This window comes from Coregonus clupeaformis, chromosome 26, assembly GCF_020615455.1.
Source record: "Coregonus clupeaformis isolate EN_2021a chromosome 26, ASM2061545v1, whole genome shotgun sequence".
In the NCBI taxonomy this organism is placed as follows: Eukaryota; Metazoa; Chordata; class Actinopteri; order Salmoniformes; family Salmonidae; genus Coregonus; species Coregonus clupeaformis.
This window is the reverse complement of record NC_059217.1, coordinates 42,111,791-42,183,879: the sequence shown is the minus strand read 5'-3', so window position 1 is coordinate 42,183,879 and position 72,089 is coordinate 42,111,791. Positions and strand designations below refer to the sequence as shown.

The 72,089-nt window shown below is 45.3% G+C and overlaps 1 protein-coding gene across 1 annotated transcript; it reads left to right on the top strand.

The window, feature by feature from the left end:
• Nucleotides 1–16,377: 16,377 nt before the first annotated feature.
• Nucleotides 16,378–54,033, top strand: LOC121539912 (leucine-rich repeat and immunoglobulin-like domain-containing nogo receptor-interacting protein 3). Its single transcript, XM_041848558.2, has 2 exons — nucleotides 16,378–16,747; nucleotides 51,759–54,033. The coding sequence occupies exon 2, from the start codon at nucleotides 51,809–51,811 to the stop codon at nucleotides 53,627–53,629; it is 1,821 nt and encodes a 606-aa protein (XP_041704492.1). The 5' UTR covers nucleotides 16,378–16,747; nucleotides 51,759–51,808; the 3' UTR covers nucleotides 53,630–54,033.
• The last annotated feature ends 18,056 nt before the right edge of the window (nucleotides 54,034–72,089 follow it).

Sequence of the window (72,089 nt, the reverse complement as noted above, 5' to 3'; positions counted from 1 at the left end):
TACACACTTAATGGGATAACACAATGTATACGCAGCCGTGGCCTGTTGGTGGAGCGTAAAGCTGGGTGGCTCTGACAGCCGGTTTGTGTGAGCTCTGGCCCTGAGCCCAGGCTTGCTCTGGCATGTGGTTGTGGGCAGTGCGCTTGGCTAGGCTTTGTATTGCTCATTAAACCCTTCAGTGGCACACAGGCCAGCTCTCAGGCAGGCTGCAAACAGAGATTGAGACGGGCAGCACAGCTGTCCAGAGGGAATCCTCTCCCTCTACACTGCAGGACTGCAGCTGGGCTCCCCACTCATTAGCCTACCGCAACCTGCTGCTGCCAGATCCACCTGCCTCTGATGAGAACTAATAACTAGCTAGAGGAATACTGATACACAATTCATTTGCATGGTCATTCAGCACAGCAGCCTGATTAATGGAGGGGACAATGAGTGGGTTTAACAGCCATCTTATAGAACATAGCTGAATGGATGATGTTTTAGACTACAGTAGTACATAAGCAGCCATGTAAATAGAGAAGCCAAACAATTATTACAATTCCGGTGAAGAAATCAAAAGCAGCTGTATAGAGGACAATACAATACAGACCTATTTTTCTCAAATCAATCACAATATGCGTTGGCGGCGGGGGTTGGAGCCAGGCCCTGGTGACTGAGGTCCTCATCCTGTTCTCCTGTATTACTACTATAAGTAAAGTTTCATTAATGTTGACTGTGCCATGCCTGTGCTCCCCAGCTTGCCCAGATGTCGCTGTTCCCATTAGGTTTTAATGAACTGCTGTTGCAGAACTGCAGGGAATGAGAAAGGGGTGAAATGTTCCCATAGAGCTAAATGTCAAGCTTGTTTGTTTTGATAACGCTGCGTTTTTTGCTGCCAGGGGCCCAATGATTGTCTTACACATGTTGTAAATTTGCATATCAAACAGAGAAACAACCAATTAAAGGTGACTTTTTCCTCGTTTAAATATAATCAATTTCTGTATGCCGTTGTTCCTTGTCATTGCTACAAATCAAGTACACAACCCACAACACCTACACTGTCTTCACTACAGAGCTTTCACTGTCCTTTGAATTAAAATGAATGTTCTCGTTTCAATAGAGAATTGATGTGTGTGAATGTGAATTGCTTCAAATGTGACATTTTTTTGTACAGTTGGCAAATATGTCTAGTTGTATAACTCACTTAGTTGAAGATATTATGGGCTTTGTTGAAAAACATAATGGCCAGCTGTGTATCCACCATGACCATCAAATCAATGTTTATTTGTCACATGCTTTGTAAACAACAGGTGTAGACTAACAGTGAAATGCTTACTTACAGGCCCCTCCCAACAATACAGAGAAATTATTTAAAAAATAATAATACAAATAAATACACAATGAGTGACGATAACTTGGTTATATACACGGGGTACCAGTACATTATACAGAATCCATGTTAGAGCATGTAAATACCACGACTGTCCGGCTGGATCTGTTCATACTGTGACGAGCAGAGCAGCAGGGTAGGAGATCCCTGTGGGTTAGCCACTACTAATACAGGGCTTTGCTGACCTAGTGGCCAGGGCCAAGTTTAGCTGTGTTTAAGCCAGTGATGAAGGACATACAGCATCTGACTGGACAGGTGGGTGATGATGATGATACTGACCAAGTGAGCTCCTGACGTCATCCACCCTCCTATAACCCTCCCAGGGACTGGACAAACCAATACAAACTAAACTGCATAGATAGGCTATTTCACATGTGGTCTGGGTGCCTGTTGTCTTGCATGGCAGTTACTATGTATCCTTATTGAATACAGATACAGCCAGGTACCCAGGTTATTTCTCATGGTGATCTCAGTCTGTTTGTAATTCATTTTCCAGCCCCTCGCCTCCCTCTTCCTATTCTGTCGACTTCAGCATTGTCGGGGCATGTGTTCCTGACTGATATTCACCGCCATCTTTATTTGCTGGGTCAGCTGTTTCCCGCTAAAAGCGTAGGGAATATGTGTTTCATGCTGTCATGTGAACGTATAGCCACAGTCATGTTTTATGTATATTATTTTGTTTCAATTATGTATCTGTCTGCCGTGAGGATATCCATGTCGAAATTCAAAAGCGGGAAAATACTTGCTCTCTTTCTTTCACTCTCTGTGTGTGTGTGTGTGTGTGTTTACTCCACAATAAATCACAGATGTACACTGAGTGTACAAAACATTAAGAACTTCTTCTCTTTCCATGCCATAGACTGACCAGGTGAATCCAGGTGAAAGCGATGATCCCTTATTGATGTCACTTGTTAAATCCACTTCAATCAGTGTAGATTTAAATGGCATATTAGATGAAGGGGAGGAGACAGGTTAAAGAAGGATTTTTAAGCCTTGAAACAATTGAGACAGATTGTGAATGTGTGCCATTGAAAGGGTGAATGGGCAAGACAAAATGTTTAAGTGCCTTTGAACGGGGTATGGTAGTAGGTGCCAGGCGCACTGGTTTGACTGTGTCAAGAACTGCAACGCTGCTGGGTTTTTAACGCTCAACAGTTTCCCGTGTTTATCAAGAATGGTCAACCACCCAAAGGACATTCAGTCAACTTGACACAACTGTGGGAAGCATTGGAGTCAACATGGGCCAGCATCCCTGTGGAACGCTTTCGACACCTTGTAGAGTCCATGCCCCGATGAATTGAGGCTGTTCTGAAGGGGCGGGTGCAACTAAATATTAGAAAGGTGTTCCTAATGTTTTGTACACTGAACAGAAATATAAACGCAACATGCAGCAATTTAAAGATTTTACTGAGTTACAGTTCATATAAGGAAATGTATGGATTTCACATGACGGGGAATAAAGATATGCATCGGTTGGTAGGGGTGTGGATCAGAAAACCAGTCAGTATCTGGTGTTACCACCATTTTCCTCATGCAGCGCAACACATCTCCTTCTCATAGTTGATCAGGCTGTTGATTGTGGCAGTGGAATTTTGTCCCACTCCTCTTCAATGGCTGTGCGAAGTTGCTGGATATTGGCGGGAACTGGAACACGCTGTCATACACGTCGATCCAGAGAATCCCAAACATGCTCAATGGGTGACATGTCTGAGTATGTAGGCCATGGAAGAACTGGGACATTTTCAGCTTTGTGCATTATCATGCTGAAACATGAGGTGATGGCGGCGGATGAATGTCATGACAATGGGCCTCAGGATTTCGTCACGGTATCTCTGTGCTTTCAAATTGCCATCTATAAAATGCAATTATGTTCGTTGTACGTAGTTTATGCCTGCCCGTACCATAACCCCACTGCCACCATGGGGCACTCTGTTCACAACGTTGACATCAGCAAACTGCTCGCCCACACGATGCCATATACGCTGTCTGCCATCTGCCCGGTACAGTTGAAACCGTGATTCATCCGTGAAGAGCACACTTCTCCAGCGTGCCAGTGGCCATCGAAGGTGAGCATTTGCCCACTGAAGTCGGTTACGATGCCAAACTGCAGTCAGGTCAAGACCCTGGTGAGGATGATGAGCACACAGATGAGCTTCCCTGAGACGGTTTCTGAAAGTTTGTGCAGAAATTCTTCGGTTGTGCAAACTCACCGTTTCGGGGGGCTGGTCCCAGACGATCCCGCAGCCGGTTGTGGAAGTCCTGGGCTGGCATGGTTACAGTTGGTCAGTGTATGCTCTGAGTACACGTCCTGGTAATCTGTCTGGCCCTGCGGTCTTGTGAATGTTGACCTGTTTAAAGGTCTTACTCACATCGGCTATGGAGAGCGTGATCACACAATCGTCCGGAACAGCCTATGCTCTCATGCATGCTTCAGTGTTGCTTGCCTCGAAGCGAGCATAGAAGTAATTTAGTTTGTCTGGTAGGCTCGTGTCACTGGGCAGCTCGCAGCTGTGCTTCCCTTTGTAGTCCGTAATAGTTTGCAAGCCCTGCCACATCCGACGAGCGCCGGACACGGTGTAGTAACATTCAATCTTAGTCCTGTATTCATGTGGTAATATGGTACTATCCCAATACTGTCCATTCTGTCTCGATATACCCCAAAATGCATACGTGTATGACCTTTGACCCCCCCCCCCAAGGTGGGCCCATAGAGATGTCATTACCATTCCAATTGTTTCATACCTTTATTGTATTATGAAGTTAATAACATATCAAATTGCCTTAGTTTGAGAAGATTGCTACCTGATAATACATAATTACATTTCAATCCTCAATCCTGTTGGCCCAACTAACCGCATAGGGGTCATAACATACACTGAACAAATATATAAACGCAACATGTAATGTGTTGGTCCCATGTTTAATGAGCTGAAATAAAACATCCCAGAAGATTTCCATATGCACAAAAAGTGTTTCTCTTAATTTTTGTACACATTTGTTTACATCCCTGTTTGTGAGTATTTCTCATTTGCCAAGTTAATCCATCCACCTGAGGGTGTGGCATATCAAGAAGCTGATTAAACAGCATGGTCATTACACAGGTGCACCTTGTGCTGGGGACAATTAAAGGCCACTCTAAAATGTGCAGTTTTGCCACACAACACAATGCCACAGATCTCTCAAGTTCTGAGGGAGTGTGCAATTGGAATGCTGAGTGCAGGAATGTCCACCAGAGCTGTTGCCAGATAATTTAATGTTCATTTCTCTACCATAAGCCGCCTCCAACCTTGTTTTAGAGAATTTGGCAGGACGTCCAACAGGCTTCACAACAGCAGACCACGTGTAACTACGCCAGCCCAGGACCTCCACATCTGGCTTCTTCACTTGCGGGATGGTCTGAGACCATCCACCTGGACAGCTGATGAAACTGTGGGTTTGCACAACCAAATAATTTTTGCACAAACTGTCAGAAACTGTACCGGGCAGATGGCAGCGTGTATGGCGTCGTGTGGGCGAGTCGTTTTGCTCATGTCAACGTTGTGAACAGAGTGCCCCATGGTGGCGGTGGGGTTATGGTATGGGCAGGCATAAGCTACGGACAACAAACATAATTGCATTTTATCGATGGCAATTTGAATGCACGGAGATACTGTGACGAGATCCTGAGGCCCATTGTCGTGCCATTCATCCGCCGCCATCACCTCATGTTTGAGCATGATAATGCACGGCCCCATGACGTAAGGATCTGTACACAATTCTTGGAAGCTGAAAATGTCCCAGTTCTTCCATGGCCTGCATACTCACCAGACATGTCACCCATTGAGCATGTTTGGGATGCTCTGGATGGACGTGTACGACAGCATGTTCCAGCTCCCGCCAATATCCAGCCACTTCGCACAGCCATTGAAGAGGAGTAGGACAAAAATCCACAGGCCACAAAAAACAGCCTGATCAACTTTATGCGAAGGAGATGTGACGCGCTGCATGAGGCAAATGGGGATCCCACCAGATACTGACTGGTTTTCTGACTGTGCCCCTACCTTTTTTTGAAGGTATCTTTGACCAACAGATGCATATCTGTATTCCCAGTCATGTGAAATACATAGATTAGGGCCTAATTAATTAACTGTAACTCAGTAACATCTTTGAAATTGTTGCATGTTGCGTACCAGTCAAAGGTTTGGACACACTCATTCAAGGGTTTTTCTTTATTTTTACTATTTTCTACATTGTAGAATAATAGTGAAGACATCAAAACTATGAAATAACACATATGGAATCATGTAGGCATTTTTCCTATTTTGTTGCCTTACAACCTGGAATTAAAATGGATTTTTGGGGGGTTTGTACCATTTGATTTACCCCCCAAGTCAATACTTTGTAGAGCCACCTATTGCAGCAATTACAGCTGCAAGTCTCTTGGAGTATGTCTCTATAAACTTGGCACATCTAGCCACTGGGATTTTTGCCCATTCTTCAAGGCAAATCTGCTCCAGCTCCTTCAAGTTGGATGGGTTCCGCTGGTGTACAGCAATCTTTAAGTCATACCACATATTCTCAATTGGATTGAGGTCTGGGCTTTGACTAGGCCATTCCAAGACATTTAAATGTTTCCCCTTAAACCACTCGAGTGTTGCTTTAGCAGTATGCTTAGGGTCACTGTCCTGCTGGAAGGTGAACCTATGTCCCAGTCTCAAATATCTGGAAGACTGAAACAGGTTTCCCTCAAGAATTTCCCTGTATTTAGCGCCATCCATCATTCCTTCAATTCTGACCAGTTTCCCAGACCCTGCCGATGGAAAAACATCCCCACAGCACTTCACTGTGGGGATGGTGTTCTCGGGGTGATGAGAGGTGTTGGGTTTGCGCCAGACATAGCGTTTTCCTTGATGGCCAAAAAGCTCAATTTTAGTCTCATCTGACCAGAGTACCTTCTTCCATATGTTTGGGGAGTCTCCCATATGCCTTCTGGCGAACACCAAATGTTTTTGCTTATTTTTTTCTTTAAGCAATGGCTTTTTTCTGGCCACTCTTCCGTAAAGCCTAGCTCTGTGGAGTGTACGGCTTAAAGTGGTCCTATGGACAGATACTCCAATCTCCGCTGTGGAGCTTTGCAGCTCCTTCAGGGTTATCTTTGGTCTCTTTGTTGCGTCTCTGATTAATGCCCTCCTTGTCTGGTCCGTGAGTTTTGGTGGGCAGCCCTCTCTTGGCAGGTTTGTTGTGGTGCCATATTCTTTCCATTTTTTAATAATGGATTTAATGGTGCTCCGTGGGAAGTTCAAAGTTTCTGATATTTTTTTATAACCCAACCCTGATCTGTACTTCACCACAACTTTGTCCCTGACCTGTTTGGAGAGCTCCTTGGTCTTCATGGTGCCACTTGCTTGGTGGTGCCCCTTGCTTAGTGGTGTTGCAGACTCTGGGGCCTTTCAGAACAGGTGTATATATACTGAGATCATGTGACACTTAGATTGCACACAGGTGGACTTTATTTAACTAATTATGTGACTTCTGAAGGTAATTGGTTGCACCAGATCTTATTTAGGGACTTCATAGCAAAGGGGGTGAATACATATGCACGCACCACTTTTCCGTTATTTATTTTGTAGAATTATTTGAAACAAGTAATTTTTTTCATTTCACTTCACCAATTTGGACTATTTTGTGTATATCCATTACATGAAATACAAATACAAATACATTTAAATTACAGGTTGAAATGCAACAAAATCTGAAAAACGCCAAGGGGGATTAATACTTTTGCAAGGCACTGTAAATACCCCGGCTACTAACAACTATTTTTGTGAACTAAGTGAACTAATTTTGCAAATATTCATCACGGTGTGTTGCAGCACCCTCAGCACCCCTACTTCCAGCGGCTATGTTCTCTGTAGTAGTGGTGCAACCACCACGGTCACGAATCTGCACGCGCCTTTTTATCTAGGGCACACGGAAACAGAGGTACAGCGAAGCCTAATCATTACAACAATTATAATCTGGCCGGTGTGTTTTTTTTTGTGTTGCACTGGTGTTCCCAAATTAAAATGACAGGTTGACCAAAATGGAGACCATTCTCTTAATGTCAAATAGAACTTACCCAGAATGTGGTTACCATCTTCTCAGTACTTAAGATATTCATGTTCTTGACACGTTTAACGGGAATATTGGAAGAACATTCATGTGTCCAGTTTTCTGCTGGTTTAGGAGAATATTCCATCAACGTCCCACCAAACTTAGACAGAGCGTGATTGCCATGTTCTCAGAATATAAAATATTAATTTTTTATTTTTAATTTTGTCATTTAGCAGACGCTCTTATCCAGAGCGACTTACAGGAGCAATTAGGGTTAAGTGCCTTGCTCAAGGGCACATCGACAGATTTTTCACCTAGTCGGCTCAGGGATTAGAACCAGTGACCTTTCGGTTACTGGCACAACGCCCTTAACCACTAAGCTACCTGCCGCCCCATTAATGTTCTAGACACGTTTCATGGGAACGTTGCAGGAACATTTCTGTGTATCAGTTGTTAGGACGTCGCCTGATGGTCCCAAAGAAACGTTCTCCCAAAAATGGTGTTTCATTAGATGTCACGCCTTGTTACTGTTGCCAAGCCAATCAAGGCCCTGAACCACTGATCAATTTATAGCTCTTTGTCTGTTGGTAAGGTTAGGGATACTTACACACAGTGCTTTTAACATAGTGTTTGGAAGTAGGTGATTTACATTGTTCATTTATACAGTAATTATGATTCATGTCCTCACCTGGGTTTTGAACTCTCAACCTCTTGGTTCACGGTACCCCGATCTTCCTGCTACACCACCATGTCCGTGTAACGTATCGGTTAATCTGACTATTTTCATAATTTGACTTGATTTACAGTACTTTTTTCAGCTATTTAAGGGCTTTCTGTATAGTTGTCTAATGTTGGTGGGGCATATTAACCTGTTTTAATGATACTCCTGAATCACTATAATAAATAAAATAGTTTTTCTTGAGTGTACTTTTAACAGAGCTGAGATTTACTTCAAAGTGCATTCACCCTATTGTGTACACCAATCTACAAAAGTGCCTAGGGAGGCGGGGTTAGAGTTTATTCTGGACAGGGCCTAACTATACTTGCCCAATAAGCACATGCCCTGGAGATATCCCTTATTTGGACAATGGTTAGGGCATTCAACATTGGTGATGGTAGCCTGGGTTCGAGACCTGCTGTGGGAGTCACCATCCTCTCACGTTCTTAGCGATATACACTGTGTATAGACAACATTAAGAACAAATGCTCTTTCCATGACATAGACTGACCAGGTGAAAGCTATGATCCCTTATTGATGTCACTTGTTAAATCCACTTTGATTAGTGTAGAGGAAGGGGAGGAGACAGGTTAAAGAAGGATTTTTAAGCCATGAAACATGAATTGTGTGAGGGTGAATGGCACACACAGACAATATATTTAAGTGTCTTTGAACTGGGTATGGTAGTAGGTACCAGGCGCACTGGTTTGTGTCAAGAACTGCAATGCTGCTGGGTTTGTCACGCTCAACAGTTTCCTGTGTGTATGAAAAGGACATCCAGACAACTTGACACAACTGTGGGAAGCATTGGAGTCAACATGGGTTAGCATCCCTATGGAACGCTTTCGACACCTTGTAGAGTCCATGCCCCGACAAATTGAGGCTGTTCTAAGGGCAAAAGGGGGTGCAACTGAATATTAGGAAGTGTGTTCCTAATGTTTTGTACACTCAGTGTGTCCCGAGTGGCGCAGTGGTCTAAGGCACTGCATTGCAGTGCTAGCTGTGCCACTAGAGATCCTGGTTCGAATCCAGGCTCTGTCGTAGCCGGCTGTGACCGGGAGACCCATGGGGCGGCGCACAATTGGTCCAGGGTAGGGGAGGGATTGGCTGGCAAGGTTGTAGCTCAGTTGGTAGAGCATGGCGTTTGCAACGCCAGGGTTGTGGGTTCGATTCCCACGGGGGGCCAGTATGAAAAATAAAAAAATAATGTATGCACTCACTAACTGAAAGTCGCTCTGGATAAGAGCGTCTGCTAAATGACGTAAATGTGTATGTAGACAGTATAATCTGCAGCCATTCATCCTCCCTTCGCTCCTGTTGCAGAAGTAATTATTCAGTAATGATAAGGCTTTGCTGTTGGTAAACGGTGTGTGTAGTGTAATCACATCAACACAGAGAGGCAGTCTCCCAGTGGGGATCTGTATTTGTGCCAGTAAACATGGCCCCCTGTCCACCGAGTGCCCTCCTTCAGCGTGTAGGCCTACGGGTACAGCTAGCGCTGTCTGTCTCCCTCCATGGCGCTGCCTGCTCGGTCAGTCCCTCCGGAGGCTCCAGGGCCCACAGACTTCCCTTCCCTTCTCTCTCCAAGCTGCCAGTCTCTGTGGATGTTGCAGGATGCATAGCCGTCACACTATCCCCACAGACCCCTCTTTATCAATTTCAATTTAAGGGCTTTATTGGCATGGGAAATGTATGTTAACATTGCCAAAGCAAGTGAGGTAGATGGTAAACAAAAGTGAAATAAACAATAAATATTAACAGTAAACATTACACTCAGAAGTTTCAAAAGAATACATATATTTAAAATGTCATTATGTCTATATACAGTGTTGTAACAATGTGCAAATAATTAAAGTACAAATGGGAAAATAAATAAACATAAATATGGGTTGTATTTACAATGTTGTTTGTTCTTCACTGGTTGTTCTTTTCTTGTGGCAACAGGTCACAAATCTTGCTGCTGTGATGGCACACTGTGGTATTTCACCCAATAGATAAGGGAGTTTTATCAAAAATGGGTTTGTTTTCGAATTCTTTATCTCTCCCTCCTCATCTAGCTTTCACTCCGCCTCCTACCCCGTTTTCCATTTCATTATTTCCCTCCTCCCATTGTTACCCACTCTCCCTCGTCTATCATCTCTCTCTCCTACAGGGTACACACACTCCTCACTCCCCGTCTCTCCTTCCCCTCGCTCCCTCTCTCCCCTCCCTCCTTCCCCTCGCTCTCTCCTTCCCCTCGCTCCCTCTCTCCCCTCTCTCCTTCCCCTCGCTCCCTCTCTCCCTCCCTCCTTCCCCTCGCTCCCTCTCTCCCCTCTCTCCTTCCCCTCGCTCCCTCTCTCCCCTCCCTCCTTCCCCTCGCTCCCTCTCTCCCCTCTCTCCTTCCCCTCGCTCCCTCTCTCCCCTCTCTCCTTCCCCTCGCTCCCTCTCTCCCCTCCCTCCTTCCCCTCGCTCCCTCTCTCCCCTCCCTCCTTCCCCTCGCTCCCTCTCTCCCCTCCCTCCTTCCCCTCGCTCCCTCTCTCCCCTCCCTCCTCATAGGCCACAGGGTCTCCAGCATCAGCTCAGGCCATTGTGAGTCACCACCTCTCTCGCATAAACCACCACCGTGTCACGCACACACACACACACACACACTCCCCCTCCCCTGGTACGTTAATCACCATGACTCTGCACCAAGACACAAATTTGTTCAGTTTGGGAATATGTTTCAGGTGCCAGAGGCAGTGACACTTGCAATAACCCAGTTCCACTCCACAGGTGTCGGATGCTGCACCTTTCTGCTCCTAACATTTAAATCCTTGTCTCAGTAATCAGGATTTGATCAGAGATACGTTTCTCTGACCCCACAATGATCTTCCTACTGATCTCTGTAGTGAGCATGCTCATTATATTTTGATAGTGTTTGGACAGTCACACAAACCATACAGCGCCCTAGTTGAGGTCAGCATATCCCCCTCCCAGTCCTGGGAGTGTGTGTTACTGTGTCGCTGTGTGCCACTCCAGATCGGCTGGGTCCGCAGGGCGTGAAAGAACAGCAGGATTACTCAGCCCCTTTCACAGCTGCAGTGAGGGAGCAGTGAGGCTGCAAAAGCTGTTTACCCCCCAGCACAGCAGCTCACTCCCTAGGGCAGACATGCAGTTGATAACAGCAGTCACACTGTTGTGGCTGAGCCACACACACAAACTCGTGCATGTATGCTCACACGCACGTATGCACCTACAAATTCCAGTGCCCCTCACTATAAAAGCTGCACTCATCTGTGATTACAGGGGCACATTTCATGGGCACTCAGTCTATCAAACCTCTCTCTCTTCTTTCTCTCAGTCTTAGGGCATTTGGTGTGCGAGGATGTTTGTGAGTATACTTAAAGTTGCTCAAGGCCAGTAGATAGACAATTACATACTCATGAGTGGATGGTTTTGAACATATTGAGAGCATCTGTATGGGCTTGTTGACTGCATTGATTTGAAACTTTCACTCAAGGTGAAATGTGATTGGTGACTTTGCACCAACATACGTATGCTTCTCAATATCACACAGAGCTCAACACCTCATGCAAGACCTTGAGTCAGAGAACACTTGACTCCAACATCCCTGAGAACATTTGACTCCAACATCCCTGAGAACACTTGACTCCAAGATGGTGCCAACTTATGCCTTCCTCTTGGCTGGGGAAATATAAGGGGTGGAGAAATCCCTAGTAGTGCTTCAGAGACCAGGGCTTCAACAGAAGGCTAGAGTAATTCCTCACGAAACCCAGATATATAAAGACCATGATTTTTTTTCTTCACTAAATGTAATCCTTTGGAGGAAGGATTGTTGACATTCATTACATGGGCAAAAGTATGTGGACACCCCTTCAAATTAGTGGATTCTGCTATTTCAGCCACACCTGTTGCTGCCAGGTGTATAAAATCGAGCACACAGCTATGCAATCTCCATAGACAAACATTGGCAGTAGAATGGCCCGTACTGAAGAGCTCAGTGACTTTCAACGTGGCACCATCATAGTGCTGAAGCATGTAGCGCGTAAAGATTGTCTGTCCTCGGTTGCAACACTCACTACCGAGTTCCAAACTGCCTCTGGAAGCAACATCAGCACAATAACTGTTTGTCGGAAGCTTCATGAAATGGGTGTCCATGGCCGAGCAGCCGCACACAAGCCTAAGATCACCATGTGCAATGCCAAGCATTGGCTGGAGTGGTGTAAAGCTTGCCGCCATTGGACTCAGGAGCAGTGGATGAATCACGGGATGAATCACGCTTCACCATCTGGCAGTCCGACGGACAAATCTGGGTTTGGCGGATGCCAGGAGAACGCTACATGCCCCAATGCATAGTGCCAACTGTAAAGTTTGGTGGAGGAGTTGTTTTTCATGGTTTGGGCTAGGGCCCGTAGTTCCAGTGAATGGAAATCTTAATGCTAAAGCATAAAATGACATTCTAGACGATTCTGTGCTTCCAACTTTGTGGCAACAGTTTGGGGAAGGCCCTTTCCTGTTTCAGCATGACAATACCCCTGTGCACAAAGCGAGGTCCATACAGAAATGGTTTGTCGAGAACGGTGTGGAAGAACTTGATTGGCCTGCACAGAGCCCTGACCTCAACCCCATCGAACACCTTTGGGATGAATTGGAACGCCGACTGCGAGCCAGGCCTAATCGCCCAACATCAGTGCCCGACCTCACTAATGCTCATGTGGCTGAATGGAAGCAGGTCCCGACAGCAATGTTCCAACATCTAGTGGAAAGCCTTCCCAGAAGAGTGGAAGCTGTTATAGCAGCAAAGGGGAAACCAACTCCATATTAATTCCCATGAATTTGGAATGAGATGTTTGACGAGCACATGTCCACATTTTTATCTGAAAGCATAATTAAGAAATAATTTACAAAAGTTGGCATATTTATGACATTTTGGCCTGCAGGCCAATTTTTGTTGGAGCGGATGGTCGTGGGCCGGAACATAATTATAATAATTTTGGGCTTAGTTGACCACAACTAAGCCCAAAAAGACATTGTATTTAAAAATAACAACCTTGATTACATTGAGACACGATCATGTCTCTTTTTTTATTCGTGGGAATACTTGGTGAACAAATTTCCTAAATTAAACTAATTTATGGATTAATTCCTGGTGATTTCTTTTGTCCTTTTTTTGTTTGTTGCTAAAAACTTTTGGGTGGAGGGGGCAAAAAAACTCCCTCGCGCCTGTTGCCGACCCCTGCTATAAGAGATCAGATGTAAACCCTCAGACAAAACAGCGGAACTATCATGTAGGCTGTAATATGATTATGAACATACATTTTTGGAATGTCCTGTGTAGCTCAGTTGGTAGAGCATGGCGTTTGCAACGCCAGGGTTGTGGGTTCGATTCCCACGGGGGGCCAGTATGAAAAAAAAAATGTATGCACTCACTAACTGTAAGTCGCTCTGGATAAGAGCGTCTGCTAAATGACAAAAATTAATGAAGTTGTCCACCAATTAATAGGAATGGCGCTTGTACAGGAAAAAAAATGATCACACCTTCTATATAATCATTACTGGGTGGTTCCTTACATAATATAACTGTGTTTGCATTTTCTAAGTTTTGCATAGAGATTCTCCATCAGTGCACCTGAATTGTTGTCTCTTAGTTGCCCAGCAGTAGAGGGTGAAGTAAGGTACAGTCTATGCGTTCACCTGAATATGACACTCCTGTACTGCATCAGACTCCGATTTACTCTGTTATTAAACACTTTGGCTGAAGTATAAAATATCTGTTTGAACAGCCTTGAGGTACAGTTATCTGCTCATTCTCAGCTTCTGAGCTCCCTGGGGGATAAAATGCGACTCCTACGCTGTTTGTCTGGGGTTATGTAGAGGGAGAGTAAATGTCCTTTTCTACTGTCTGATCAGCAGAAGTTTAGAAATATATTATAATAAAAAAGTATATTTCCATGTTTAGGCAATCTCAAATACAATGTATTGAGCCTCTCTATTTTCCATAATTCCATTGCCATCTGGCCCTTTGCGGATGAGCTAAACCTTTGTCTCCGACGAACCATCAAACAGGCAAAGAGTCAATACAGGACTAAGATTGAATCGTACTACAACGGCTCTGACGCTCGTCGGATGTGGCAGGGCTTGAAAACTATTACAGACTACAAAGGGAAGCACAGCCGCGAGCTGCCCAGTGACACAAGACTTCCAGATGAGCTAAACCACTTCTATGCTCGCTTCGAGGCAAGCAACACTGAACCATGCATGAGAGCACCAGCTGTTCCGGATGACTATGTGCTCACGCTCTCCGTAGCCAATGTGAGTAAGACTTTTAAGCAGGTCAACCTTCACAAGGCCGCAGGGCCAGACGGATTACCAGGACGTGTACTCCGAGCATGTGCTGACCAACTGGCAAGTGTCTTCACTGACATTTTCAACATGTCCCTGACTGAGTCTGTAATACCAACAACGTTTCAAGCAGACCACCATAGTCCCGTGACCAAGGACACTAAGATAACCTGCCTAAATGACTACCGACCCGTAGCACTGATGTCTGTAGCCATGAAGTGCTTTGAAAGGCTGGTCATGGCTCACATCAACACCATTATCCCAGAAACCCTAGACCCCCTCCAATTTGCATACCGCCCCAACAGATCCACAGATGATGCAATCTCTATTGCACTCCACACTGCCCTGTCCCACCTGGACAAGAGGAACACATACATGAGAATGCTATTCATTGACTACAGCTCAGCATTCAACACCATAGTGCCCTCAAAGCTCATCACTAAGCTAAGGATCCTGGGACTAAACACCTCCCTCTGCAACTGGATCCTGGACTTCCTGACGGGCCGCCCCCAGGTGGTAAGGGTAGGTAGCAACACATCTGCCACACTGATCTTCAATACGGGGGCCAGGCACGACTCCAACACCATCATTAAGTTTGCTGATGACACAACAGTGGAAGGCCTGATTACCGACAATGAGGAGACAGCCAATTGGGAGGAGGTCAGAGACCTGGCCGTGTGGTGCCAGGATAACAACCTCTCCCTCAACGTGATCAAGACAAAGGAGATGATTGTGGACTGCAGGAAAAAAAAAAGGACTGAGCATGCCCCCATTCTCATCGACGGGGCTGTAGTGGAACAGGTTGAGAGCTTCAAGTTCCTTTGTGTCCACATCACCAATGAACTATCATGGTCCAAACACACCAAGACAGTCGTGAAGAGGGCATGACAAAGCCTATTCCCCCTCAGGAGACTGAAAAGATTTGGTATGGGTCCTCAGATCCTCAAAAAATTATACAGCTGCACCATCGAGAGCATCCTGACTGGTTGTATCACTGCCTGGTATGGCAACTGCTCGGCCTCCGACCGCAAGGCACTACAGAGGGTAGTGTGTACGGCCCAGTACATCACTGGGGCCAAGCTTCCTGCCATCCAGGACCTCTATACCAGGCGGTGTCAGAGGAAGGCCCTCAAAATTGTCAAAGACTCCAGCCACCCTAGTCATAGACTGTTCTCTCTGCTACCGTACGGCAAGCGGTACCGGAGTGCCAAGTCTAGGTCCAAAAGACTTCTCAACAGCTTCTACCCCAAGCCATAAGACTCCTGAACAGCTAATCATGGCTACCTGGACTATTTGCACTGCCCCCCCACCCCATCTTTTTACGCTGCTACTACTCTGTTAATTATTTATGCATAGTCACTTTAACTCTACCCACATGTACATATCAACTACATCAACTAGCCGGTGCCCCCGCACATTGACTCTGCACCGGTACCCTCCTGTATATATAGCCCCCCTCCTGTTATTTTATTTTCCTTTTGCTCTTTTTTTCTCAACACTTTTTTGTTGTTGTTTTATTTTACTTTTTTATAAAAAAATTAATGCACTGTTGGTTAAGGGCTGTAAGTAAGCATTTCACTGTAATGTCTGCACCTGTTGTATTCGGCGCATGTGGCCAATAACATTTGATTTGATTTGATTTGTCTATGTTTTTCCTGTTCTCCAGACTTTTGAGATGATCCCTAAGCCATTAGTTGGCTAGCAGAGTGAGTTGTGAAGCTAAACAGCCGGAGTAGTGGAGAGGCAGTAACAGCACAGATGTGCTCCACTGAACAGCAGCAGTAGGGCTCTCTCTCTCCCTCACACACACATGCGCACACATACACTCACATGCCCCCGTAGTGAAAGAGCACACCGCCACCAGCTCAGGCTGTCACTGTGGCATAGACACAAAGCCCTGTGCCCATTGGGATCCAGAAGCTGACTCTGGAACACAAAGAAGAGAGAGGGAAAGAGACTTCAGTTGGCTTTTCATCTGCAGAGGCAGAGGGAGGAGGTTGATGCACTATAGATAGCGGGAGCGAGGGAGAGGGAGAGCGAGAGGGGGAGCGAAGCGATTGCAGTCAGGCTCAGTTGCTGCTGTCACAAGCTGAAGGCTCAGTGAGTGTTATCATAGGAAGCTGGAGGAGCAACATCACAGTCCCACACACACACACACACACTCTCCGGACAGACGGACCGCAGAACCAGAGACGCACAGACAACACACACGGCGAGTGAGGACCAGTCTTGCGAATGTGGATCGACCACCGGTCAAGTTCTGGGTAAGACAACTTCTACTGATACAAAAGCCACACATTCACACAGGCATGCACCCAGCACAGACACCGAACACATGGGATCCCCATAGCACTAGGGACAGGACTCTCTGTCACTGACATCCACCTGTAATCAACTGAAGGTGTAATAGCATGAATTAATTAGGGTGTAACACCACAGATTAGATTGGAGCTAAATGAATGGCTACTGTATAATCACCCTCTTTTGTCTCTTTGCCTTGTGGGCTTTTGTGCGGTTTCCTATCACATCAGTGTCATCCCATTCCCAACCCTTCTGTTATCACTTTCAGAGGCTCTGTGTGTTGTTTCTCCATCAGCATCAGGTCAAATTGGGTTTGTGCAGTCATAACAGATTGTTTTCCAAGGAGCTAGACAGACATCTGATGTTGTTGTCACTGTGGGTGGGTATTCTTTCCTTGTCCCTAAAACGTGTCTTCTGTGTTTGCTTCCTCTGCCGCCACATTCTGCCCGTGTCTTTGCTCATCCTCACACAATTAGAGCTTAATTACCAGGACAGAGAGGAGGCTGCACCTCAGGATCGACCCTGCAGGCGTCTCACTGTGAGGGGGACGTGTTGTCTGACTGACTCTCTGTCCTGCCACAGTCAGACTGACTGGCTTAGTGGGACTGACTGAATGACTTACTCTAGAGCTCTAGGGCTACCAGCCCCCCCAGACAGACATGCAGTCAGACAGACATACATGCAGTTAGACAGACAGACAGACAGACAGACATGGAGTCAGACAGACAGACCGACATGCAGTCAGACAGACAGACAGACCGACATGCAGTCAGACAGACAGACAGACAGACAGACAGACAGACAGACATGCAGTCAGACAGACATGCAGACAGACAGACAGACAGACAGACAGACAGACAGACAGACAGACATGCAGACAGACAGACATGTAGTTAGACAGACATGCAGACAGACATGCAGACAGACATGCAGACAGACATGCAGACAGACAGACATGCAGACAGACAGACAGACAGACAGACAGACATGCAGACATGCAGACATGCAGTTAGACAGACATGCAGACAGACATGCAGACAGACATGCAGACAGGCATGCAGTCAGACAGACAGACAGACATGCAGACAGACATGCAGACAGACAGGCAGACAGACAGGCAGACATGCAGTCAGACAGACAGACATGCAGTCAGACAGACAGACAGACATGCAGTCAGACAGACAGGCAGTCAGACAGACAGGCAGTCAGACAGACAGACAGACATGCAGTGAGACATGCAGGCAGGCAGGCAGCAGGAACAATGGCTGCTGGTGGAACAGTCTAGTTTTCCTATCCAATCTGCCTGCCTGTATGCCTGGACTTATTTTTTATGAATCTTGATTAATCTTTATTGGTTTTCCTGATGTTTTTTTTATGTGAGATGAGATAAGATGCAATGAAACAAGATGATACTTTGTCTGTTATGGGATATTGGATGGGATATTGGTTCATCAGAGACAGAAGAGCACCGGTAGCAATTGCACTTATAACCCTCAGTCAATTGCATTTAATAGCACCTAGCCACAGTATAACCCTGCCCATCCATAATGAAATGAATTGTTATGGCACCCATGGTGCCTCCGAGTGCAATGTATCTATTACGCCTACAGACCTCTGCCATCTCCTGCTGTTGCATATAAAGCTGTCCACTGTGCTCAAATGTGACATTACATCTCCTCAGCACTGGCAGAGCCTAGCCTCATTGTTTCCCAGCGTGGCTTTGAGGCCAGTAAAACAGCCATGCATCCCCTGTCAGCAGCCTTAGATCACCACTACTGTCACAGTGGGTAGAAGAGAACGAGGGAGCAAGCGGAGGAGGGGAAAAGTGGTGGACAGCAGAACACTGCACCTGTGTGCCCTCAAACGCCTGAGGGCTACTAGTAGCATGTACAGTGAGGGAATAAAGTATTTGATCCCCTGCTGATTTTTTACGTTTGCCCACTGACAAAGAAATGATCAGTCTAAAATTTTAATGGTTGGTTTATTTGAACAGTGAGAGACAGAATAACAACAACAAAATCCAGAAAAACGCATGTCAAACATTTTATAAATTGATTTGCATTTTAATGAGGGAAATAAGTATTTGACCCCTCTGCAAAACATGAATTAGTACTTGGTGGCAAAACCCTTGTTGGCAATCACAGAGGTCAGACGTTTCTTGTAGTTGGCCACCAGGTTTGCACACATCTCAGGAGGGATTTTGTCCCACTCCTCTTTGCAGATCTTCTCCAAGTCATTAAGGTTTCGAGGCTGACATTTGGCAACTCAAACCTTCAGCTCCCTCCACAGATTTTCTATGGGATTAAGGTCTGGAGACTGGCTAGGCCACTCCAGGACCTTAATGTGCTTCTTCTTGAGCCACTCCTTTGTTGCCTTGGCCGTGTGTTTTGGGTCATTGTCATGCTGGAATACCCATCCACGACCCATTTTCAATGCCCTGGCTGAGGGAAGGAGGTTCTCACCCAAGATTTGATGGTACATGGCCCCGTTGATGCGGTGAAGTTGTCCTGTCCCCTTAGCAGAAAAACACCCCCAAAGCATAATGTTTCCAGCTCCATGTTTGACGGTGGGGATGGTGTTCTTGGGGTCATAGGCAGCATTCCTCCTCCTCCAAACACGGCGAGTTGAGTTGATGCCAAAGAGCTCCATTTTGCTCTCATCTGACCACAACACTTTCACCCAGTTCTCCTCTGAATCATTCAGATGTTAATTGGCAAACTTCAGACGGGCATGTATATGTGCTTTCTTGAGCAGGGGGACCTTGCGGGCGCTGCAGGATTTCAGTCCTTCACGGCGTAGTGTGTTACCAATTGTTTTCTTGGTGACTATGGTCCCAGCTGCCTTGAGATCATTGACAAGATCCTCCCGTATAGTTCTGGGCTGATTCCTCACCGTTCTCATGATCATTGCAACTCCACAAGGTGAGATCTTGCATGGAGCCCCAGGCCGAGGGAGATTGACAGTTCTTTTGTGTTTCTTCCATTTGCGAATAATCGCACCAACTGTTGTCACCTTTTCACCAAGCTGCTTGGTGATGGTCTTGTAGCCCATTCCAGCCTTGTGTAGGTCTACAATCTTGTCGCTGACATCCTTGGAGAGCTCTTTGGTCTTGGCCATGGTGGAGAGTTTGGAATCTGATTGATTGCTTCTGTGGACAGGTGTCTTTTATACAGGTAACAAACTGAGATTAGGAGCACTCCCTTTAAGTGTGCTCCTAATCTCAGCTCGTTACCTGTATAAAATACACCTGGGAGCCAGAAATCTTTCTGATTGAGAGAGGGTCAAATACTTATTTCCCTCATTGAAATGCAAATCAATTTATAACATTTTTGACATGGGTTTTTCTGGATTTTGTTGTTGTTATTCTATCTCTCACTGTTCAAATAAACATACCATTAAAATTATAGACTGATAATTTCTTTGTCAGTGGGCAAACATACAAAATCAGCAAGGGATCAAATACTTTTTTCCCTCACTGTAGGTGGCAACAGTGAAAATATCCAAATCGACAGTTCACTCTTGAAATATGGGCATTCTGCTTTAGTTGACTTCCCACTCTCTCACTGCTTCAGCTGCATAATGAATGTTCAGAATGACCTGTCCTGGACAAACTGCAGTGCTGTGAGTCGGCAACATCAATCGTACCTTGAGAACATCAACCCTGCATCACAGCTCATAGAGGTGATTGAACAGACAGGCTCCTTTCAATGTTGTCAACCTGTGTTACAGTTTAACGTGTCAGGTGTAGTGATTGGAATTAGCACCATTATGTAACTTGATTCAGTATTGTACTATGATGTCTTTGGATGTCCACAAGCTGGTGACTAAAGCCAATAAAGGAGATTACAGAAGGAGCCCTTCTGCTCGTGTTCGCAGGCAATATTCCTCAGTTCTGTCACACAGAGGTGGACCACCACAATCCCATCATCATACCACACCTATCCACCAGTAATTTCACCTCCTCCAACCCTAATGCATTTCCTCTGTTTCCCCTGTTCCCGCTTTGAGCGGAGCCCTTGTAACAACATGGCCGGTTCATTTGGCATCTGAGCTAATGAGTTTGCCTGTGACCCCTTTGTAGCACCCAGAGCATCTGCCAATGCAGATACTAAAATAGCAAGTCAGAACAGAAGAGAGGGGGAGACAGGGATTTGTATTACTCGGGGGCAGCGTTTTGATGTCTTTTGGGTCTTGGCATGAAAGAGAGTGGAATGAACCAGTCATGTCTTTACAAGGGTGCTAAGAGAGAGGTAGCACTTATTGGTAGAGTTTGTAATCTTGAGCTGGTTCACTGTAGCTGGTTATCATATCTATAGGCTATTTCTGTACCATGGTCAATGTAATCTGCTACAGCCTGGACTCTGTTAAGCGTCCATTAAGTAATTTGTTAATGATTGGTTTCTCATCACATTTCAGGGATGTCAATTATTGGTCAACCATAAACTGGCTATGGTTTTGCTAAAATGCACTAAAATATTTTTCACATCGTTCATTACCCAAACACAGCCTTTAAAAACAAAGACCTAATTCTGTTGTTTTCAGAAGGTATACAAAATGGCAGAAGATAGAGGCATGGAATTGTGAGAGGCTGAGAGTTAAAAACATGAACCTGTAAGTATAACTGAGTGTGGCCGCAGAGCCGCTAAATCACCTAGTGGGCAGCGGAGAGCCAGAGGGGGTGGTGCGGGGCTGTGAGTTTATATACTCGTCAACTCCACCTCATTTCATTTTATGTATTTTATTTGCCTGACAGCTCCACTTGAAATAGTGTGACTTGCTGGCCATAAAACAGATCTCTCTCCAGTATGGATGTACATGAGTGGGTTGTGGGGGCAGCAGGGTGAGTTATACAGGCTCCATGCTACAGTAGCTGTATCACTCATCATAGGCCATAGCCCCTCTGGCATTCCTGTTTTAGAGCACCTGTTTGCTGTGGCCTTTGGGGCCGATGGCTCAGGTTCCTCTTTGTCTCTCAGTGGGCCTGTTGCTTGGGCCAGCTCTTTAATGATACAATTAATGATCTAGTCATCAAACAAGCCACAAGCTGGTTCTACCATTGTGCCATAAAGTGATTGATGTGAGGGCACAGGGTATTTGATTACCCTACCCATGGCAGCAGGAGTCGTCGTCGGGTGAGGTTGTGTCTCTCTCTGGCGGGAGGTAAGCTTGGCTTATATACATCGTTTGGGCTTTGTCGAGTAAAGCTTAAACTATGTATTTAGATTGTAGTTAGGTATTGTAGGTAGTTATCGTGGGTTGTTGTATGTAATTATTGTAGGTTAGTATTGTATCCGGCTGAGCCCGGTGAAGCACGAAGCTAGCTAACCCACTACCTGGACTAGCTGGCGGGTAGCTACTGGTAACTATTAGCAACTGTGGATAGTTGTTTCACGCCTGAGAGTGCCTGTAATTACGCCAGCTAGCTGCCTACAATAATTACATACAATAATGCCTACCATTCAGCTGTTTTTCTAACCTCATTGTCTGAAGCGTTAACGTTAGGTAGTAAGTAGCTACTGTGCTTGAAATGTAGCTAGCTTGTTGCTACCTGGATAGCTACTAGTAAACATTAGCTGGAACGACCTAGCGAACAGACGCGAACTGGCTGAGTCAATTCAGTGGCTAGCTTTGCACTTGGCTAGCTAACAGTAGCTGCTAGGGGTAAGTTATAACCTACATTTGTGTTTTGTTTTTACATACTGGTAGCCAGAGTCGTTCAAGGGAATTCGGGACATGGGTGACTAGTTAACGTTAGCTTGGCTCTCTCTGTGTGTTTTCCCCTGACCCATCTGTCCATCTCCTCATTTGAATTCCATGCTGTCACAGTCACTAGCCCATTCAAGCTTAACATCCTTGTCATTTATCGCCCTCCAGGTTCCCTTGGAGAGTTCATCAATTGGCTGAGTCAATTCAGTGGCTAGCTTTGCACTTGGCTAGTTAACAGTAGCTGCTAGGGGTAAGTTATAACCTACATTTGTGTTTTGTTTTTACATACTGGTAGCCAGAGTCGTTCAAGGGAATTCGGGACATGGGTGACTAGTTAACGTTAGCTTGGCTCTCTCTGTGTGTTCGTGCTGTGGGAGGAGGGGTTTCTTCTTTGTCTGAAAGCAATGGCTAGCTAGTATGCTAACTATTCTAGCTAACTAACTGGCTGAATAAGTTGACAACGGACTCGCTCAAGCTGTCGGGACTAACCCACAACGTTAGACACGGACACGAATGATCTGCTTGGCGTGTTGACACACTGGTGGTTTGTTGTGGCCGAGTATTGGTGCTAAACCGTGTTGTTGGAGTCCGGTATGCTAGTTGGCTGTGGCGTCATATGACTAGGTGCCCTGGACGATTTTCACGGAAGAATACTGTACCAAGTTAGCTAGCTGAATAAACTTAGTCTATTCCTAGAAAACATTGAACCGCTGTAGTTTACAACAATTATAGTTTCTGAGGTGGAAGTTGGGAGAGTTATATTTGGGTGTTTCAGTGAAACGTAAGTGAGGGAGGCCCCGCTCTCTCCTTTCCCAGATGTTTAGTTCATTTCATTCCGATCTCCTTTGCATTATTGTAGCCATTTTCTGTAGCCTGTCAACTATGCCTCTGTCTATCCCTGTTCTCTGCTCTCCGCACAGGCTATACAAACGCCTCACACCGCGTGGCTGCTGCCTCTCTAACCTGGTGGTCCCTGCACGCACCACCCACGTGGAGTTCCATGTCTCAGGAGCCTCTGGAACTGCCGTTCTGCTGCCAACAAGGCAGAGTTCATCTCAGCCTATGCTACCCTCCAGTCCCTCGACTTCTAGGCGCTGACGGAAACATGGATTACCACTGAAAACACTGCTACTCCTACTGCTCTCTCCTCGTCTGACCATGTGTTCTCGCATACCCCGAGAGCATCTGGTCAGCGGGGTGGTGGCACAGGAATCCTAATCTCTCCCAAGTGGACATTCTCTCTTTTTCCCCTGACCCATCTGTCTATCTCCTCATTTGAATTCCATGCTGTCACAGTCACTAGCCCATTCAAGCTTAACATCCTTGTCATTTATCGCCCTCCAGGTTCCCTTGGAGAGTTCATCAATGAGCTTGATGCCTTGATAAGTTCCTTTCCTGAGGATGGCTCACCCCTCACAGTTCTGGGTGACTTCAACCTCCCTACGTATACCTTTGACTCATTTCTCTCTGCCTCCTTCTTTCCATTCCTCTCCTCTTTTGACCTCACCCTCTCACCGTCCCCCCCTACTCACAAGGCAGGCAATACGCTTGACCTCATCTTTACTAGATGCTATTCTTCTACTAATCTCACTGCAACTCCCCTCCATGTCTCCGACCACTACTTTGTATCCTTTTCTCTCTCGCTCTCCTCCAACACTACTCACTCTGCCCCTACTCAGATGGTAATGCGCCGTCGCAACCTTCGCTCTCTCTCTCCCGCTACTCTCTCCTCTTCCATCCTATCATCTCTTCCCTCTGCTCAATCCTTCTCCCTCCAATCTCCTGATTCTGCCTCCTCAACCCTCCTCTCCTCCCTTTCTGCATCCTTTGACTCTCTATGTCCCCTATCCTCCCGGCCGGCTCGGTCCTCCCCTCCTGCTCCGTGGCTTGATGACTCATTGCGAGCTCACAGAACAGGGCTCCGGGCAGCCGAGCGGAAATGGAGGAAAACTAGACTCCCTGCGGACCTGGCATCTTTTCACTCCCTTCTCTCTACATTTTCTTCATCTGTTTCTGCTGCTAAAGCCACTTTCTACCACTCTAAATGTCAAGCCTCTGCCTCTAACCCTAGGAAGCTCTTTGCCACCTTCTCCTCCCTGCTGAATCCTCCTCCCCCTCCCCCCCTCCTCCCTCTCTGTGGATGACTTCGTCAACCATTTTGAAAAGAAGGTTGACGACATCCGATCCTCGTGTGTTAAGTCAAATGACACTGCTGGTCCTGCTCACACTGCCCTACCCTATGCTTTGACTTCTTTCTCCCCTCTCTCTCCAGATAAAATCTTGCGACTTGTGACGGCCGGCCGCCCAACAACCTGCCCGCTTGACCCTATCCCCTCCTCTCTTCTCCAGACCATCTCCGGTGACCTTCTCCCTTACCTCACCTCGCTCATCAACTCATCCTTGACCGCTGGCTATGTCCCTTCCGTCTTCAAGAGAGCGAGAGTTGCACCCCTTCTCAAAAAACCAACACTCGATCCCTCTGATGTCAACAACTACAGACCAGTATCCCTTCTTTCTCTTCTCTCCAAAACTCTTGAGCGTGCCGTCTTTAGCCAACTCTCTTGCTATCTCTCTCAGAATGACCTTCTTGATCCAAACCAGTCAGGTTTCAAGACTGGTCATTCAACTGAGACTGCTCTTCTCTGTATCACAGAGGCTCTCCGCACTGCTAAAGCTAACTCTCTCTCCTCTGCTCTTGTCCTTCTAGACCTGTCTGCTGCCTTTGATACTGTGAACCATCAGATCCTCCTCTCCACCCTCTCCGAGCTGGGCATCTCCGGCGCGGCTCACTCTTGGATTGCGTCCTACCTGACCGGTCGCTCCTACCAAGTGGCGTGGCGAGAATCTGTCTCCGCACCACGTGCTCTCACCACTGGTGTCCCCCAGGGCTCAGTTCTAGGCCCTCTCCTATTCTCGCTATACACCAAGTCACTTGGCACTGTCATATCCTCACATGGCCTCTCCTATCATTGCTACGCAGACGACACACAACTAATCTTCTCCTTTCCCCCTTCTGATAACCAGGTGGCGAATCACATCTCTGCGTGTCTGGCAGACATATCAGTGTGGATGACGGATCACCACCTCAAGCTGAAGCTCGGCAAGACGGAGCTGCTCTTCCTCCCGGGGAAGGACTGCCCGTTCCATGATCTCGCCATCACGGTTGACAACTCCGTTGTGTCCTCCTCCCAGAGTGCGAAGAGCCTTGGCGTGACCCTGGACAACACCCTGTCGTTCTCCGCTAACATCAAGGCGGTGACCCGATCCTGTAGGTTCATGCTCTACAACATTCGGAGAGTACGACCCTGCCTTACACAGGAAGCGGCACAGGTCCTAATCCAGGCACTTGTCATCTCCCGTCTGGATTACTGCAACTCGCTGTTGGCTGGGCTCCCTGCCTGTGCCATTAAACCCCTACAACTCATCCAGAATGCCGCAGCCCGTCTGGTGTTCAACCTTCCCAAGTTCTCTCACGTCACCCCGCTCCTCCGCACACTCCACTGGCTTCCAGTTTAAGCTCGCATCTGCTACAAGACCATGGTGCTTGCCTACGGAGCTGTGAGGGGAACGGCACCTCCGTACCTTCAGGCTCTGATCAGTCCCTACACCCAAACGAGGGCATTGCGTTCATCCACCTCTGGCCTGCTGACCCCCCTACCTCTGCGGAAGCACAGTTCCCGCTCAGCCCAGTCAAAACTGTTCGCTGCTCTGGCACCCCAATGGTGGAACATGCTCCCTCACGACGCCAGGACAGCGGAGTCACTCACCACCTTCCGGAGACACTTGAAACCCCACCTCTTTAAGGAATACCTGGGATAGGATAAAGTAATCCTTCTACCCCCCCTTACCACACCCCACCCCCCCCCCCAAAATATATATATAAAAAAAAATAAAAAGGGGTTATCCCACTGGCTATAAGGTGAATGCACCAATTTGTAAGTCGCTCTGGATAAGAGCGTCTGCTAAATGACGTAAATGTAAATGTAAAATTAAGTGTGTTCCCTCAGGCCACTACTCGACTACCACATATCTACAACACAAAATCCATGTGTACGTGTGTGTATAGTGCGTATGTTATCGTGTGTATGTGTGTGTCTGTGCCTGTGTGTGTGTCTCTTCACAGTCCCTGCTGTTCCATAAGGTGTATTTTTATCAGTTTGTTTAAATCTTATCTTACTGCTTGCATGAGTTACTTGATGTGGAATAGAGTTCTATGCAGTCATGGCTCTATGTAGTACTGTGCGCCTCCCATAGTCTGTTCTGGACTTAAGGACTGTGAAGAGATCTCTGGTGGCTTTGAACTACCTGAAAGATATGGCTTGGATTTTTCTTTGTATTGAGGACTGCAGACCATGGGTAGGGTAATCAAATACCCTGTGCCCTCACATCAGTCACATTATGGCACAATGGTACAACCAGCTTGTGGCTTGTTTGATGACTAGATCATACATTTTATAAATGGAATCTAAAATATGTTGTGCACCAACAGTGCACACACTGCATATTTATGTGTGTCAACTCACATGAGAGAATTTGAGTTCACTGGCTGCTTACACAGTAGAGTAGAGTGAGGAGAATACTTTGGTTCTTGTGTGTGTGTGTGTGTGTGTGTGTGTGTGTGTGTGTGTGTGTGTGTGTGTGTGTGTGTGTGTGCGTGTGTGCGTGTGTGCGTGTGTGCGTGTGTGTGTGCGTGCGTGCGTGCGTGTATGTCGCCTCTCTCAGAGCCTTTTCAAGCAGGGCTGAGGCACGTTGGGTATGTGTTGTGTGTGTTTGTTTTTGGATGGCATTCACTGTTCTCTCTGTTTGACAGGGGTACTCTCATCTGTCTGTACTGGGTTGCCACACTCTCAAGGTTAAGAGGACAGAGCGCCTTTGGACCACTGGGATATGCTATGAATTTATCATGCACCGGTGCTTCTCTCCACTCCAGCATGTCATTGGTTGAAATGAATTATTCAGCTTTCTTAGAAATACACAACCATCACAGATTCACAGATTGGTCGGTTGTATGGCTGTAAACTGTCAGAACCTATCCCGTCTCCCTCTCCTATCCTCTGACCAGCATGTCCCCCCCCCCCCTCTCTCGCTCTCATCTCAGAACAGTTGATCTCTCGTACTTCTGATGAGGATCAGCCTTTCTTCCAGATGTGGTGAAGGCTGATTGGTGGATGAGTCGGGGTAAACATTGTCTAAGGGGCCTATTATCTGTGTGACGGCCGGGAGTTTGTTGTTTGTTTGTGTGCTTGGCTGTGCTGTTTGTTGACACTAACTGCCTGTGTGCTTTTATACAGCATACTGTTTTATCCCTGCTCCAGTGAGTTCCTGTGTGATGTCAGAAGAGATCTGCATTTGATGTGCAGCACCCAATTACCCAGGGATCTCATTGTACAGAGTGGACCATGGCATGCTGCCTATTCAAGCCTGTGGGAGGCTATGAAGTGAATATGGGATCTCTGTTAGCAGCTGCCCCAATCCAGGGTGCTGTGTGCTGTGACTCTGTGCTGTGAGCGTAGCATTCTGTTAATTATCATAACGCTAGATATGCTACAGATGCCGGAGGGGTTGGCTGCCGTTTTACAGGCTCCTAACCGACTGTGCTATTTTGTTTGTTTTTTTGCATTGTTTGTAATTTATTTTCTACATAAAGTTGCTGCTACCGTCTCTTATGACTGAAAAGAGCTTCTGGACATCAGAGCAGCGATTACTCACCTGGAACTGGATGAAGATTTTTTATTTAATGAGTCCGACGCGAAGGATATACTGCTTCCCAGAGACCAGGCCCAAATCCCTGTCATTCGTGTGAAGAAAAGACGGCGATACAGGGGTCGAAGGTCGGGGTGCCTTGTGAGGATTCGTAGGCGAGTGAGTAAATCACAGCTACCATCGGTTCTATTGGCCAACATGCAATCACTGGAAAACAAACTGGATGATCTATGGTCGAGACTATCCTACCAATGGGACAGTAAAAACTGTAATATCTTATGTTTTACCGAGTCGTGGCTGAAAGACGACACGGATAATATAGAGCTGGCTGGGTTTTACGTGCATCGGCAGGACAGAGCAGCTACGTCTGGTAAGAAGACGGGCAGGGGTGTGTGTCTATTTGTCAATAACAGCTGGTGCGCTATGTCTAATATTAAAGAAGTCTCGAGGTATTGCTCACCTGAGGTAGAGTACCTCATGATAAGCTGTAGACCACACTATCTACCAACAGAGTTATCATCTATATTATTCGTAGCCGTCTATTTACCACCTCAAACCGATGCTGGCATTAAGACCGCACTCAACGAACTGTAAAAGGCCATAAGCAAACAAGAAAATGCTCATCCAGAAGCGGCACTCCTAGTGGCCGGGGACTTTAATGCAGGCAAACTTAAACCATTTAACCTAATTTCTACCAGCATGTCACATGTGCAACCAGAGGGAAAAAAAACCTAGACGTCCTTTACTCCACACACAGAGATGCATACAAAGCTCTCCCTCGCCCTCCATTTGGCAAATCTGACAGTAGTTATATCCTCCTGATTCCTGCTTACAAGCAAAAACTAAAGCAGGAAGTACTAGTGATCAGATGATGCGGATGCTACGCTACAGGACTATTTTGCTAGCACAGACTGGAATATGTTCCGTGATTCATCCAATGGCATTGAAGAGTATACCACCTCAGTCACCGGCTTCATCAATAAGTGCATCGACGACATCGTCCCCACAGTGACCGTACGTACATATCCTAACCAGAAGCCATGGATTACAGGCAACATCCGCACCGAGCTAAAGGCTAGAGCTGCAGCTTTCAAGGAGCGGGACACTATTCCGGACGCTTATAAGAAATCCTGCTATGCCTCCAGACGAACCATTAAACAGGCAAAGCGTCAATACAGGACTAAGATTGAATCCTACTACACTGGCTCTGACGCTCGTCAGATGTGGCAGGGCTTGCAAACTATTACAGACTACAAAGGGAAACCCAGCCGCGAGCTACCTAGTGACACGAGCCTACCAGACGAGCAAAATGCCTTTTATGCTCGCTTCGAGGCTGTTCCGGACGACTGTGTGATCACACTTTCCATAGCAGATGTGAGCAAGACCTTTAAACAGGTCAACATTCACAAGGCTGCGGGGCCAGATGGATTACTAGGGCGTGTACTCAGAGCATGCGCGGACCAATTGGCAAGTGTCTTCTCTGACATTTTCAACCTCTCCCTGACCGAGTCTGTAATACCTACATGTTTCTAGCAGACCACCATAGTCCCTGTGCCCAAGAATGCGAAGGTAACCTGCCTAAATTACTACTGCCCCGTAGCACTCACGTCGGTAGCCATGAAGTGCTTTGAAAGGCTGGTAATTGCTCACATCAACAGCATCATCCCAGAAACCCTAGACCCACTCCAATTCACATACCGCCCCAACAGATCCACAGATTATGCATTCGCAATCACACTCCACACTGCCCTTTCCCACCTGGACAAAAGGAACACCTATGTGAGAATGCTGTTCATTGACTACAGATCATCGTTCAACACCATAGTGCCCACAAAGCTCATCACTAAGCTAAGGACCCTGGGACTAAACACCTCCCTCTGCAATTGGATCCTGGACTTCCTGATGGGCCGCCCCCAGGTGGTAAGGGTAGGTAACAACACATCTGCCACGCTGATCCTCAACACCGGGGCCCCTCAGAGGTGCGTGCTTAGTCCCCTCCTCTACTTCCTGTTCACCCACGACTGTGTGCCCAAGCACGACTCCAACACCATCATTACGTTTGCTGACGACACCACAGTGTCCTGAACACTGACAACGATGAGACAGCCTATATGGAGGAGGTCAGAGACCCGGCAGTGTGGTGCCAGGACAACAACCTCTCCCTCAATGTGATCAAGACAAAGGAGATAATCGTGGACTACAGGAAATGGAGGGCCGAACAGGCCCCCATTAACATCGACGGGGCTGTAGTGGAGAGTTTCAAGTTCCTTGGTGTCCACATCACCAACAATCTATCATGTTCCAAACACACCAAGACAGTCGTGAAGAGGGCACGACAACACCTTTTCCCACTCAGGAGACTGAAAAGATTTGGCATGGGTCCTCAGATCCTCAAAAAGTTCTACAGCTGCACTCCAACACCATCATTAAGTTTGCTGATGACACAACAGTGGAAGGCCTGATTACCGACAATGAGGAGACAGCCAATTGGGAGGAGGTCAGAGACCTGGCCGTGTGGTGCCAGGATAACAACCTCTCCCTCAACGTGATCAAGACAAAGGAGATGATTGTGGACTGCAGGAAAAAAAAAGGACTGAGCATGCCCCCATTCTCATCGACGGGGCTGTAGTGGAACAGGTTGAGAGCTTCAAGTTCCTTTGTGTCCACATCACCAATGAACTATCATGGTCCAAACACACCAAGACAGTCGTGAAGAGGGCATGACAAAGCCTATTCCCCCTCAGGAGACTGAAAAGATTTGGCATGGGTCCTCAGATCCTCAAAAAGTTCTACAGCTGCACTATCGAGAGCATCCTGACCGGTTGCATCACCGCCTGGTATGGCAACTGCTTGGCCTCCGACCGCAAGGCGCTACAGAGGGTAGTGCGTACGGCCCAATACATCACTGGGGCCAAGCTTCCTGCCATCCAGGACCTATATACTAGGCGGTGTCAGAGGAAGGCCCAAAAAACAAGTCATAGACTGTTCTCTCTGCTACCGCACATCAAGCGCTACCGGAGCTCCAAGTCTAGGTCCAAAGGGCTCCTTAACAGCTTCTACCCACAAGCCATAAGACTGCTGAACAATTAATCAAATGGCCACCTGGACTATTTACATTGACCCCCCCCTTTGTTATTACACTGCTGCTACTCACTGTTTATTATCTATGCATAGTCACTTTACCCCTACCTACATGTACAAATTATCTTGACTAACCTGTACCCCCACACATTGACTTAAAAATGTTTTATTTATGTATTTCACCTTTATTTAACCAGGTAGGCCAGTTGAGAACAAGTTCTCATTTAAAACTGCGACCTGGCTAAGAGAAATCAAAGCAAAGCAGTGCGGTACCGGTACCCCCTGTATATAGCCTCATTATTGTTATGTAATCTTATTGTGTTACTTTTTAGTTTATTTTTTACTTTAGTGTGTTTAGCAAATATTTTCTTAACTCTATTTCTTGAACTGCATTGTTGGTTAAGGGCTTGTAAGTAAGCATTTCATGCTAAGGTTGTATTCGGCGCATGTGACAAATAAGATTGGATTTGACTGTTGCCACATAGTACTATTCCTGTTCCTGTTGGGAGGCAGGACCAGGGTGTAGCTCTAGGAATCAGAGAGGGGGGAGAGGGAGAGAGAGAGGCTGAGTCCTCATTCCCCTCTTCTTCAGTTTCTCTTCATCCCTCTCTCCTTCCCTTCCTCCCGAAAGCTCTAAAAGAGATCAGCTGAGTCCCCTGCTCTCTTTCCCTCCTCTCCAATCCTTCCATTTTACACTAGAGAGACAGGAGAGAGCACCTGTCAAATACCCATTCAATCACACACGTCTGCACTCTCCGCAGCGCTTCAACTTCGACAAATCCATTTCTTACACTCTCTCCTTCCCTGGTTCTTTCAAGTTGTATAATCCCTTGTCACCTTCCTTTAAACCCTCTCTCTCCTATTCTCTTTGTTTCTTCAGATTTTCTTCTTCATCTTTCTTTCTTCAGTAAAGGCTGTTTTCTCTCTTCCTCTCCATCAATTTGCTCCTTTCTTACCCCTAGTTGAAATTTTGCCTTTTGATTTTCACTCCACACCTCTATTTTCTCTTCTCTCATTCTCTGTAACCAGAGGCTGTATAAGATGGTGTTAAATTAATTTCTCTGTAGATGTGGCCCAGATACTTCATTTGAATTCACTCCTCCACAGTAGCGGTGCATGGGTAAAATCAATGGGGAAACCAAGCCAGAAAAAAAACAGCATGATAATTGCGTTGTTTGCTCTATAACCTGTTAGTTCATATGCCTTGCGACCATGATACAGTATATGCCTAACATGCTGAATTGACCGGGCACGCGCGTGCGTCCGCATGCGCCATCGCGCGCCTGTTGATTTTGTCCTTCCACACCAGACACGATCAGGACACGCAGGTTGAAATATCAAAACGAACTCTGAACCAACTATATTTTAATTTGGGGTCGAAAAGCATTAAACATTTATGGCAATTTAGCTAGCTAGCTTGCTGTTGCTAGCTAATTTGTCCTGGGATATAAACATTGGGTTGTTATTTTACCTGAAATGCACAAGGTCCTCTACTCCTCTTCTCTGACAATTAATCCACAGATAAAAGGGTCAACCGAGTTCGTTTCTAGTAATCTCTCCTCCTTCAGGCTTCTTCTTCTTTGGACTTTATACAGCGGTTGGCAACCAACTTTAAGGTGCATTACCACAATCAACTGGACTGGAGTGTGGACCTCAGTTCATCTTTCAATCACCCACGTGGGTATATGCTCCTAAAAACCAATGAGGAGATGGGAGAGGCGGGACTTGCAGCGCTTCAAGCATCACAAATAGAACCAAGTTCTATTTTAGCGCCTGGCTACGCAGACGCTCGTTGAAGCACACAAGCAGTGTGGATGCAATGATTGAATAACATGCGAGCGATGTGGTCAGCATGTAAGGCTGAGACAATAAGAAGATACAGTGGCAGAATAAATTCAACCACCCCTTTTGTTTCATCACAAAACTGGAGAGCAACCTCTGTCTGGTGAAGTCCACAAAGCATATTGCATGTTACAAACAGTTACATGACCTACAGCATGGTCAAGAAAGTTCATATTTCCGACATTTTCTGACTAAACTATTGAGTTAGAACCACGGAGAGTTACTGCAAGTCGCAAAGAAAACAGGATCTGCCACCACTATTCCAGCAAGTTTTAATGTCACATGCACAAGTACAGTGAAATACCTTTCTTGTAAACTCAAAACCCAACAATGCAATAATCAATAACAATGTATTACTAGAAAGAAAACACATGAGAAATAAGAAATATATAAGAACACAATAAGTAAGTAAGGATACTATATACAGAGTCAGTTCCAATACCATATTTACAATGTGCATGGATACTGGAGTGATGGAGGTAGATATGTATAGGGTTAAGGTGACTAGGCAACAGGATATACGGTAAACAGAGTAGCAGCAGCTTGTATGTGAGTGGGTGTGTGGGTATGTAGAGTCAGTATAAATGTATGTGCATTATTGTGTGAGTGAGAAGATGATGGAGTGTGTGTGAGTGTAGCTCCTTGGTCTTACTGACATTGAGGGAGAGGTTGTTGTTCTGGCACCACACTGCCAGGTCACTGACCTCCTCCCTGTAGGCTGATTCATCATCGCCGGTGATCAGGCCTACCACCGTCGTGTCGTCAGCAAACTTGATGGTGTTGGAGTTGTGCGTGGCCACGCAGTTGTGGGTGAACAGGGAATACAGGAGGGGACTAAGCACACACCCCTGTGGGGCCCCCGTGTTGAGGGTCAGCTTGGCAAAGGTGATGTTGCCTAACCTCACCACCTGGGGTTGGCCCGTCAGGAAGTCCAGGATCCAGTTGCAGAAGGAAGTTTTCAGACCCAGAGTCCTAAGCTTGGTGACGAGCTTGGAGGGGACAATAGTGTTGAACGCTGAGCTGTAGTCAATGAACAGCATTCTCACATAGGTACTGTATTCCTCTTATCTAGGTGGGTGAGGGCAGTCTGGAGAGCAATTGAGATTGCGTCATCCATGGATCTGTTGGGGTGGAATGCAAATTGGAGTGGGTCTAGGGTGTCTGGGATGGTGGAGTTAATGTGTGCCATAACCAGCCTCTCAAAGCACTTCATGATTACAGAAGTGAGTGCTACAGGGCGGTAGTCATTTTGTCATGAAGCCTTAGAGTTCTTGGGAACAGGAATGATGGTGGTCATCTTAAAACATGTGGGGATTACAGACTGGGACAAGGAGAGGTTGAACATAACCGTGAATATGCCTGCTAGCTGTTCTGCTCATGCTCTGAGAACGCACCCTAGAATACTGTCGGGTATTGACCTGATTAAATACCTTTTTCACGTTGGCCTCGGAGAGCAAGATCACCCAATCATCTGGGTCATTGACGGCCCTCACACCCAGGACAACATTGTTGTCAAAGCGTGCATAAAATGCATTGAGTTCGTCTGGTAGAGAGGCATCATTGGGCAGATCACGGTTGGGTCTTCCTTCGTAATCCGTGATGGACTGTAGCCCCTGCCACATGCGGCGGGCGTTGGAGCCTGTGTAGTACGATTTGACCTTATTCCTATATTGTCCTTTTGCTAGTTTGATGACTCTGCGGCGGTCATAGCGGGACTTCTTGTACTTATTCCTGCCCTCGGCCGTAGCCTCAGGGTTGTCTATGATAGCCCTGTGTGCGGTAGCTCTGTCCTTTAGTTTAGCACCAACCTCTGTGTTAATCCAGGGCTTTTGATTGGGGAAGCAGCGAACCCTCACCGTGGGGACAATGTCGCTGATACATTTTCTAATGAAGCCGGTGATGGAGGTGGATAGCTTGTCAATGTTATCGGCAGAGTCTCTAAACATATTCCAATCAGCGCTAGCAAAACAGTACTGTAGCATAATCTCTGATTCTGGTGACCATTTCTCAACGGAGCGAGTAACAGGTACTTCCTGTTTGAGCTATTTTAAATAATTGGTCAGTAGTAGTAGTTATTGTCTGAACTGCACATTTTGCTGTTCAGAATTAACATTTTGGAAAATGTTTCTATGATCACATTTTTATCTCAAGGGCAAAGACAAAGCTCGAAAATATGAATCATATTGTACGTCTGTAACGTCCTCCATATGGAATCATTGTTGTGCAACAGAAAAGTAAACAAAAACCAATCCCTCTGAAAATAGACTAAAATAGCCTCCTGTATCGCATGCTGTTGTCCTGTCATTTTGCTAACTAGGAGTAGGCTACTGCATGAGGGGGCAATCAGGTGACCTATTCTGCTTTGGTTTTTTAGCCTTACTGCGCTAGCAGGCTGTGAGAGAGCCTTTCATGTGTGTGAGGGCCGGAGTATCAGGTGTTCCCTATGTTGTTGGTAATGAGAGCCCAGGCTTAGCCTCAGTCTGTTAGCCCCTCTGGTGAGGTGGTGACCTGCTCCCTGGCCCCTGGGGCCGCCTGTGGCCCTGTCCACCTCCTGTTGGCCTCTACTCCCTCTCCCCCCCCACCTCCCCCCTACTGTTGCCCTTTACTCTTCCACTCTGCTCTTCAGTCACCTTCTTCCCCCTCCTCCTTCTCTCCCCCTCCTCCCACCCTCCTCACCCCAGGTCAGTGCTGCAGGGGGCCAGTCTGCTGCAGGACCGCTGTGTCCCACAAGCCACTCAACCTTGACAACCAAAGTCACCTCACCAAGGTGTGCCATCAGTGGACACTATGTCAATTTCACTTGACCTCTGTTTACTTTAGAAAGTATGAAATTTGAGTTTTGCTCAATAAGCAACCTGATATCTGGTCCTCTACAGAGGCTAACCTTCTCTGCCATTTGGAAATAGAGCAGTGTAAGACCATTAACTTGGAGGGTACTTCTGTTCTCTCAATTAATGGCTTTCCAATTCAGTACTGGTACATGAGAGTGTATGTGGAAGGCTGTTGTGAGTGAGATCGTGAATTGTTCAGTTTGAAGTGCTATGTATTTTCCCCAAAGTGTCTTTGGCATGAGTTTGTGGATTACGACTAATGTGTTTTATTCAGCTGAGTGACTTCCGGTGTCATGTCACTTCAGAGGGAAACTGCATCATCTGTAATATTTTACATGAATTATTTGAATTTCATACTCTGACAGCCAGCCTGATCTGGTTGGGTAACCATAGTACCTTTTTAATTACTTAGGTTTTTCTTAGCGGTTCCCTTCAGGCTTCATAGTAAAGACATAATCACTCTCCTCTTAAAAGGGAAAGGGGGATACCTAGTCTTCCTCATTTAACCCAACCCCTCTGAATCAGAGAGGTGCGCGGGGCTGCCTTAATCGACGTCCACGCCATCGTCGCCCTGGGAGCAGTTCTTGTTGGGGGTTAACTGCTTTGCTTAAGGGCAGAACGGCAGATTTTTCCTCCTTGCCTGCTATTACAATGTTGGAATGCATTGCGTGCACAGGTATCAGTGAAATACAGATCTTACTGAAAGTAGATTCATATCTCTGTGAGCTCAGTTAAGCTTAGAAGTTTGATAAAAGGACATGGACAAAAGAGTGGCGTATAGACTTTAGGGAGATTGACTAGCTCTGATAGGTGGTAGGTAGTCCCGTGTAGCTCAGTTGGTAGAGCATGGCGTTTGCAACGCCAGGGTTGTGGGTTCGTTTCCCACGGGGGACCAGAATGAAAAAAACTAAAAACATGTATGCACTCACTAACTGTAAGTCGCTCTGGATAAGAGCGTCTGCTAAATGACTAAAATGTAAATGTGGTCTTTTCCTACACTATACGGATGACTGAGCTTGATAAGGCTAATGGATAAGCAATAGATATATTTCTATATGGTCTTGACTGTCTCCTTGCCAAAGTGTAACTATTTCAGCGTTCTCATGAGAACTATTCTCACCAGAGTGTCTGATTGGACCTTCTCTTCTGGAGATGTCTTTGCATGGACTATTATACCGAATTTTCACATTGCTTCTGAGAGTTTGAATCTCCCAGCATTTGTCCGGGCAAGAGGAAAGGGATTACTTTGAATTTACACACTGCTCCCTCTCTGGCAGACCTCTTCCTCAAAGAGGTTTAAATGCAGTATTGGATTGCCTGAAACACTAGCCTGCCATTCATCATAGAAGTTTGAGAAATGTGCATGTAGCTACTAGTTACTGTAAATCTCCTCATGTTACTGACTCTCTATTTGACTCCTCACCAGCACACTCATAGTTCTCAATTTACTGACAGAAGCTAAAGTAAGAACCATCCGTAACCCTCTCGGATGCTCAATGACTCCTGTTAACTGTGCTTAATTGCCCTTGTTGATTTGCTAGCAGTGAAAGCTATAGACTGAATGACGGAGAGTCCGAGATACTCTTAATGGACGTGATGAGAAGGACACGGAGCGCCTGTGGGTCCCATCCGATTACATAACCTGTTACGTGTCACTGAACTGTCTTTGGCACCAATTAGAACACAGAGAATGCAAAGTGAGTGTTCTGTGGTGTTCTGGCATTCCAGAATCCCACCTTTATTAGCTCAACATGGATGTGTTCGCAAATAAGGACTCTTCCTGTGACCCCGTGTGTTCTCTCTCTGCCTGCAGACACTAGACACTGACCTTCAGAGGGAACAGTCACGGTCACGCTGACTGCACAGGAGATGGAGATTGTGTGTGTTTGACTGTGTGTGTGTGTGTTTTCATGAGAGTGTGTGCAAGTGTGAATGACTGTGCATTTGTGCATTTGCGTGAGTATGAGTGTGAATGTGAGTGTGAGTGTAGATGGGACTGTTTTGTGTCTTTTTTCTGTCTGTGAATGTGTGTAATCAAGCGCTCTAGTGGCTTTATATGCCCCATCTCTGTCTGCATCCACTCTAATGTGACGCCAAGTGAAGCAAATGGGCAATGCCCAGCCCGGGTGAAGTGATGACTCTTGACAGGGCATTGAGGCCAGCCGAGGAAGGGTGAATGCCAAGCAAGATGGCTGCTCTCACTTACTTTCACCCTCCTGCCTCCAAGCTATCTACATTGAAGAAAAATATAAACGCAACATGTAAAGTGTTGGTCCCATGTTTCTTGAGCTGAAATAAGAGGCCAGAAATTTTCCATACACACAAAGAGCTTATTTCTTTCAAATTCTGTGCACAATTTTGTTTATATCCCTGTTAGTGAGCATGTCTCCTTTGCCAAGATAATCCATCCACCTGACAGTTGTGGCATATCAAAAAGCTGATTAAACAGCATGATCATTACACAGGTGCACCCTTGAGCTGGGGACAATAAAAGGCCACTCTAAAATGTGCAGTTTTGTCACACAACACAAATATCACAGATGTCTCAAGTTTTGAGGGAGTGTGCAATTGGCATGCTGACTGCAGGAATGTCCACCAGAGCTGTTGCCAGAGAATGTAATGTTAATTTGTCTACTATATGCCGCCTCCAATGTTGTTTTAGAGAATTTGGCAGTACGTCCAACCGGCCTCACAACCGCAGACCATATGCAACCACGCCAGCCCAGGACCTCCACATCTGGCTTCTTCACCTGCGGGATCATCTGAGACCAGCCACCTGGACAGCTGATGAAACTGTGGGTTTGCACAACCAAAGAATTTCTGCACAAACTGTCAGAAACCGTCTCAGGGAAGCTTATCTGTGTGCTCGTCGTCCTCACCAGGGTCTTGACCTGACTGCAGTTTGGCGTCGTAACCGACCTCAGTGGGCAAACGCTCACCCTCGATCGCCACTGGCACACTGGAGAAGTGTGCTCTTCACGGATGAATCCCGGTTTCAACTGTACCGGGCAGATGGCAGACAGCATGTATGGCATCGTGTGGGCGAGCGGTTTGCTGATGTCAACGTTGTGAACAGAGTGCCCCATGGTGGCGGTGGGATTATGGTATGGGCAGCCATAAACTACGGACAACAAACACAGAGATAGCGTGAGGAGATCCTGAGGCCCATTGTCGTGCCATTCATCCATCGCCATCACCTCATGTTTTAGCATGATAATGCAAGGCCCCATGTCGCGAGGAACGGTACACAATTCCTGGAAGCTGAAAATGTCCCAGTTCTTCCATGGCCTGCATACTCAACAGGCATATCACCCATTGAGCATTTTTGGGATGCTCTGGATCAACGTCTACGACAGCGTGTTCCAGTTCCCGCCAATATCCAGCAACTTCACACAGCCATTGAAGAGTGGGACAACATTCCACAGGCCACAATTAACAGCCTGACCAACTCTATGCGAAGGAGATGTCGCGCTGCATGAGGCAAATGGTGGTTACACCAGATACTGACTGGTTTTCTGATCCACGCCCCTACTTTTTTTTAAAGGTATCGGTGACCAACAGATGCATATCTGTATTCCCAGTCATTTGAAATCCATAGATTAGGGCCTAATGTATTTATTTCACTGATTTCTTTATATGAACTCTAACTCAGTAAAACCTTTGAAATTGTTGCATGTTGCGTTTGTTTTTGTTCAAAAGATATAGTGCACTCTACCCCCTTGAGAGAACTCAAAGGACATCCTTATGCAGTTAAAAATCTCCTGTTCTTCATCCTCAATGTCATCGTCTTTTTTCTGCCTGAAGATTTACTACCTGCAATTATTAGCCATTATTCTGCCACACATTATCAGCTATAAAACTAATTTTAGTTTTCAATTCCTCGACAGGAAATGGAAATAGAATGAATGTATTTCAGCGTGGTTGAACAGGTACCATGGATACTTAAACAATCAGAGCACTTGACAAAAAGCCATTTGCTATGATCATTCAGGGCCAAGGATGTTTCCAAGTCATTACATTGGGTAATTGATGAAAGCACTTTTTAAGGACAGACATTTACAGTCATTTAACAGTTGCTTTTATCCAGAGCGACTTACAGTTCCGTACTTTTTTTTCATACTGGTCCCCCATGGGAATCAAACCCACTACCCTGGCGTTGCAAGTGCCATGCTCTACCAACTGAGCTACATGGGACATCCAGATCCAGTGAGTCCTTTCCAAATGGATTTCCTACTATGACTTAATAGTAATCAGAGGCTATTATACTGCAAGTTGCCCAGAAAACTGTGCAATAGATAGCTACACACACCCACATCCCCACTATTTTTGTATACTCTTTGTCTGATGAAGATGTAGAGTTGCACTACCGTCGTCATCCCTCCACCATGTCTGTGTTGATGTTGTGTAACGGGTCTGGGCCTGTCCCCAGAGAGAGTTGATCCTCTTGGGGTTTAGGGAAAGGATGTTCATTTAAGAGTCCTACTGCCGGCGGTGGCGCCCACATGCCTCAGGTGCCACATATGTTTATTTACTGTACCACAGCCCAGTCCTCTGTCTCCCTGTCTCTGTCTCTAGATGACCCTCTGTCACTAACTGCAATGCTACTCGCCTCGTCCCGCCTGCCCACACCCACATCTGGAGAGCACAGCCACCCCACTGGGCAAAAACTGGTTGAATCAACATTGTTTCCACATCATTTCAAAGTCATCAATGTAAGAGCATTTCGTATTTAAAAAAAAACGTTTAACCTAAATCTAATGATATGGTGAAATGTTTTGTTGATGTCACGGTGAATTCACGTTAGTTGACAACTCAGCCAAATGTAAATTGAAACTAGACGTTGAACTGTGCCTAGTGGGACAAGTGTCTCAACCGTCTAAATTTACAAATGGCCCAGAGTTAACTCTGACACTCTGGAGGTAATTTACGAATGCACCTTTTATAGCATGTGAGAAAATATTTATTGCATTGAGTCATTTCGGAGTTGAATTATGTCCTTTATTGTGTGGGAAATAATATTGCTCCAAAAGGTTTTTAATAACAACAGAGAGAAGAAACCACAGTGAGGTGATAATGAAAGAGCTATGATTTAGCCGTTGCACAGCCTAGGAGGTTGGTAGTTGGTAAGATAACACCATTGGGTGCACAGTCAAGGAGCTTGGTAGTTGGTAAGATAACACCATTGGGTGCACAGCCAAGGAGCTTGGTAGTTGGTAAGATAACACCATTGGGTGCACAGCCAAGGAGCTTGGTAGTTGGTAAGATAACACCATTGGGTGCACAGCCAAGGAGCTTGGTAGTTGGTAAGATAACACCATTGGGTGCACAGTCAAGGAGCTTGGTAGTTGGTAAAATAACACCATTGGGTGCACAGCCAAGGAGCTTGGTAGTTGGTAAGATAACACCATTGGGTGCACAGCCAAGGAGCTTGGTAGTTGGTAAGATAACACCATTGGGTGCACAGCCAAGGAGCTTGGTTGTTGGTAAGATAACACCATTGGGTGCACAGCCAAGGAGCTTGGTAGTTGGTAAGATAACACCATTGGGTGCACAGCCTAGGAGGTTGGTAGTTGGTAAGATAACACCATTGGGTGCACAGCCAAGGAGCTTGGTAGTTGGTAAGATAACACCATTGGGTGCACAGCCAAGGAGCTTGGTAGTTGGTAAGATAACACCATTGGGTGCATAGCCAAGGAGCTTGGTAGTTGGTAAGATAACACCATTGGGTGCACAGCCAAGGAGCTTGGTAGTTGGTAAGATAACACCATTGGGTGCACAGTCAAGGAGCTTGGTAGTTGGTAAGATAACACCATTGGGTGCACAGCCAAGGAGCTTGGTAGTTGGTAAGATAACACCATTGGGTGCACAGCCAAGGAGCTTGGTAGTTGGTAAGATAACACCATTGGGTGCACAGCCAAGGAGCTTGGTAGTTGGTAAGATAACACCATTGGGTGCACAGCCAAGGAGCTTGGTAGTTGGTAAGATAACACCATTGGGTGCACAGCCTAGGAGGTTGGTAGTTGGTAAGATAACACCATTGGGTGCACAGCCAAGGAGCTTGGTAGTTGGTAAGATAACACCATTGGGTGCACAGCCAAGGAGCTTGGTAGTTGGTAAGATAACACCATTGGGCGCACAGCCAAGGAGCTTGGTAGTTGGTAAGATAACACCATTGGGTGCACAGCCTAGGATGTTGGTAGTTGGTAAGATAACACCATTGGGTGCACAGCCAAGGAGCTTGGTAGTTGGTAAGATAACACCATTGGGTGCACAGCCAAGGAGCTTGGTAGTTGGTAAGATAACACCATTGGGTGCACAGTCAAGGAGCTTGGTAGTTGGTAAGATAACACCATTGGGTGCACAGTCAAGGAGCTTGGTAGTTGGTAAGATAACACCATTGGGTGCACAGCCAAGGAGCTTGGTAGTTGGTAAGATAACACCATTGGGTGCACAGCCAAGGAGCTTGGTAGTTGGTAAGATAACACCATTGGGTGCACAGCCAAGGAGCTTGGTAGTTGGTAAGATAACACCATTGGGTGTACAGCCAAGGAGCTTGGTAGTTGGTAAGATAACACCATTGGGTGCACAGCCTAGGAGGTTGGTAGTTGGTAAGATAACACCATTGGGTGCACAGCCAAGGAGCTTGGTAGTTGGTAAGATAACACCATTGGGTGCACAGCCAAGGAGCTTGGTAGTTGGTAAGATAACACCATTGGGTGCACAGCCTAGGAGGTTGGTAGTTGGTAAGATAACACCATTGGGTGCACAGCCAAGGAGCTTGGTAGTTGGTAAGATAACACCATTGGGTGCATTTTAAAAGACACTGCTGGCTTCATGGCATCATTGTGTGCGACTAGGGGAGGATATGTCACGTAGCATTACGGTGATGGAGTGTGGGTCATTGGAGTGACATTTAACTTAATGTTCTTTAGAGCAACAACTCTGTGGTGTTAACTCAAACTGACTTTGCTTAGATGGATAGATCGTTTGGACGTGTTTGTCAAGGACCTCACCCTATCCCGGTTTAACCTCAGAGCAATGCTGTCTGAATGCTGCCCATACAAAATGTCAGCTTACCATTTGTCACCCAACAATGAGGTACTGTTTATAGTCAGTTAACACAGTTAATACAATATTTTGTTTTTTAAAAACAATGAAGAAAATAATGATAAGAAAATGGTTGCTGGTGAAGGGGCTGGTTTGGACCATTGTCTTGTCTATGGATCTAGTATCCATACAGTATCCATATCCACCCATCTATCATATATTGTGAATCAGCAGTGGTAGTGGTGGGGGTAGATGGGGGGTCTAATGACCCAGGTAAGGTCATGTCACTGTCAGTGGGTCATGACCGTGGGCCGTGACGTTAAAACAAATATTCAGCGGTTGTTTCGAGATCCCCTCACGTATAAGGGTCTTTCTATAAACTAGAGTACCTGTGAGGATTTCGTACACTGGACAAATTGTTACAGCTGTTGATAAGTCATTGATAATAATCAACAATTTTTTTTCATGTCAATACATTAACATATAAGGGGGGATCATAGCTATAGTCAATCAAATTCACAAGTTGTTTAACCCTTTATCATGGCTGCTGTCTTGACGGATTTGTCCAAAATCATGTAACATCAAATATTACTTTTCTGTCCTTGCATTTATTGCAGTGTAAGTTGTCGTTATATCATATATTAAGCATGAATCAGTTAAAGTCTTATTATATTGTGTTACTTTTTATTTAATTTTTTTATTTTGTTTATTTAGTAAATATTTTCTTAACTCTATTGCTTGAACTGCATTGTTGGTTAAGGGCTTGTAAGTAAGCATTTCAAGGTAAGGTCTACACCTGTTGTATTCGGCGCATGTGACAAATAAAATTTGATTTGATTTAAATTAGACATTGAAATTGAAACCTGTAAGAATCCTGGATTTTGCTGTCGACTGTTTTTTGTATAGAGATCTCAGAAATGCAGTGTAACTACCTAACATTTCGTGTGTCCTTATGTTTTCATGTGCACACAAATCCAAAATAATGTATTTATTGCGAAATCAAATGCTTCTAACTGAAAGTCACCCTACCTTGATACTTAAAACCTAAATTCAATACTGTCATTAACGTGGCTATTCCATAATTATGCATAATATTTGTTAGATGCGCATTTGGTGTCCAGCTGATTAGTTACACTGTGATATTTTCACACATCATCATCTAATCCAGGAAGGAATTTTCCGAATGACAGTCAAGTGACGAACAGCTGTTGTGATAGTGCATGCGATGCAACAACAGCCCAAGTGCTGGAAAAAAGGTTTTTGCGAGTAATGTCCAGAATATTTTGGTGTCTCATTTATTAAGCCGGTGAAGACAGTTGTGCCTGGATCCACGTTGGATCTAATATTCCTAGCGAATGGATGTTGGTAATCTGTTGTTGTCTGTTTGATTTACAGCAGGGTCTTGTTACATTTAACAGAGAAAGCATCAAGGTAATAAATTCATGCTTTCATATGTTTTTGTGCCTCAGAGTGGACACAGTCTACTGTGCGCAATTGTGTAGGATAGACTATTGCAGAACACCCAACGCTATTCCTATGAATTATTTTGTTTATAATGACAACAAATTACATAGCCTAGTGGGCTTCTTCACAACATGATCTGGTAATGAAATAACATGACAAATACATTTTGTTTTCCATGTTAGACCTGCAATTTTAAACAATACAAGGGGCTTGAAGTAAGCAACTTTACTTTAACTTGAATTTGGAGATCTGTCACGATCGTTAACGGAAGCGGACCAAGGCGCAGCGTGATAAGCGTACATTATTTTATTAAGTACACACACCCGAACAAAAACAACAAAACGATACGTGAAGTCCTAGGTCATACAACAAACCTTTTGGATCAAGATCCCACAATGAACTAGTGCAAACAGGCTGCCTAAGTATGGTCCCCAATCAGAGACAACGAGCTACAGCTGTCTCTGATTGGGAACCACCCTGGCCAACATAGATATAAATGATCTAGAACAAAACATAGAAAACTATAACATAGAACCTACACACCCTGGCTCAACATAAAAGAGTCCCCAGAGCCAGGGCGTGACAGTATCAGAAATTCAAGTACTGGAATTCCTTGAAAATCAGACATTTCCTCAATTTGGTGCTTGAAAGGTTATTATAAATTGGCTACAATAATTCCAAGTTCTCCTGCTCCCTTATAATTATCGGTGATATCATTTTGGATCCGTTTTTGTGAGAGATGTGGCCACTTTCATTTGTTTCCTGCTGCTTCAATTGAAGGGTGTTGTGTTACTCTGTTGTGTTAGTGGCAATTTGTAACTTTTTGGGCGACCTGACCAAATTCACATAAAAATATGAGTTATACATCTATCAATCTACTTGAACGCACTTATAAGAGGCGGTAGATCTGTTCTATGCTATTTCTATGCTTTCTGTTCTTAAGTTTAGTTTTTGCGTCTTTTACTTTCGGTTTTATACACCAGCTTCAAACAGCTGAAACAACAGTATTTTTGGAACAATATATTACACAGTGGTTTAGATGGTACAATGATTCAATTATGTAAATTATACAATTGTATAACATTGAGGTCCTTGAAAATTACATACAATTAGGTGCTTGAAAAAGTCCCTGAAAGTCCTTGAATTTGACTTGTGGATGTCTGTATGAGCCCTGCTTAAAGGATGTATAGTCCTAGGCCTATGTTGTTGTATAGGTGGAGTTATGGGCCAATTTGCATACAGTGGGGGAATAAAGTATTTAGTCAGCCACCAATTGTGCAAGTTCTCCTACTTAAAAAGATGAGAGAGGCCTGTAATTGTCATCACAGGTACACGTCAACTATGACAGACAAATTCAGATTTTTTTTCTCCAGAAAATCACATTGTAGGATTTTTAATGAATTTATTTGCAAATTATGGTGGAAAATAAGTATTTGGTCACCTACAAACAAGCAAGATTTCTGGCTCTCACAGACCTATAACTTCTTCTTTAAGAGGCTCCTCTGTCCTCCACTCGTTACCTGTATTAATGGCACCTGTTTTAACTTGTTATCAGTATAAAAGACACCTGTCCACAACCTCAAACAGTCACACTCCAAACTCCACTATGGCCAAGACCAAAGAGCTGTCAAAGGACACCAGAAACAAAATTGTAGACCTGCACCAGGCTGGGAAGACTGAATCTGCAATAGGTAAGCAGCTTGGTTTGAAGAAATCAACTGTGGGAGCAATTATTAGGAAATGGAAGACATACAAGACCACTGATAATCTCCCTCGATCTGGGGCTCCACGCAAGATCTCACCACGTGGGGCCAAAATAATCACAAGAACAGTGAGCAAAAATCCCAGAACCACACGGGGGGACCTAGTGAATGACCTGCAGAAAGCTGGGACCAAAGTAACAAAGCCTACCATCAGTAACACACTACGCCGCCAGGGACTCAAATCCTGCAGTGCCAGACGTGTCCCCCTGCTTAAGCCAGTACATGTCCAGGCCCATCTGAAGTTTGCTAGAGTGCATTTGGATGATCCAGAAGAGGATTGGGAGAATGTCATATGGTCAGATGAAACCAAAATAGAACTTTTTGGTAAAAACTCAACTCGTCGTGTTTGGAGGACAAAGAATGCTGAGTTGCATCCAAAGAACACCATACCTACTGTGAAGCATGGGGGTGGAAACATCATGCTTTGGGGCTGTTTTTCTGCAAAGGGACCAGGACGACTGATCCGTGTAAAGGAAAGAATGAATGGGGCCATGTATCATGAGATTTTGAGTGAAAACTTCCTTCCATCAGCAAAGGCATTGAAGATGAAACGTGGCTGGGTCTTTCAGCATGACAATGATCCCAAACACACCGCCCGGGCAACGAAGGAGTGGCTTCGTAAGAAGCATATCAAGGTCCTGGAGTGGCCTAGCCAGTCTCCAGATCTCAACCCCATAGAAAATCTTTGGAGGGAGTTGAAAGTCTGTGTTGCCCAGCGACAGCCCCAAAACATCACTGCTCTAGAGGAGATCTGCATGGAGGAATGGGCCAAAATACCAGCAACAGTGTGTGAAAACCTTGTGAAGACTTACAGAAAACGTTTGACCTGTGTCATTGCCAACAAAAGGTATATAACAAAGTATTGAGAAACTTTTGTTATTGACCAAATACTTATTTTCCACCATAATTTGCAAATAAATTCATTAAAAATCCTACAATGTGATTTTCTGGAAAAAAAATTCTCATTTTGTCTGTCATAGTTGACGTGTACCTATGATGAAAATTACAGGCCTCTCTCATCTTTTTAAGTGGGAGAACTTGCACAATTGGTGGCTGACTAAATACTTTTTTCCCCCACTGTATATTCACTTTTATTCCTCTAAGCACACATGTAGAACTGCATGAAAATCATTTAAATTTTAATTTCAAAACATTTAGAAATGTAGATCCCAGTGTCACACATTGGCCCCATTATTTATAGAAAGACCCATAAGCCTCCTCCGTTTCTTCCTTATCAAATATGCATGTTTGTCACGGATTCTGCCGAGGCTGCTCCTCCTCCTTGCTAGGGCAGGCTTCGGCGTTCGTCGTCCCCGGAGTACTAGCTACTGCCGTTCGATGTTATCGGTGTTTGTTTAGTTTTGTCTGTATTGTTTACACCTGTTCGTCATTATGTTAATTGTTTCCCTTATAATTACCCCTGTCTCTCATCTGTACTTTGTGTGTGATTGTTTTCCCCTTCACGGTTGTCTATTTTGTGAGCGGGTTATTTCCTCCCTGCGTGGAGTTATTTTCTGTGTCCTTTTGGATCCTTTTCGTATTAAAAGTACGTATCCGAGAGTTCTGTGTCCTGCGCCTGAATTCGTTTACCGCATCTCACAGAGAGTCGTGACAATGTTGGACAACATCACATTCTTACTCCCGTCCTCTGTGTGCCATTGGGTTTCTCCATACGATAGAAAGTAATCCCTGATGATTTTAATAGAAAGCCTCTAAAGTACCTCTATAAAGTACCTCTTTAATAGTCCCTCTATAAAGCCTGAAGAACACATGAACATAATATGACAGCAGACTGATGATGGCAGACAGCAGCCATCATCAGTCACAGTACTTTGCATATCGCCTGAGGACAAAAACACACTTACGTGTGCTATTTACCTCCTTGTCCATCTCCTCTGACCTGCCATGTCACCATAATGTCCACAGTGGTCCCCCATACCACTCCTGGCCTGCTGTCCTCCAATGGTGGCTGTGTCCTTGCCTGCTGTGGAGGGCCCAGGGCCCAGGCTGGAAGTGCAGCAGTGATCCATCATGGGACTATGAGGTGGAAGGTAGAGGGGAAGTCTGTTAAATAGAGCCCATCCAGAGAATCAATCATCAGGCTGGCCTGCTATGCCAGGTGCCCCAGGGCTTCCCCATGCTGGCTGGGTATTACTACTGCTGATGATGGAACCTCAGAGAGGAGTGCTGTGTTTTAGACTGAGGAGGACATGCTTATGTAAAGTGTGAGTGGGCATGGTGGTGGAGCTGAAATCGATGCGAGTCCATCACTTGCAGTGGAAACGCTGGAGAGATTATGATGTGCTGCCTGCTGGAGAGCGATACACACACCCACACTTCTTCCTAGCTACCTCTGAGCAGTATCCAACACCCACACAGCATCATTACTCCGGCAACTTTGCCTATTGTACACACAGTCAATTCAACCCAGTGTCACAAAAACAATTGCTTACGTTTGAGAGATATATTGAGAGAAAGAACATTGTGATTGAACTACATTGATCCTATTAAAAGCTCTGTTATGTTAGGTGTGAGATATCGAGTGGGTTGGAAATGTTTGTAAACACCTTATCATTCAGAATTTTCATGGATTAGAGTCCATGGTTACATAAACAAACACCTCTGTTATCCTGTGGAGAGGCTTGATGCTGCATGCATTACATTACAGGGGGCTCGCTAACCCATGGTGAGTAATGTGCTCGATTGTCCCCCACGATGAAATTGGGGAGGGGACTGTGGATCTGTCTCCGTCTCCGTCCATTAGTACGTTCGTACGATAGTCACGTGATATCACAGACAGCACTGGCATTTACAATTACACTGATTGGCTCAAAACGGGAGCTATAGTAATAAACAGTGGTGCAAAGTACTTAAGTAAAAATACTTTAAAGTACTACTTAAGTCGTTTTTTGGGGTATCTGTACTTTACTTTACTATTCATATTTTGGACAACTTTTACTTTTACTCCACTACATTCCTAAAGAAAACAATGTACTTTTTACTCCATACATTTTCCGAATGGGTGCTCCATCATTCGTGGGGGACGACATGTTTACGTTTGTCTTGTTTGGCAGAACTTCCTCGTCCTGTCCTCTCTTAATGTCCCTCATGTTTCTTCAAGTGGAGGCATCACACTCCAGGCCCTCATGTCAGCCCTTCAACTCCATAACTCTGAATTGGTATCTGTAAATAAGGACAGACGGACATCATTTGGTAAACTTCTCTCATCTGAACATTTTCTTAATTTGTCATCCATTTTGTCCGCTAGTAGCCTTTACGCAAACACAGGTGAACGAGGAGAAGCGGAGAAACGAGACTGAGGTGGAAGTAGTGTTACAGAGATCGAGGGGGGAAACATCAGTCACAGTGGGCACTGCCCCTACGCTACACAACCCACTCTATATTCTAAATCTGTCTCTGTTGATAACCTGTGCTTGGTACTTTGGAGCTGAAAAGCCACACTTTGCCAGAGTCTCTCTGGGTGTTTTCGGGGGGCTGCTGGGTAATTTGGCTCCGGCCAGAGAACTGATGAATTCAGGGTCACTGTATCCACCCACTCCACTGTCTGTGTTTATCTGGCTGGCGCTGTACTGTATAGTATGATCTCTGTGGGAGAAATGGGAGAACTATTGTTCTTGGCTGTGTGCGCCCTATAAGTACAATTTATTTTATATATTATTCATTAGTTTTTACATCGACCCATGCCTGGGGAATTGCCATATGATATTACACTCCTATTGTTCATTCAATACCTCTGCAGCTTAAATTTGATGAATTTGAAAATCACACAGGGCACATAGAAAGATAGGCCATCATTTTATTTTGCACAAAAGTACCTTGTATGGGCTTTCCAGGATATGGCTGTAACATTTAAAGGGCAATTGGAATGCGTTGTGTGGACAGTTGGCGGTCCTTAAGCATGGCAAGATAAATCCTTGAAATTGATAGCATTTGCAAAGTGCTGCCCTAAATATGCCTCACATGCATTTCCTGTGTCTCTTCAAAGCTGTACTGTACGAACGCATTTATGCCTTTAAACTGATCAGAAGACATTATTATCAGCTAGTTTTAGGCTGTGACAGGTCGACTAATGGGTATACTTATTCCTATGTCTCGAGATCAATTGAAATCAGAGCGTGTAGATCTTAGGAACATGAAAATAATGATTAAGTCATCTGTGGGAGTTTAAAATCCTCAGACATTTTCTGTTTGCTCTCGAGTGTCACTGGTCCTCTCTGATCACACCCTGTGGTGTGGGTGTGATGGTGTGAGGGGGTTGGGTGTGTGCATACGATATTGTGTCAGAGGGGAGTAGACTATAACACAGTGTTAGAGTTCACTGAATTCTTACTAATAACCCCCCAAAGGAAATTACGTTACTCTGGGACTTTAGCAGCATTTCTGTCTAACTGATTCATACATTTATGGCACACTGTGTTGAGTGCATATTTCATGAGGCGTTGCTATGTTTAAACATTCTAGGGCATGCTCCTCTGTTCATGATTTCACTGCGTTAATTTATGGCCTGTAGTAAGAAGAGTATCGGTGTGCTCGGGTGACACACACAACACATGGCTCGGGGACTTCCTCATGCATGAACTAATGGGAGTGACAGGTCTCATGTGGTTTTTAATACATTGGCCTCATGGGGTTTTAATACATTTACTCCTCCGTAAGCCCACCATTTAATGAATATGGTCCTCTGTAGGTCAGCTGGTAGAGCACGGCGCTTGTAATGCCAAGGTAGTGGGTTCGATCCCCGGGACCACCCAAAAACAAAAATGTATGCACGCATGACTGTAAGTCGCTTTGGATAAAAGCGTCTGCTAAATGGCATATTATATTATAATATGATGTTATAGAACACGTTATTCCTGGGATGTTTCATGCCAAAGGTATACATTTGAGAAAATTATGGATTGAGGAAAGGATTAACGCTCTGATGCAGGTGGTCATTACCCTGTGGAGTGCTCTGTTATATGAGATCCAGGAATAGTTCTCTCAAGCTTCAGAGAGACAATATGGAGATGTAATGGAAGTATTATAGTGTTGTGCGCTGGGTCATAGCCTTGTGTGATGTGTGACCTTGCCTGAGAGCTACACTAAAGTGTAATTTGAACACTATAACACTTGCTCCCGGATTGAAAACTAGATTTTCTGCCCAGCGGTATTGGTTGATGTTGGAGCATGGAGGTATGACAAACAGGGTATGAGTCAGATCTTTAGATCACACCATTGTTTCTCACCTTTTCATGATGAGTAAATTAACTTCTCACTCATTATCTTCTGGGGTCGTTCCTCTAAACAGAATAATAACTTACTAGAAACTCAGGCTGGGTTTCCCATGGTGTGTAACCCTCTGAGACTTGACTCAGAGCACTAGCTGTAATTGTACTTGCGAAGTTAATTAAAATCTGTAATAGTAATTCTACTAATTGACAGTGTTTGATCGCAACTGTTGGAGGGAATATACATGCACTGATTTGTATTTGTCTGTTCAATTCTCTCTCTTTCTGTCTCTTGGTTTCTGTGGACAGGTGTCTGGTTCAGTGATTCAGCCCCAGCGGTGCAAAGGTAGAGAGGGGGCATGGTAGCTGTTCCAGGCCTGGGTTGGCCTGGCCTGCTCATGTTGCTGCTGACTACTGTGGCCTCCACTCAGAGCCAAGGCTGTCCCCAGCGCTGTGAGTGCATGGCCAAGCTCAAGTCTGTGGCATGCCACGGCAAGCGCCTGTCTGCCCTCCCCGACGGCATCTGCTCGGACACACGCCTGCTGGACCTGAGTGGGAACAGGCTTCGCTGGGTGGAGCATGGCGACCTCCTCTCCTACCCTCGGCTGGAGGAGCTGGACCTGAGTGAGAACATTATCAGCGTCCTGGAGCCCAACGCCTTCTCCAGCCTGCAGAACCTGAGGGTGCTGTCGCTGAGGGGGAATCAGCTCAAACTGGTCCCCATGGGCGCATTCTCACGCCTCACCAACCTCACCACGCTGGACCTGAGCGGGAACAAGATTGTCATCCTGTTGGACTTCACCTTCCAGGACCTGAAGAGCCTGAGGAACCTGGAGGTTGGTGACAACGACCTAGTCTACATCTCCAACAAGGCCTTCCTGGGCCTGGTGGGGCTGAGGGAGCTCACCATTGAGAGGTGTAACCTGACCTCCATCTCCAGCCAGTCTCTATCCTACCTCCGCAGCCTGGTCACTCTGCGCCTGCGCTACCTCAGCATCTCCTCCCTGGAGGACCAGAACTTCCGTAAACTGGGCGGGCTGCGGGGGCTGGAGATCGACCACTGGCCTTTCCTGGAGCACATCTCCCCCCACAGCCTCCAGGGCCTTAACCTGTTCTGGTTGTCAATCACCAACACCAACATCACCTCCGTGCCCACGGCCGCCCTGCGCAGCCTGGCCCTCCTCACCAGCCTCAATCTCTCATACAACCCTATCTCCGTTCTGGAGTCTTGGGCCCTGAGGGACTTGGTCCGTCTGAAGGAGCTGCACCTGGTTAACACCAACCTGATGACGGTGCAGTCGTACGCCCTCGGCGGCCTTCGGCAGATCCGCCTGCTCAACCTGTCCACTAACGCCCTGGTAACCCTGGAGGAGGGCGCCTTCCAGTCCGTCAACACCCTGGAGACGCTGCGTGTGGACGGGAACCCTCTGTCCTGTGACTGCCGCCTGCTCTGGATCCTCCAGCGCAGGAAGACCCTCAACTTTGAAGGGAAGTCCCCAGTGTGTGCGGGCCCATTGGAGGTGCAGGGCAGGGCCCTCAGCGCCTTCTCAGACTCTGCCCTCTTCGACCACTTTACCTGCCAGAAGCCCAAGATACGCAACAGGAAGCTGCAGCCAGTGACTGCCAGGGAGGGCCAGGTAGTGTCCTTTGTGTGCCAGGCGGAGGGTGAGCCCACACCTATCATCTTCTGGGTATCTCCCCAGCGCCGCCGGATCACTACCAAGAGCACTGGACGTGTCACTGTCCTACCCGAGGGAACGCTGGAGATCCGCTACGCCCAGATGACCGACAGCGGCACCTACATCTGCATCGCCAGCAATGCTGGGGGCAACGCCACCTACTTTGCCACGCTGACCGTGAGCGCGCTGCCTCTAGACGCGGCACTCATGGCCAACCGCACATACTACACAGGTGACCTCAACGAGACCAATCTGAACGACACCAAGGTCTTCCTCAAGTTCACCTTGGACCTCAAGACAATCCTGATATCCACAGCCATGGGGTGTTGCTTGTTCCTTGGGGTGGTGGTTTTCTGTTTCCTGATGCTGTTCGCATGGAGCCGGGGTCGGGGACAGCACAAGAATAACTTCTCAGTTGAGTACTCTTTCAGAAAGGTGGATGGCCCTGCTGCCAGCGGCGGACAAGGAGGGGCCCGCAAGTTCAACATGAAGATGATTTGAGTCAGAAAACGGGTCGCTCTGTTTACTAGGATGGGGACACAATAATGACTTTGGACTTTATGATTCTGATCCCTGTCAGTTCAGAAATCAACTCATTAGGTTGATCTAAGACAATTTACTAAGACTTTGTTTCGTACTATGTCTGTATCAACAAAAAGTAAATAGGTAAATTGATTTGGTACAGACACATATTCTCTCAATTGCTATTTGTGTATTGTGGTCTGTCTTGTGCAGAGGAGTCTGGATGATAGTTAAAGATGTCACAACATCCTATTAACCGTTAAGATTCAAAACACAACACCCCTGCACAGCTCCATCTGTCTCTCTGCAGTGCACCCTCCCCTTTAAGGTTATGTTATGATGAGTTTCTGGTATTGAGAAGTGAGGATGCAAGAATTTACTTAGACATTCTGTGGAGATTTTATACCAAGTGTTTATTTGATCACGAGCTCGTGGGTTCATCTAACAAACGGACATAGCCTTGCCCCATTGTCAGTTGAACCCACGTACACAAATCTCACATCTTTTATACTCTTGGTTACCCTTCCTTAACCTACATCTGGTAACCCTCCATGGGCACTCCCTTTCTCTGATGTTATTACTCTTTACCCCAAGTCAGTATATCCTGTCCATCCATCATGATATCATAAACATCTGTAATCTCCTTTGACATAACGGAATGTAGACTCTGTGGCACCAAGCCAATTATCTACCAACTCTAACCTGGTCCCCACGATACTATGACATGACATCATAACACTATAAAACCTCATATCAGGTTCTTAATTATTCCACCTAAGGTGATTGGAAGCCATCTCTCCTCACTCATGAATACATAATCACAGGGTGCTGAGGTGCTCGCTGAATGCCAAAAACTTGCCAATACTAATTTAAACAGATCATATTTTTTGTATGTTTTTTTCCCATAGAAGGACCTGTAATTGTAAATAATGTGAATCTATTCTCCCACTATAGCTGATTTGAGACCCAGCTACCATGATGCCACACAGGGAGAGATCTTGCATACAGTAGATACTGTACCTGACATTGACACTCAACAGCAGTGTTTAATTTGCAAATTGGGAGGTGCCGTAATACAGTGCATTCGGAAAGTATTCAGACCCCTTGACTTTTTCCACATTTTGTTATGTTACAGCCTTATTCTAAAATTGATTAAATTGTTTTTTCCGTAGTCAATCTACACACAATACCCTATAATGACAAAGCAAAAACAGGTTTTTAGAAATCTTTCCAAATGTACATAAAAAAAAATACTGAAATATAACATTTACATAAGTATTCAGACCCTTTACTCAGTACTTTGTTGAAGCACCTTTTGCTGCGATCACAGCCTTGAGTCTTCTTGGGTATGATGCTACAAGATTGGCACACCTGTATTTGGGTAGTTTCTCCCATTCTTCTCTGCAGATCCTCTCAAGCTCTGTCAGGTTGGATGGGGAGCGTTGCTGCACTGCTATTTTCAGGTCTCTCCAGAGATGTTTGATTGGGTTCAAGTCCGGGCTCTGGCTGGGCCCCTCAAGGACATGCAGAGAGTTGTCCTGAAGCCACTCCTGTGTTGTCTTTGCTGTGTGCCTAGGGTCGTTGTCCTGTTGGAAGGTGAACCTTCGCCCCAGTCTGAGGTCCTGAGTGCTCTGGAGCAGGTTTTCATCAAGGATCTCTCTGTACTTTGCTCCGTTTATCTTTCCCTCAATCCTGACTAGTCTCCCAGTCCCTGCCGCTGTAAACATCCCCACAGCATGATGATGCAACCACCATGCTTCACCGTAGGGATGGTGCCAGGTTTCCTCCAGACGTGACACTTGGCATTCAGGCCAAAGAGTTCAATCTCGGTTTCATCAGACCAGAAAATCTTGTTTCTCATGGTCTGAGACTCTTTAGGTGCCTTTTGGCAAACTCTAAGCGGGCCTTCATGTGCCTTTTACTGAGGAGTGGCTTCCATCTGGCCACTCTACCATAAAGGCCTGATTGGTGGAGTGCTGCAGAGATGGTTGTCCTTCTGGAAGAGTCTCCCATCTCCACAGAGGAACTCTGGCGCTCTGTCAGAGTGACCATCAGGTTCTTGGTCACCTCCCTGACCAATGCCCTTCTCCCCCGATTGCTCAGTTTGGCCAGGCGGCCAGCTCTAGGAAGAGTCTTGGTGGTTCCAAACTTCTTCCATTGAAGAATGATGGAGGCCACTGGGTTCTTGGGGACCTTCAATGCTGCAGACATTTTTTGGTTCCCTTCCCCAGATCTGTGCCTCGACACAATCCTGTCTCGGAGCTCTACGGACAATTCCTTCGACCTCATGGCTTGGTTTTTGCTCTGACATGCACTTTCAACTGTGGGACCTTATATAGACGGGTGTGTGCCTTTCCAAATCATGTTCAATGAATTGAATTTACCACAGGTGTACTCCAATCAATTTTTAGTAACATCTCAAGGATGATCAATGGAAACAGGACGCACCTGAGCTCAATTTTGAGTCTCATAGCAAAGGGTCTGAATGCTTATGTAAATAAGGTATATCAGTTTTATTTTTGTGCGTGTATTTCTACCCCTTTTTCTCCTCAAATTAGTGATTTTCAATTGGTAGTTTCAGTCTTGTCCCATCGCTGCAACTCCCGTGCGGACTCGGGAGAGGCGAAGGTCAAGAGCCATGCGTCCTCCGAAACATGACTCTGCCAAGCCACACTGCTTCTTGACACACTGCTTGCTTAACCCGTAAGGGGTGCCCTGGGGTGCTCTGAGGGACTCTGAGGTGTCAGAATTGAATGAAAAAAATGACCTTTATATGAAAGCATTGCATGCATTATCATCGCTTTTGCTTACTGGCATCGAGCAATAGAGTAGAGGCGCTTGCAGAACTTGCACACACAGGGGCAAACTTTTGTAGCCTAGGGTCCGGGATAAATGTGGCCTTTTATAAATGCATTTCATGCAATTCTACATCATTTTAGATGACTGGAGACTTTAGCAGAATATTTTTTAATACCTCACAAATGATCGAAATGGCAGGCTACTTTGACACTGACAAACAGAGAATCTGAGATCAATAAAAACGACCTTGTCTTGAATCCATCAATAGCCTAGGTGTGTGGAGACACATATTGTACAATATGAGGAGGAAATGATAGTCCTAAAAAAGCTTTCCAGTTTCACTGACTCATCCAATGATGAGCAGCTCACTCATGGCGATGGCCGATGTGCTCGTGCCACAGCTAGGCTATTTAAAAAAATAAGATATTGATCCTCTGTGGCTTAATTATAGGCCAACTTCTGGTGTAGTATTCTGAAATATGTAATTTCTTTCTGAACAGAGGAGTAATTCTATAACTTTGGCAAATTTATTTTTATTTATCAGGGGTGCTACGGCACCTCCAGCACCCTTCCCGCGGCTATGATTCTATAAGGAAATAAATGAAGTGCAACTCTGGAGATGAGTTGCAGGCTCATGTCTATCAGAACAGAGAGGGAGAGAGCTCATATAAAGTGAATCTCATTCTAGTTCTGTGAGGGATACAGGCACTCTTCTCTCTCTCACCACAGCAATGGCCATGTGTTGGTCTATAAAGGTTACATTGTTGCGCAAACCATAAACACAAATCAATTCTTAGAATATTAGGCACGTTTTAACATTTACGTTTTTCAGGGGGCAGCCAGGAGAATTACAAAGGAGAACATGAATTAACTCTGATAGCTTTTATTAGGATTTTTACATTGCAAACAGTGAAAATGATTTGTCATGCCATGAAAGGTACCGGATCCTGACAAATGGGTTCCGGAAAGAAACTGTCCAAAACAGAGAGGTGCCGGATCTTGTTCTGGCAGGATGCGGCTCAAATGAAGCCCTGCTCAACAGTATTTTATATAGTACACTCCCATGTTATAACCAGTAATAACCATGGGCACCATACAGAATGACTCCAAATGCAAACTACATTACAGGAGACTTCCAACCTCATCTGTCATGCAATAGCATGAAATGCTGCTACACATTTGTCTAGTTTCATGTTTCAAATGGATTTGTTAAGTAAAGTACCCTGAATGATGAAGCAAAAAATATGTAAACCTGGTGTACAGGTGAGTGATCACGAACAAAACCAGACACAATTTCCTATGGGATCAGATATCCTCGTGGTGGTGTATTTAGCAATAGTGACCTGCCCTCAGACTGCACCCCATCTGAAAATGTGTACAAAACGTTTTATGTATATGTATGTATGTATGTATGTATATATATATATACAGTTGAAGTCTGAAGTTTACATACACTTAGGTTGGAGTCATTAAAACTTGTTTTTCAACCACTCCACACATTTCTTGTTAACAAACTGTAGTTTGGGCAAGTCAGTTAGGACATCTACTTTGTGCATGACACAAGTAATTTTTCCAACAATTGTTTACAGACAGATTATTTCACTTATAATTCAGAAGTTTACATACACTAAGTTGACTGTGCCTTTAAACAGCTTGGAAAATTCCAGAAAATGATGTCATGGCTTTAGAAGCTTCTGATAGGCTAATTGACATAATTTGAGTCAATTGAAGGTGTACCTGTGGATGTATTTCAAGGCCTACTTTCAAACTCAGTGCCTCTTTGCTTGACATCATGGGAAAATCAAAAGAAATCAGGCAAGACCTCAGAAAATTTTTTGTAGACCTCCACAAGTCTGGTTCATCCTTGGGAGCAATTTCCAAACGCCTGAAGGTACCACGTTCATGTGTACAAACAATAGTACGCAAGTATAAACACCATGGGACCACGCAGCCGTCATACCGCTCAGGAAGGAGACGCATTCTGTCTCCTAGAGATGAACGTACTTTGGTGCGAAAAGTGAAAATCCATCCCAGAACAACAGCAAAGGACCTTGTGAAGAAGCTGGAGGAAACAGGTACAAAAGTATCTATATCCACAGTAAAACGAGTCCTATATCGACATAACCTGAAAGGCCGCTCAGCAAGGAAGAATCCACTGCTCCAAAACTGCCATAAAAAAGCCAGACTACGGTTTGCAACTGCACATGGGGACAAAGATTGTACTTTTTGGAGAAATGTCCTCTGGTCTGATGAAACAGAAATAGAACTGTTTGGCCATAATGACCATCGTTATGTTTGGAGGAAAAAGGGGGTGGCTTACAAGCCGAAGAACACCATCCCAACCGTGAAGCACGGGGGTGGCAGCATCATGCTGTGGGGGTGCTTTGCTGCAGGAGGGACTGGTGCACTTCACAAAATAGATGGCATCATGAGGAAGTAAAATTATGTGGATATATTGAAGCAACATCTCAAGACATCAGTCTGGAAGTTAAAGCTTGGTCGCAAATGGGTCTTCCAAATGGACAATGACACCAAGCATACTTCCAAAGTTGTGCCAAAATAGCTTAAGGACAATAAAGTCAAGGTATTGGAGTGGCCATCACAAAGCCCTGACCTCAATCCTATAGAACATTTGTGGGCAGAACTGAAAAAGCGTGTGCGAGCAAGGAGGCCTACAATCCTGACTCAGTTACACCAGCTCTGTCAGGAGGAATGGGCCAATATTCACCCAACTTATTGTGGGAAGCTTGTGGAAGGCTACCCGAAACGTTTGACCCAAGTTAAACAATTGAAAGGCAATGCTACCAAATACTAATTGAGTGTATGTAAACTTCTGACCCACTGGGAATGTGATGAAAGAAATAAAAGCTGAAATAAATCACTCTCTACTATTATTCTGACATTTCACATTCTTAAAATAAAGTGGTGATCCTAACTGACCTAAGACAGAGAATTTTTACTAGGATTAAATGTCAGGAATTGTGAAAAACTGAGTTTAAATGTATTTGGCTAAGGTGTATGTAAACTTCCGACTTCAACTGTATATATATATTTATTGTTGTGGTTGTTGGGTGTTCAGATTTGTTGTCTTATTTTCTAAATGACTTGTTATATAATCTTTGTTAATTCGTCATTGTCTGATTGCTTCATCCAAAGTCAAGTGTTCATACGGTATAGATAAACACATCAGATGTAACATACAAAACATTAAGGACACCTGCTCTTTCCATGACATAGACTGACCAGGTGAAAACTATGATCCCTTATTGTCAGTTGTTCAATCTACTTCAATCAGTGTAGATGAAGGGGAGGAGACGGGTTAAAGACAATTGAGACATGGATTGTGTATGTGTGCCATTCAGAGGGTGAATGGGCAAGACAAAATATATAAGTGCCTTTGAACAGGGTATGGTAGTAGGTGCCAGGTGCACCGGTTTCTGTGAAGAACTGCAACGCTGATGTGTTTTTCACGCTCAACAGTTTCCCGTGTGTATCAAGAATGGTCCACCACCCAAAGGACATCCAGCCAACTTGACACAACTGTGGGAAGCATTGGAGTCAACATGGGCCAGCATCCCTGTGGAAGGTGTTCTTAATGTTTTGTACACTCAGTGCATTTTGTAATCTTTAAAAGCTATTGTGGTTGTTCATAATGTGTTGTAAGTCAGATTTTATGTGGATAATACCCAGTTATAACTGGTAATACCCAGTAAAATAATTATTATCAGACACAGATTGCCTGGCGCTGAGATTTACCCTAAGCGTGCAGTGTATTTGATCAGTTTCCTCTTTTAGGTTTAGGTAAGCAGTGACAGTGTTTCTCATCAGGACCCAAGTCTCAAAGATATGCAGGAAAATGCTAATGTGACAAAGACCTTGGATGCTGGAAGAGAGGTCACAATGGAATGGAGCCAGGCTGTGCTAGAGGGCCTTCAGTGCCCAAATCACAAGGGCTGACATCATTTGCTTTCTGCAGATAAATTAGAATAGGATCAGAAACGATGTTAAGATTACACTGTTCTTGTGTATTTCACAGCAGTATATTGTATATTTTGGAAGAGCAGTTATTGCTAAGGTTTTGTGAACCTGTAATAGGCAAAACTGTTTAATCATCCCTCTTAGCACTTTGTGTAGGCTCCTAGCACATAATCAATATTCTCTATCCACACCACAGGAGAAAATTTGTATTGGGATTTTGGGTGCTAATGTAGCACGGGATGTGTGAAATTTACATCTCAGCCTGAAGTGTCCCCACTTACCCCAGTGAATAGCTAGCTTTTCGCGTGGTGCTGACTTTTCAGGAGGGCGGTCACGTGTGCTAGCAAGGTTCTGAGTTCGCTCCAGGTATGGACCGAATCGTGAGGAAGTGGTACTTGCTAAGTAAGCAGCGTGACGTCCTTTACACACTAATTTCTGATCCGTCATCAGGCTGATTTAAAGTTTATATCAACATCTGCCTCTCTATCTCTGGTTTGGCACTATGTCACTCTGGCTCCACAGATCGTTCCCTCACTCAATGCCCCATTGCCAACAGTCCCAATAGCTTACCTTTGCAGCCCTCTGCTGGAGGAAGCGTAATCTACAGCATTGTCACGGGAGAGAGGTTCACTTCATTCTGAATATAGTGGTGAATAACAGGTAAATGAACACAACATTAGCAGGACACAACGTTTTGAAATGTACATATAAAAATATGTTATGTAGAACAAACATTCCTCTCCGACATGTAGAACAAAGAATCATGTCGGCTCATTGCATTTCTATCTGCAACGTTCAACAACTTTCGGCAACTGAACCTGGACCTGAATGCACTGCACATTTAGCATCAGACCTTCATTGAATACAAATAAAAGAAAATAACTACTTTTGTGTTCTGGGAAAAATAACAATATATAAAGATTCCTGCGTTTCAGCATTCTAAAGATTAAATTGGTGTGGTTTATATTGTCCTGCTTTGCCAATGTTGTCATATTATTTGGAAACCAAATGTGTTTGGAGAATTTTCCAGACCATTTTGTATCGTACTGTATGTTTTATATATAAAAAATACCCCAATTCAATTAAGCACCCTGTTTATAAAGCATGTAACACCTACTTTATTGAATATACAGTGCATTCGGAAAGTATTCAAACCCCTTGACTTTTTCCACATTTTGTTACAGCCTTATTCTAAAATGGATTAAATTACTTTTTGTAATCATCAATCTACACATAATATCCCATAGTGACAAAGTGAAAACAGGGTTTTACACATTTGTGCAAATTTTACAAAATAAACATAAATCAATTATTTACATAAGTATTCAGACCGTTTGCTATGAGACTCGAAATTGAGCTCAGGTGCATCCTGTTTCCATTGATCATCCTTGAGATGTTTCTAAAACTTGATTGGAGTCCACCTGTGGTAAATTCAATTGATTGAACATGATTTGGAAAGGCACACACCCGTCTATATAACGTCCCACAGTTGACAGTGCATGTCAGAGCAAAAACCAAGCCATGAGGTCGATGGAATTGTCCGTAGAGCTCCGAGACAGGATTGTGTCGAGGCACAGATCTGGGGAAGGGAACCCAAAAATGTCTGCAGCATTGAAGGTCCCCAAGAACACATTGGCCTCCATCATTCTTCAATGGAAGAAGTTTGGAACCACCAATACTCTTCCTAGAGCTGGCTGCCTGGCCAAACTGAGCAATCAGGGGAGAAGGGCCTTGGTCAGGGAGGTGAAGGAATTGTCCGTAGAGCTCTGAGACAGGATTGTGACCTGAAAATAGCTGTGCAGTGACGCTCCCCATCCAACCTGACAGAGCTTGAGAGGATCTGCAGAGAAGAATGGGAGAAACTCCCCAAATACATGTATGCCAACCTTATAGCGTCATACCCAAGAAGACTCAAGGCTGTAATCGCTGCCAACGGTGCTTCAAAGTACTGAGTAAAGGTTCTGAATACTTATGTAAGTGTGATATTTCCGTTTTTTTTAAACCTGTTTTTGCTTTGTCATTATGGGGTATTGTGTGTAGATTGATGGTTTAAAAAAATGTATGTAATCCATTTTAGAATAAGGTTGTAACGTAACAAAATGTGGAAAAAGTCAAGGGGTTTGAATACTTTCCAAATGCACTGTATGTCTTTATGCCTCTTGTTGAAATATTTGCCTATTTTCTACATAGGCCTACCTGTATTCGCGCAGTGCCCTCTGGGTAGATCAGAGCTGCCATATGATGTAGTGTGTGGAGGTCTCACTATTCCCTCTCCCGTTTTTATTCATTTTAATTCCCCTGATAAGTTTAGTCCTGATAAGTTAAGTAAAAACAATACAATACTCACAACACCACAAGACAATCACACAAAACATAAATATATAACTGTAGAGAAGCAAGTAAAATAGTACAGTACTAGTGTGCAAAAGCCAATAAAGTGACTGGGTTGTGTTGACCACGACCTGGTATTGTTGAAGGCCCAGATCGCAGTGGGCAAGAAGGATTTCATTCATATTGATATTAATGGTTTATATTGCGAGTCATGATTATTTACTTTCTCTGACAAACAAATACAAAGAGATCTTTAACACACACAAACAAACTACTAGGTTATCATTGTTACCTAAGCTTTGTGCTTCATGGTGACAACCATTTTGGATCCAGCGCTGGCCACCAGATCCATGAGCCTGCCCAATTCCTTCACCATCTTACCCTGAGGAAAAAAAACATGTTTCAGTGCTTTATCAGTCTTATTTATTTGGGTCCACAATAAATTAAATTGTCATGAGTCCCAAAGGTTTTTAAACCATACACACACAGGAGGGTCTCTCTTCCTCTTCAAACCGTTGTGTGTCTCTTATCTCGATCTCTCTCTTGCTCAATTAATTAACATTAAATTGTTAGCTACCTAACTTGTTTTGTGGGATACAGGGATGAAAAATACCATGGCTTCTGAAATAGTAAGTGAAACATTTAGGCTAACGTTAGCTATAGCAGTTTGTCTTCAATAGTACTGTCACTCCAACAACACTGGCTATAGCCTACCTTGAACAACACAAAGAAGATGCGGGTAGTGAAGGCCTGATAGTTTATTAAGTCTAGCTAATGCATTGTGTACCTAACTAGCTAGCTAGCTTAACGTACCTTGCAACCCGGTTAGTTGTCTTGATGATGGCGCCGGAGAAGATGGCTGCCATTTTACAGCCCTCTAACCAATTGTACTATTAGAACACTACGATAACCTGCCTAAATGACTACCGACCTGTAGCACTCACGTCGGTAGCGAAGAAGTGCTTTGAAAGGCTGGTCATGGCGCACATCAACACCATTATCCCAGAAACCCTAGACCCACTCCAATTCGCATACCGCCCCAACAGATCCACAGATGATGAAATCTCTATTGCACTCCACCCTGCCCTTTCCAACCTGGACAAGAGGAACACATACATGAGAATTCTATTCATTGACTACAGCTCATCGTTCAACACCATAGTGCCCTCAAAGCTCATCACTAAGCTAAGGAGCCTGGGACTAAACACCTTCCTCTGCAACTGGATCCTGGACTTCCTGACGGGCCGCCCCCAGGTGGTAAGGGTAGGTAACAACACATCTGCCACGCTGATCCTCAACACGGGGGCCCCTCAGGGTTGCGTGCTCAGTCCCCTCCTGTACTCCCTGTTCACCCATGACTGCATGGCCAGGCACAACTCCAACACCATCATTAAGTTTGCCAACGACACAACAGTGGTAGTCCTGATCACTGACAACGATGAGACAGCCAGGTCAGAGACCTGGCCGTGTGGTGCCAGGATAACAACCTCTCCCTCAACGTGATCAAGACAAAGGAGAGGATTGTGGACTACAGGGACGGGGCTGTAGTGGAACAGGTTGAGAGCTTCTAGTTCCTTGGTGTCCACGTCACCAACAAACTATTATGGTCCAAACACACCAAGACAGTCGTGAAGAGGGCACGACAAAGCCTATTCCCCCTCTCAGGAGACTGAAAAGATTTGGCATGGGTCCTCATATCCTCAAAAAGTTATACAGCTGCACCATCGAGAATATCCTGATTGGTTGCATCACCACCTGGTATGGCAACTGCTCAGCCTCTGACTGCAAGGCACTACAGAGGGTAGTGCGTATGGCCCAGTATATCACTGGGGCCAAGCTTCCTGCCATCCAGGACCTCTATACCAGGCGGTGTCAGAGGAAGGCCCTAAAAAGACTCCAGCCACCCTAGTCATAGACTGTTCTGGAAGACTTGGACGGGATGACAGAATCATGGAAAGAGAAGGTTTCGGGTTCCTGGTTGGCAGAGTTCTTCGGCGGTCGGCAATGAGGTGGTCGATGGAGATGGACATACTAATGTATTGATTTAAATCCTGAAGGTCACCTCTACAGGCCAGCTCTGCCAGAAGTTCCCTGTTGAGCCCTCTTTCGGTAGACGGTAAGTAAAGTAGCCTCACTCCATCCACAGTGTGGAGCTCAAGGGCATACTCGGCAGCTGAATTGCGTCCTTGTTGAAGTTCTATGAAGAGGTCTCCTATAGGACGACCGGAAGGAGAGTGATCGAATACCTCTTTGAAGAGGGTGTGGAAATGGGTCTCGGATCAGAGTTCTGTGCTGTAGGCAGTCCATATGGCGGTGGCCCAATCCAGGGCTTTGCCTGTGAGTAGAGACACAACAAAATCCACCTTGCTCTTGTCGGTGGCGAAGTTAGTGGGGTTGTGCTCAATGTATTTGCTGCATTGCATCAGAAATCCCTGACATTTCCCAGGTGAACCGTCATATTTTCCAGGCATGGATATGAATGAAGGAGGGCTATGGGTTACGATACCTGGCATCAGAGGAGTAGGGATAGGCTGGCGGAGAAGATGGCAGATTTCCTCCATACGCTCCTCTTGCTGGGTTAGGCGCCGCTGTAGCTCCGCTGAAGCATTCCGTTTTTTTGGGGGGGTGAGGTATTCTGTAATAAATACTCAGGGAGAAAAAGGTGTAGATTCACACGCAGAGCGCGGCAGGTGTTTATTTCGCCTTCGCAGAAGGCAGGAATTGTGGTCACAGGCAGGCAATGGTCATACACAGGTAGGCAAACAGGCAGGTGAATCAAAACTAGGACTGAAGACTATAACTGGTTCTCACAAACGAGCTAGGACAAGGCTTAGTAGAGTCAAAACGAACAATACCTCACAAGGCACAAACAGAATTACCTGAACGAAATAAGGAGCTGATGTGACCAGGTGAGTAACTAACACAGGTGAAATCAATGAACAAAAATGAAAGACAGGGCTACATTCAAGAACACAAAGAAACAGGGCTACGTTCAAGAACACAAGGTTGACTAAGAAAATAAATACAGAACCTTACGCTTAAGATGACAAAGGTACAAGAAAGGTTCTAGTACACGATGGTAGCACATAGAAGGATGTTAATTTCAGCAGAACTAGTGATACATTCTGTGTATAATACAGATGTGACAACTTGGTGGTTAGTTACGTGTAACTGCTATAACCACCAGAAAGACACTTAGCCACTTAACGGAATGGGATTGGGTTCTCTATGAGTCACAGGCCAAGTTGTTTGTCTTTTAAGACCTCCTCATCAACCTTATAATGCTTCTTACTGTAGCCTATGTCTCAATTTCTGTCACAGAATAAAACAGTGACATCCCACTGGGCACAAACATCTATTTTTGATTTACATTTGGTTGAGTTGTCATTCAACTAACGTGAATTCAACATGAAATCAACAAAACATGTAATCATGACATTCAACATGAAATCAACAAAAAATGTCACCATGACATTGGATTTAGGTTAAAAGTTGGGTGAAGAAAATACAAAATTCTCTTGCGTTGATGACTTTTTGCAAATCCAATCAGTTTTCCATGTTGATTCAACATCATCACATAGAATACATTTGTTGAAAATACGTGGAAACAATGTGAAACCAGGATAAGATGCCTGGCTTTGCTAACTTCACTTGCTAACAATGCTTTGTTTCCACCATGTCACTATCATCAAAATGCCACGTCTCAATCGACTCGTCTTGCCAGTAGCTATCAATGAGAAAAAGTCGAATTCATGATAATGTTAATTTTGAGGGTCATTTTGAACATGGACTGTTTAACCTTAAAGTAAACAATGTATGCGAAAAAATTGTAAACAATTTTTATTTTCCAACCAGAGCAAAGTATGGTGTTCTTTGTAAAATGTTTCTGTACTGTAATTTAAAGAAAACGTTCATTGTCCCTCTATCAGAATTATGGCTTCAGTCAAACCATGTCATCCCATCCCACTGGGCAAAACTGGTTGAATCAATGTTGTTTCCACGTCATTTCAACATAATAGTTCTATGTGATGACGTTGAATCAACATGGAAAACTGATTGGATTTTCAAAAAGTCATCAACGTAAGGGAATTTTGTATTTTCTTCACCCAACTTTTAACCTAAATCCAATGTCATGGTGACATTTTCTGTTGATTTCATGTTGAATTCACATTAGTTGAATGACAACTCAAACAGATGTAAATCAAAAATAGACTTCTGTGCCCAGTGGGATGTCACTGTTTTATTCTGTGACAGACATTGAGACATAGGCTACATGTCTTCCCCCTTACAATGTTAGTCACTCTGTTGGGTCAGGGCTCTCAAAGAACATGCCTATAAAAGCTTTCTCACAAGAGCTGCTTAGTGGCTAGAGAGGAAGCTTTGTCATCTCACAAAGGTGAAGATTCAACAAGTCAGTCAGTGACACTCAGAATTCATGTCAATACAAAAGGTGAGCGATGAAGATGCAGCTACTGAGATGCACAGTGGTTGTATTGAAATATGGTAACAACAAAAGATGTTGACTGACAATGTAGTGGGACAAAAAAACATACATACAGTCAGAAGCATTAAAGGTTGATGCTGGGGTCTTAAAAGACAAACAACTTGGCCTGTGACTCATAGAGAACCCAACCCCATTCCGTTATGTGGCTAAGCGTCTTTTTGGTGGTTATAGCAGTCACACGTAACTAACCACCAAGTTTTCACATCTGTATTATACACAGAATGTATCACTAGTTCTGTTGAAATTAACATCCTTCTATGTCGAGTTGGTATTCTCCCCCTCATCTCACCTAGTCATACTTGGACTTCTCTGACCTCTCATTAATGAGCGATGTGCTACCATCGTGTACTAGAACCTTTCTTGTACCTTTGTCACCTTAAGTATTATATCTTAGCAAGTTAGCATCCAGATTTTGTCATTCAATCATTTAGAGTAAGGTATACTTGGTTGGTGGCAATTCGTTTCAAGGGATACTGATGGTTTTAACAACAGATAGAAATTTACTGGGGGGGAGGGGCTGGTCCAACTAAAGTTGTCATAAAGAAATGCACCCCCCTACCCACAGTGAAAAATATTTTCACATGACCCTCCCCTTGTACTGTCAATATATATCATTAACTCAAAATAATGTTTACGACCACAAATAACAATAACTGTACCGACCCTGTGTTTATAAACATGGATATCGACTTTGCCACTTTTGCATGCTGTTGTGGCATAGTCGATGCCATGCAGGGCTGCAGGCCAGAATATTGAGGGTTCGCCGACCACCACAGACGAGCTCACTCTTTTCAACATTTTGATGCCATATTTACAATTATATAAAATATATGCAACAAATTTTCCACCAACAGGTTTCTGTGCTAATGCACCACACAACCAATAAACAAAGCACACCGACTTCGGGCACTTCAATATCATGGTTTGCGTTTTCAACACCACAATAAATAGACTTTGTCAACCTCGACAAACAGAAAATAGATCCCTCCCTACCTTATAGGCTATACCCAGTATCGAAGGCTTGGCTTGACAATCTCCGAATGTCATTCAACTTTTTAGTGTTTTGTAACAGATGTCTCTTTCCATTCATCAATTGGCCGCTGCACAGTTTGGATTGATTGATTGATTTTATTTGTCAGTTAAAAAAATACATATATACACAAAGATGTATTTATATTGTGGTCCCTATGTTTTAAATAAAAACATATACAATTACATAGATATAGACACATTACAGAGATAGAGACGAAAAAATGCTCAACCTCCAGATGAGTATGAGGGGGGTGTTTAAGTCCAATTCTTCCAAGCTTGTTTGTCTGGTAGCTTATTCTTTAGATGTTTGGGGCTGCTGGTGAACCATGATGTGCAGGCATAGTCAAAGTGACACTAGACTAGCGCACTTGCCAGAGTCTTTAGGGTGTCTGTAGGTTTCCATCCAATTGGCCACAGATGAGAATGAGAATATTCAAAAATCTTCATAAAAACAATATGCCTTTTCAGAGTTTCCTTTAGCAAAATATGGCGCCGGACAACATGACAGGGAAGATTTCAATTTACTGGACATTTGAGAACTTTTATGGACATCCATATGCATTCAGATCCAACCTGGCATAGCCAGGGCCATCAATAAATGAGGGATGTTGGCCAAATGAGCCACATTTATGTGTCCTTAAAACTAGCCTAAAACAATTTACAAAAACACTATTCCTTGAGTTTCGATGTGTAGCATATGCAAAACTTTATAGCCTATTTTTTTATATATTTATTTGGCTACTTTCCTAAAACAATAATTGTCCACCTCACGGTTCAGCTGTCAGAGATTTGAGCACTAAATGTGTCAGGGAATTGCATGCAAAGGCTTACAGTAGGTGTCCACTGTATGATATTCATATTTTAATAAATAAATATATATATATCAGTGGCGACCCATCATTCAGGGCAGGTGACCTGTCTTGAGCCCCACCTGTTAAGCAAAACAAATGTATAATACACATTTTTGTTTTGCATGTTATTTTGCCATTGATACGTACCACATATCAGTTTGCAAACAATAATAAATCAATCAATCATTGAGTTAATAAAGCCGCATACAAACATGGTCTCTTCTTTGCTTTCTTGAGTAAGGCAGCTCCAAAATGCAGGTGTTTCAGCCTAGCTCAGTGCTTTCTGTGGTGGTGGGGCAGCCAGCCAAAAATATGGAGCTTAGGGGTTGGTAATGTTTGGCTCAGTGTTCTGTCACTCATGGGGACACTATGTCACTGCAAAATCTACAGGGAGAGCTCGAAAATGCAAGCCCCTTGGGTGCTGCCATAGATTTACATTAGAAGTGCCGATCCAAGAAGGCTCAAGGTCATTGGCCACAGATAAAATGACGTCAAATCACGTTATATCTACCGTAGCTTTGATTGGACTGATCATGTTGTCACGGTTTCTGCCGAGGCTGCTCCTTCTCCTTGTTCGGGCAGGCTTCGGCGGTCGTCGTCCCCGGAGTACTAGCTGCCACCGTTCGTTGTTTCTGTGTTCGTTTGGTTTGGTCTGTTTTGGTACACCTGTTTCTCATTTTGTCTTGATTATGTGTCCTTTAAGTTCTCGTTGTTTCTGTCTTGTGGTTGTGTGTACTTGTTCATTTGTCAGCAGGTGTTTCCATGTCTAGTTTATGCTCTATTTCTGTAGAGTCCGCACTATTGTGCGTGTTTGGTTTATTACGCTGAGTGCGTTATTTTTCTTGTGCCTCCGGCTCTGTTTGTAGCCGTTCATTCTGTGGACGTTATTAAAGTATTTTGGACTACTTCTGCATCCTGCATCTGATTTCCACACCACCCCTACGCCAGCTCTGACAGAACTACACACCACTCATGGAATCAGCAGGAGCAGCAGCAGCGACCGAGTCATGGGAGGAGCGCGTCCGCGGACAGGATGACAGGATAGCCCAGATCACCAACGCTCTTCAGGGAGTAATGAATACCCTGCATCGCCTGGAGACCAGTTGGGCACCCACGCCTCCTCCCACATTACCACCAGCACCGGTCATTCCCTTTGTCCACGCTCCGGAACCCAGTGGGATTCGGCTCTCGCTCCCGAGGGCGTATGATGGTACCGCTGCCGGGTGTCAAGGTTTCCTCCTACAAGTTGAACTCTACCTCGCCACCGTACACCCGGTGCCCTCGGGACACGAGAGCGTTTCCGCCCTCATCTCCTGTCTCACCGGCAAGGCGTTGGAGTGGGCCAACGCCGAATGGAGGAGAATAGACCCCGCGACGATCACCTATGCGGAGTTCTCCCGTCGCTTCAGGGCTGTATTCGACCATCCACCTGAGGGGAAGGCGCTGGGAGAACGTCTATTCTACCTCCGACAGGGGAAGAGGAGCGCCCAGGAGTTTGCACTGGAGTTCCGGACTCTAGCGGCAGACGCAGGGTGGAATGAGCGGGCCCTCATAGACCACTTCCGCTGCAGCCTACGGGAGGACGTCCGTCGTGAGTTGGCCTGCAGGGACACCACCCTCACGTTTGACCAGTTGGTGGATATGGCCATTCGCCTAGACACCCTGCTGGCCACCCGCAGACGTCCTGAGTGGGGGTCGTCCATTCCACCCTCCAGCACCTCCGAGCCTAGTCCTATGGAGCTCGGGGTGCTGGCGCTAGAGAGGAGAGGAGAAGGAGCCCCAGGGGGACCAACCCCTGTACCAACTGTGGCCGTGGAGGACACACTGCGGCCAGGTGCTGGGGGGGGTCACCTAGGGGACGAGACGGCAGGCCACGCACTGGGGAGTCCTTCCAGGTGAGTAGGCGCCCCACTTACCCAGAGCTCTCTGTTGTGCACCTAACCATACCTGTTTGCTTCCCACAGGTTGCACCTCGTTCCCAGCATAAGGCGCTAGTAGATTCAGGCGCAGCTGGGAATTTTATAGATCGGAGATTTTGTACAGAGTTAGGGATTCCCCTCCTTCCTGTCAACAATCCTTTCCCTGTACATGCTCTAGATAGCCGTCCGTTGGGATCGGGGTTGATTAGGGAGGTCACAGCTCCACTTAGGATGGTGACGCAGGGGGGTCATGAGGAGACTATACAGCTATATCTTATTGACTCTCCTGCGTATCCGGTGGTGCTGGGGCTTCCCTGGTTGATTACCCATAATCCCTCTATTTCGTGGCAACAGAGGGCTCTTAAGGAGTGGTCTGCCCAGTGTGTAGGGGCGATGTCTGGGCGTTTCCGTAGGGGCGACCTCGGTGGAGAGTCCAAACCAAGTGCCCGCATTGCACATTCCCCCGAGTATGAGGATTTAGCACTTGTGTTTAGTAAGGCGAAGGCGACGCAATTGCCACCACATAGACAGGGGGATTGTACGATAGACCTCCAGGTAGGAGCTGCGCTTCCGCGGAGCCATGTGTATCCTTTGTCTCAAGAGGAGAAGAGAGCTATGGAGACTTACATAGCAGAGTCTCTGAGACAGGGATACATACGGCCCTCCACTTCCCCTGCGTCCTCGAGTTTCTTTTTTGTGAAGAAAAAGGATGGAGGTTTGCGCCCGTGTATTGATTACCGCAGTCTCAATCAGATTACTGTGAAATACAGTTATCCACTCCCTCTGATTGCGACTATGACGGAGTCTTTACACGAGGCGTGGTTCTTCACAAAATTGGACCTCAGGAGCGCATACAACTTGGTGCGTATTAGGGAGGGAGACGAATGGAAGACAGCATTTAGTACCACCTCGGGTCATTACGAGTATCTCGTCATGCCATACGGGTTAATGAATGCTCCTTCAGTCTTCCAATCCTTCGTAGATGAGATCTTCCGGGATATGCAGGGGCAAGGAGTGGTCGTGTA

Coding starts and splice junctions, on each gene's coding strand:
- LOC121539912 (XM_041848558.2), top strand. CDS start 51,809: ATGGTAGCTGTTCCAGGCCTGGGTTGGCCTGGCCTGCTCATGTTGCTG.